General features: G+C 39.4%; 2 protein-coding genes across 3 annotated transcripts in view; both read left to right on the top strand.

Moving 5' to 3' along the window:
* The first annotated feature begins 30895 nt into the window (after positions 1-30895).
* LOC308688650 (sodium- and chloride-dependent GABA transporter 2-like) lies at positions 30896-52290 on the top strand. Of its 2 annotated transcripts, none has more exons than XM_081361854.1 (15): positions 30896-30987; positions 31062-31231; positions 31887-32021; positions 34286-34426; positions 38069-38147; positions 43606-43738; positions 44196-44330; positions 45424-45527; positions 46814-46938; positions 48574-48686; positions 48759-48896; positions 49377-49479; positions 49561-49661; positions 49751-49921; positions 51841-52290. In XM_081361854.1, exons 1-15 carry the CDS (start codon positions 30959-30961, stop codon positions 51892-51894), a joined length of 1731 nt encoding a protein of 576 aa, XP_081217980.1. In that variant the 5' UTR covers positions 30896-30958; the 3' UTR covers positions 51895-52290. The 2 variants fall into 2 exon arrangements, with proteins under 2 accessions (XP_081217980.1, XP_081217981.1); XM_081361855.1 differs by having other exon boundaries at positions 30913-30987; positions 49398-49479; positions 51841-52024.
* A 9176-nt stretch (positions 52291-61466) lies between these two features.
* adamts5 (ADAM metallopeptidase with thrombospondin type 1 motif, 5 (aggrecanase-2)) overlaps positions 61467-72089 on the top strand; it is a 28183-nt gene continuing 17560 nt past the window's right edge. The window contains exon 1 of the mRNA XM_081361851.1: positions 61467-62515. Within this exon, the coding sequence (XP_081217977.1) occupies positions 61598-62515 (918 nt within the window). The 5' untranslated portion in view covers positions 61467-61597. The remainder of the gene's footprint in view (positions 62516-72089) is intronic.

The following is a 72089-nucleotide window of genomic DNA, read 5'->3' on the forward strand; positions in this document are numbered from 1 at the left end:
TGGTTCCGCCCAGCACAGAGCCCTCTTCGCCGCTGGTTCCGCCCAGCTCAGAGCCCTCTTCGCCGCTGGTTCCGCCCAGCTCAGAGCCTTCTTCGCCGCTGGTCCTGCCCAGCTCAGAGCCTTCTTCGCCGCTGGTCCCGCCCAGCTCAGAGCCCTCTTCGCCGCTGGTTCCGCCCAGCTCAGAGCCCTCTTCGCCGCTGGTTCCGCCCAGCTCAGAGCCCTCTTCGCCGCTGGTTCCGCCCAGCTCAGAGCCCTCTTCGCCGCTGGTTCCGCCCAGCTCAGAGCCCTCTTCGCCGCTGGTTCCGCCCAGCACAAAGCCTTCACCGCTGGTCCTGCCCAGCACAAAGCCTTCACCGCTGGTCCTGCCCAGCACAAAGCCTTCACCGCTGGTCCTGCCCAGCACAAAGCCTTCACCGCTGGTCCTGCCCAGCACAAAGCCTTCACCGCTGGTCCTGCCCAGCACAAAGCCTTCACCGCTGGTCCAGCCCAGCACAAAGCCTTCACCGCTGGTCCTGCCCAGCACAAGGCCCTCACCGCTGGATCTGCCCAGCACAAAGCCCTCACCGCTGGATCTGCCCAGCACAAGGCCCTCACCGCTGGATCTGCCCAGCACAAAGCCCTCGTCGCTGGATCTGCCCAGCACCGAGCCCTCGTCGCTGGATCTGCCCAGCACCGAGCCCTCGTCGCTGGATCTGCCCAGCACCGAGCCCTCGTCGCTGGATCTGCCCAGCACCGAGCCCTCGTCGCTGCCCTGCACCGAGCCCTCTCTGGTACCCGGGACTTTTCCCAAGTATTTTTTGGGGGGGGGCCATAGGGCTCCGTCCTGGCCACTCGAGGGGCCATGGCCACCTGAGGGGTCCTCACCACCATGGCCACCTGAAGGGTCTTCACCACCATGGCCACCTGAAGGGTCTTCACCGCCGTGGCCACCTGAAGGGTCTTCACCACCATGGCCACCCGAAGGGTCTTCTCCGCCATGGCCACCTGAAGGGTCTTCTCCGCCATGGCCACCCGAGGGGTCTTCTCCGCCGTGGCCACCCGAGGGGTCTTCACCGCCGTGGCCACCCGAGGGGTCTTCACCGCCGTGGCCACCCGAAGGGTCGTCTCCGCCATGGCCACCTGAGGGGTCGTCTCCGCCATGGCCACCCGAAGGGTCCGCACCGCCATGGCCGCCCGAAGGGGCTTCTCCGCCATGGCCGCCCGAAGGGGCTTCTCCGCCATGGCCACCCGAAGGGGCTTCACCGCCATGGCCACCCGAAGGGGCTTCACCGCCATGGCCGCCCGAAGGGTCCGCACCGCCATGGCCGCCCAAGGGGTTGTCTCCGTCCTGGCCACGCCCACAGCCTGCTCCACCGTGACCACACCCACAGTCTGCTCCGCCCTGGAGGCTTCCTGCCTTGTCTCCCTTGCCTTGTCTTCCCCGTCAGCCTCCAGGGCGCCCACCCTCCCACCCCCTTGGTCTTTCTACGGCGCGAGGACGCGCCTACCGGGAGGGGGGAGTAATGTCACATTCACGGTCTGTCATCGTCCTGTCTGCACTACAGTTCCCAGAATCCTCCTTGTTTCCACACCTGAACTCACTCCCTTCATTACCCACCTGTTCTTCATCATGATCTGCATCACCTGTCTTGTGTTCATCTGTGTGTGTATTTAAGTTCCTGGTTTTCACTCTGCACTGGTCGGTCAATGTTTAATGTTAAGGTTATCCTTGTCTGAGCACACGCTCCCTGTTCCTTGTTTTTGTGAGATTGTGAATTAAAACCTTGGATTACTTCATCTGCGAGTTTGCCTCCTACTTCATCTACCCTGCAGCCTGACACTATGAGAAATTATTGGCATAATTTTCTATTTTAAATGTTTTGTATTGTATGTGATTTTGTGTAGGTTGTTGTATGTTTTCTCTCTAATGGACCTTGAGTCTGGAAATAAAATTGAATTGAATTGAAATTATATATATATATATATATATATATATATATATATATATATATATAATGCACAAGGATATTGTTGTGCAGTGTGTGTGTGTGTGTGTGTGTGTGTTTGAGTTTTAAGCAGGGCACCAGCAGGCCTGCGGTTTCTGTCAGGCTTTATCTCACATGCATTTCACGCGGATCTTATTACACCCCAAGACATTTACAAGCGTTTTCCTTCTTCAGGAAGCAGAATTCCATTCCTAATGACGGCACGCACTCGCCGAGGAATCCGGCCTGAGAATCCTTCATATCAGTGAGGTAAAACACACTCATTATGCGTGTAAAATCTCCATCTGAAGAGTGGCAAACACACAGAAAACACATTCCTGGTCAGCGTTTCTCATCGATGATGTTGATGCATTTAAACACACTGAACGGGCAAATGTTATGTAACATTAAACTGCATGAAATGACATCTGACAATAATGAGAAGCACATGCTCTTTCAGCCGAGCAATTTCGTGATGTATTGATTTATTATGGCTCTTTATGCATTTAATCTGAAACTAAACAAAAAGGAGAAGCAGAAGTTTGAGAAATGCCTTCCATCATTTTAGAACAAAACAAGGTACCACCCACACAACACCACCCACACAACACCACCAATACAACACCACCAATACAACCCACCCATACAACACCACCCACACAACACCACCCATACAACAATACAACACCACCCACACAACACCACCAATACAACACCACCAATACAACCCACCCATACAACACCACCCACACAACACCACCCACACAACACCACCCATACAACAATACAACACCACCCACACAACACCACCCATACAACACCACCAATACAACACCACCAATACAACACCACCAATACAACCCACCCATACAACACCACCCACACAACACCACCCACACAACACCACCAATACAACCCACCCATACAACACCACCCACACAACACCACCCATACAACACCACCAATACAACACCACCAATACAACCCACCCATACAACACCACCCACACAACACCACCCACACAACACCACCAATACAACACCACCAATACAACCCACCCATACAACACCACCCACACAACACCACCCATACAACAATACAACACCACCAATACAACACCACCAATACAACACCACCCATACAACACCACCCATACAACAATACAACACCACCCATACAACACCACCAATACAACACCACCCATACAACACCACCAATACAACACCACCAATACAACCCACCCATACAACACCACCCACACAACACCACCCATACAACAGTACAACACCACCCATACAACAATACAACACCACCCATACAACACCACCAATACAACCCACCCATACAACACCACCAATACAACACCACCCGAACAAATAACCCACACAACACCACCCATACAACAATACAACACCACCAATACAACACCACCCACACAACACCACCCATACAACACCACCCATACAACACCACCAATACAACCCACCCATACAACACCACCAATACAACACCACCTGCCCAACCCACCCATACAACACCACCAATACAACACCACCCATACAACACCACCCATACAACAATACAACACCACCCATACAACACCACCAATACAACACCACCTGCCCAACCCACCCATGCAACACCACCAATACAACACCACCAATACAACACCACCCGCCCAACCCACCCAAACACCACCACCCATACAACACCACTCATACAAACACCACCCTTAAAACACCCATACATCACTACCCATAAAACACCACCCATAAAGAACTACTGCCCAACACCATCCATAAAACACCTCACGCCCAACACCACCACCCATAAAACACCACCTGTAAAACACCCATAAACACCACCCATACACCACCACCCATAAAACACCATCCATAAAACACCACCCATACAATACCACCCATTAAACACCTCACATACAACACCACCCGCCCAACCCCATGCCGGCTCAATGCCAACAACATGTAGAAACAATCTGTTGTTTCCTTTGGTTTGTTGCAGGTTTGTTGGAACTTATGTAATCAAATACAATAAATGTTCCTGTGTGAAACAAACAAACAGTGTTAAAAGTGTGTTTTATGGCAGCGCTGCAGATGTTTTCCATCACTGAACGGCTGAATCCAAACAGTCGACTTCAAAAGCGTCAGATAAGATCTGAGTCTACGAGCACTGCTGATCTTGCCTTCCAAGCAGAGTCAAAGCAAACATGGGAGTCAGACTTTTTTTGGAGTTAAAAGTTTGTCAAATGAGCTAAAATGCTTCTCAGTGTAAAAGTGTACTGAATATATTCACTAGCACCTGTGAAATAGTTTAATAACTTTGACTAGATTGTTGAAATATGATGTTAGATGAGACCTCTAGGGTCAAGAACCTGAAGTGAATGTGGTGCGTTTGAAAAATCTGCTAATTCCAACACATCCCACATCCCTGATCGAGGGTTTCCATGCTTGTACGCTCTGCCAGACAGTAAAATGGTTTGGATTCATTTGTGCACAGCTAAATCATAAGAGGAATCGTCAATATGCACTTTTTAGTTACTGGTTTAGCTCCTCCAGACATGGAAAATTTGTGGGTGTGGAAAATATTTTGGGTGCTGAATTTGTTTTGCAGACCTCGTGTGATGAGAACAACATATCTTTGTGTACAATGTGTTTAAAAGAATCATAAAAGTCAGCACGAAACAAAAGTTGTGACACTTATGAAAACATATCATAAGTGTCATAAGTGTCACAATACACAGTCATAAGTGTATTGTGATTGTCAAAACATTTTAGTACTTAAACTGAATTTTATTAGGTTTAGTGACAACATGTTACAATGTTTACACGATACAATTTATGGTAAGCTATGTTTTTTTTATTATTGCTTGACACAAATTTCACGATTTCAATTCAATTCAATTATTGTGATTTTATTTAATATTGACTCATTTGGATAAATATTAGGTACACAAGATATGCGTTAGTTTTTCTCAAGAAAAAAAAAAATCTCACGCTGTAAACATACAGAGAGCCCTATCAGCTGCAAGTATTATTTAAAGTAAGTAGTAAATATAATGCGTTTTTTATTATAATAACAACTTTATTTAATGATAAAAGTAAAAATATAATAAATATCTAATATAGAACACATATTTAGCAAAATACTCTCTATAGCTCTTTTTTTCTAGGCAAGGTGCCTATATTATGGTCATTAAATGGCTTTCCTGAGGTAAGTGTTATGTGACATAATTGTTCCCCAGCTGTTTTATTGACCCCTTTCCGCGGATGACAAACACTGATTGGTCGATATTATGTATGAGGAATATACATTTCGGTAAGTTGTACTGTATCTTTCAACAGTGTTTGTGTTTATTTACTATTAGCTAGTAGAGACGATCGGTTCACGTGCCGCTAGGGATCTGTCGCGTCACATGTACAAGCCAAAAAACTGTATTTATTGTTTGAATTTCGTAATAAAATTGACAGAATCTGAGAGCTGAGATTTTTTTTATATCATGAGTAACCTGCTCTGTCTAGTCTGTCGGTCTCCGTGTCCTCTTTGCTTCGCGATTTTTCTGTGCGTGAGAAAATGGATGTGTGGCGTGAGAGTGTGTGAAAAGTGTCAATCGCGTGAGTCTCACGGTGAATGCGTGAGAGGTGGCAGCCCTGTCCGCTCATTTGCACAACAACAGTGTTTGGTGCTCGAGAACGCAAACCTTGAAAAAGGTTCCAAGGTGCAAGCGTTGAATAATTTAGAAAAATAAAGTTATCTCGCAAACTTCAAAAACGTGAATCTGTGAAAACACTCATGCCGTACACATGCGTATCACGTGTGTTGTCTATAGGGATGCACATTTTAATATATATGTGCGCAGACGTGTAGTCTTTCTTTACAAATTGACCTCACCAAACTACCTGACTGGTATTAAAGGGGTGGTTGATTATGATTTCACTTTTAAGTTAGTGTGTAATGTTGCTGTTTGATCATAAACAACATCTGCAAAGTTACGACGCTCAAAGTTCAGAGCAAAGGGAGATATTTGCTTTAACAGAAATCGCTTTTTAAGGACTACAACAAACGGCTGGTAGAGACTACACCACATTCCTCCCGGGTTAGTGACATCACCAACCCTAGAATTTACATAAACCCCGCCCCCTGAACACGATTTATAGATTATCAAGACAGAATATGCTAATCAATGACTAGAAGATAACTACACATCAGCTTCATAAATTCATCAACTAACCATTCAGAAATGTCCTGTTGCTTCTACATGTTGTCACTTCTTGTGTCTCTCCATCATTGTCTGACTCCGGTTTGAACATAAAAGGCTAAAAGTTTTTGAAATGTTCAGTGCATGTGTGTGAGGTAAAAGGACACAAGCTATTGTAGCTCTGCCCCCTGCGCCGGGAGCAGCAGCTCATTTGCATTTAAAGGGACACACACAAAACGGTGCGCTTTTGCTCACCCTCAAAAAGTGACAATTTTAACATGCGATATAAACATATCTGTGGGGTATTTTGAGCTGAAACTTCACACACACACTCTGGGGACATCAGAGACTTATTTTACATCTTGTGACAAGGGCATTATACCACCGCTTTAAAAAATCATGATACAGAATTCTTTTTTATTTTTATTATTATTATTTTATTTATTTTTTTCCATCTGACTAACTTGTAGAGTCAGTCGGACAGTGATTAACAGCCTGGCTTGATCCCCCTCCATCATCTGGAGCAGAATTACACCGGAATCTGCACTCTGTCATCCCAGACGACTCAGACGTTTTCCTGGAGCTGTGACTGTGGTTGGCACCGGACTGAGAGTATCCAGATGAAAAGATCCTGTGCTACTCATATTTATGAACAAGGTCTGAACCCACTGAAGTGCTGCTGCTTTATGTATAATAAAAATAATTACACTCATGAGCAAAGCCATTGCTGTGTAAAATGCAGCTCTTGACATTTATATGAAAGTGGTTAGTAAACAAGTCAAGAACGCCAGACGCTTAATGACAGTGTGTTAATGTTAAGGAGTTGTTTGCTCTGTTTCAGATGGTCATGATCAGTCATCACAGGCGCTCCCGACTCGAAGGTTGTTCAAAGAGGCGAGACGCCACGTTTAGGCCAAATTATAATCCCAGAATGCATTGCACATATGAGCTTGAGAATTTGAGATATATATTGATTTGTAGATATATTTTGTTTAGTACTTAAAGGTACACTGAAAAAAGAAGGTGCAGGATTTTGTAGTAAATTATAAATATATGAAAACAGCACGAATCTTCTTACAAACAGCCCTTACATGTTTAATAACTTTTTTTAAACAAAAATGAACCATCACTGAACTTACTTAAGCTGGACTGTGATGCTATTTTCTTCTAGAAACAAAAATGTTTGCATTATTTTCCTGTTGTAAAGCGGCTTTGAAACAATCTGTGTTGTAAAGCTCTGTATAAATAAAGGTGAGTCGACATGTACAGTACATTTATGCATTGTACTACTGCCCTGTACTACTAGATTGTATCCGAATCAGCTTTTGCGGCTCCATCGGGATGCCGACTTTGAAGAAAGCTCACTAGGATTGCGGTCAGAAGACTTGTTACATGCTCGTCCCAAAGACTTGTGTTTTATTGTTTGTGTGTTCCTGTTTACAATGTACACTACCAGTCAAAAGTTTGGGATCGGAAAGATTTTTAATGTTTTTAAAAGAAGTCTCTTCTGCTCACCAAGGCTGCATTTATTTGATTAAAAATACAAAAATTAGAGTAAAATTGTGAAATATTATTCCATTGTAAATCATCTGTTCTCTATGTGAATATACAGTAAAGTGTAATTTATATCCTGTGATCAAAGCTGAATATTCAGCATCATTACTCCAGTCTTCAGTGTCACATGATCCTTCAGAAATCACTCTAATATGATGATTTGATGATCAAGAAACATTTATGATTATTATCAATGTTGAAAACAGTAATTTACATTTTTATTTCAGGATTCTTTGATGAATTCTTTTGAGAGTTCAAAAGAACAGCATTTATCTGAAATAAAAAGCTTTTATAACATTAAACACTACCGTTCAAAAGTTTGGGGTCAGTAAGAATTTTTATTTTATTTTATTTTTGGGGGGGGGGGGGGTAAATAAAAGAAATCAATACTATTCATCAAGGATCAAAAGTTACAGTCAAGACGTTTTTAATATTAAAAAAGATTCAAAATCTTACCGATCAAAAGCTTTTGACCGGTATAGGTGAGTATGGAAGCTTGTTTCCAACACGGAATAAAAAATAAAAAGGTTTCTAAGCTCACAATACTTCAGATGAGCCGCATTTGATGGTATGGAAAGCCGCTGATACTGGAATGCAATCCCTGTTGAAGGAAAGGGTGTGGATACAATTACAGCACAAATGACTTGTTATTGCCCTGCAAACTGTAATTACTTCTGACATAGTTTGGCTCCGATGCTGGAGAGCGCCACAGGCGTCTTCCATTAGCGCCGGGCTCTCGGGTAGGATGGTTTCCTCGAGTTTAACGAAGACCAAAGCATGCAGTCTTGGCTTTCCTCACTTCTGGTGGCTTTCGATCTTGTCTCTCATCTCTTGAACACAAATGGCTCAGGTGTTGTTTTACTTTTAACCAAAGTTTGGCGTCTTTATTTACGGCCCCAGCAGGTGTTTGAATGGACCGACGCATTTACACACTACTAGAGCAAACTAGGAAACACTTTTGTGCAACAAATAAAAAATGTAATGACACTTTTGAGTGAACATTAAAGTTTTTTTAGTCAGCGGTTCCCATTGCTAGGATGGTTGGATGGGTCAAAATACATGGACAGCGAGTCTATATAGAGAGCAACGTTGTTAATTGATGGTATGTATATGTTTATGTTGAAGACATCAGCCTGCATTATTAACAGCAGAATTCATGGTGAAAAACTACATTACCCATGATTCATCTCCAGCAATCAGAGATTCGAAACACGCAAATCATGCCAAAAGACCCCATGCTCTCAAAATACTTAAATAGTTATGCATATTTTACAATAAATGTAAAATATGTTGTTGTTTCTATACACAGTCAATATCTTTAAAGGAGTCATAACCTAGTCTTAATTTGGATACCTACTGCTGTATTATAGTCTTTCATGCCCTTCTAAAAAATAAAAGTGGAAAAAATAATAAAAACAGAGCTCCTAAAACCTTTATTTCTGAAGGCATTATTGTCTCGCGAGATCTGATGCGATGTTTTGGCTGTCGTGGACGTAGAGTCCATTCCCCGTGTTTACCTTGAAGCTAACGTTACATACAATAGCCGCATTAGTAGTTAGCTGCTGTTTGTTACACACAGTAGAGCAATAAAAACAGTCTTACCGTTTCAATTTCAGGCAAGTCCCGGATGGTTGGAATGGCACCTTTTTTCAAACAGAGCTTCGAGGCCAACTTCGCCTGATATTGGCCCAAATTTGTGAATGATTCCGGCGTAAAATGTTTAGCGCAGACACCGAACAATAAGCCAGTTGAAAGTGTTGCTGGGACAGCGTCATTAAAAATGAATTTTATCCACTGGTCCCTGATAGTTTGGTCCGTTTTTGGTATAGAAAACACATTCGCATGTTGTTTCTGGCAGTCAACCACAGAGCAACTCACGTGTGCACTCGGTTTCTCCATCTTTCGCGACTGAACTGAATATGAGGGGGAGAGGGGAAGGGCGGGCTTCCTGCTGCGGTGTCCATATATGGTATATCCTGCCCCGTCTTGACGTCAAGACGGGGCTGAAATCAAAATCTCGTTTTTTAGTGCGCGTGCACGTGGGCTATTTTACAAACCCTGAGGTAAACAAACGCTTCACTTTTAAATATCGGCTTCCCGGCCAGTGTATAATCATTATGCAATCATAACATACATTGATTCTCGTGGAAATGTGAAATTTGCAGGTTATAACTCCTTTAAATCAATAGTTTCATATTTCTCCTTCATTTTTAATTTTATTATACTGTTCGCAGATGTAGTTCTTATCCTCATTAAAGCCGTTGAGTTCACAGTCTTGTATTTTTGTCTGATTTTCAAATCAAATTTTGTAATTTTGTGATTCTCCTCGAAGCTGCTTGGTTTGGTTTATGGATTTGAACTCTCCATTTAATCTGCGTTTATGCTTAAAACAAGAACAAATATCTGCCAGAGGGGTCAGAAAAATAAATTCAAATGGAAAACAAGATGATTTTTCTGACCCCTCTGGCAGATATTTGTTCTTGTTTTAAGCATAAAGCATAAACTCAGACATAATATCTTAAGTCATTTGCTGTAAATGTATCTTGATTTAAGAATGTTTAGATATTTGTGCTTTTCTTTCTCAGAAAAGTTTAAATTCATCCTCTTTATTTATGTTTTTTCTACTCCAGTAATAGTGATGATTACTGTAAATTAACACACATCCTACTGTAATCTCTCAGATAGTAGCTCTTTATGTGCTCTCTCTCTCTCTCTCTCTCTCTCTCTCTCTCTCTCTCTCTCTCTCTCTCTCTCTCTCTCTCTCTCTCTCTCTCTCTCTCTCATGACTCAAGCATGGGAAACTGTCTTAATGAGTTAATGAGACACTCGTTTTGGCATGTCTGAGATCAAAGAAAAGAGTACAGTTATTACAGGAATTTGTAGTGTATTAAAATAATGGCAGGGAATTAAATCATAGTTTAAGATGTGTACAGTCAGTGACCAGAATAGCATGAGTCTTGAGGGTGGGGGAAAATCATGATTTTTCTGATAAAAATTGCTTGTCTGAATGGCTGCACAATTTGCTTAAAAATGTTATGCTTAAAAATTATATATCAATATGACTGTAAAATAATAGCAATAATAATAATAATTGTACTGTAAAATAAACATGTTACTATTATTATTACTAACTTAAAATATTAAAATAATTATTATTTTGACTAAAATAAAAGATATATTTAAAAAAAACATTTATTTTATTTTATTTACAGTACAACTGTAAAATTACAATATAAATATTTTCAGGCATTAAACCATCAAGCTTTTATTTTGGCGTAAAACCACAGGAGCCCTTAAAGCTTCAAAATGTTCGACTGGCATGTAAAAGAACACCTGAAAAAAACTAAGGCATTTATTACTTTAATTCGATTGCAACCTTTGAGATTTGATACTACATGTAACTAAGCCACATCGCAATTCATGCTTTTATTCCGATTATGTTGTACTTCTGAAAGCATAGAAAGCTGGTCGTTAGCACTGCACTTCTGAGATCGCATGTCAACACTAGTGTTGTGTCTCCCGCCTGGTGACGACACACATGTGGCTCTCGTGGGTGTGAATGAGGGAGTTTCACAGAAAGTCCCGTAACCTCACACCATTAGCTTCTTAAAGCAACACTAAAAATTGTTTTTTACCTCAAAATAATGTTTCCAAAATCATTTCAGTGGTTCATCAACTCGTAACAGGGTGAACGGCACCTCTGGATTCACTTTGCAAACCTCTATCGGCTATAACCACACTATGCAAGTTTGCCAGATCGGGTCGCATTTCTGTAGTTCGAATGAGACATAAGAAACTGCAAATTTGTCTTGCTAAGTCATTATTTTGTTTTTCTTCGTTTCTGATGTCGCAATACATCATACTTTCATAAAATCATGCAACATACTTTACCTTGTCTGTGGACATCGTTCATTCCAAAGCCGGAGCTGGATAAACAGCGAGCGTGCGACAGTAGGCTAAATTATTTACGACAGCGGAAATGGACAATTCCGCTTCCAGCCTGTAGGGGGACCGAAGAGGAGAAGTTCTTTGGTGTTGCTTTAAAGTTTTTTAGCGTTTAGTATGAATATGTGAGCCTTAAAGGTATAGCGCAGGATTTTTTACTTCCGGGTGGATCACCTATACTATTGGTCCTCCTAATTATCAATCATTCTGGTGAATCAATCAAACTTTTCAAAAAGTGGAGAGGGCGGGTCTTATCTAAAATTCGGAAAGATCCTCCGCTATACCTTTAAGGTTATGAATAAGCTGGTTTCGCATTTAGGAGATTCAAAACTCAGTCTCTCACTTCCGCTAAAATGGATCAGGGGTTTTTATGACATCACCGCGTCTCATCACATCTCCTGTCCAATCAAATGCTCTCTAGAATTTAAAGCTCCACCCCCTATGCTATAAACACCACCTAGCCAAAGCGACCGCTGACACGTCATGGAGCAATATGGGTTTGAGTGTGTGTTCGGTTGCTCAAACGCTCGAGTTTTATTCCTTTTTCCAACTGTACGCTGGTTAAGAATGAAATGGCTAGAGTTTATTCACACTTCTACTGTTCAATCCAGAGTATCATCAGTGCTCGGATTCGCTTCCATGGTGCTGTCAGTCTGAGAGCTAAACTAAACGCTATTGGCTGTTTGAAAAGGGGGAGGAGCCATTCAATATGCCCCGCCTTAGCTTCCCGTTTCAGTAATTACGTCAACGCATCATACAAAGCTCGGCGTACCAAGACACTTCAGTGGGACTTTAACGTTTATTTGTTTATCAATCAGCAGAAGGTTATGAAGTTATGATGATATCTGATGCATCCATAACTTGCCGTCCAAACACACACTGAAACATTTCATGCAGGATTTACAACTTTCACTCAGAAATTGCTAGTAAATGTCACAAATAATTACAAAAAGAAACATTTTTAAATGAATTAAAAACAACTTTTTAAGCAGAAAGACTGAGATCATATTTTCTCCAATAATCTCTGAGGTGAAGTGAAGAAAAGGGACATTCTTGCGTTGATGAATCGTGTTTTCATGGAGAATATTTGTGTTGCCTCATCAAAGCATTGGCTAAAAGCTTCATTGTGTAAAATGACAACAGCCACGTGATAAACTACATTTGCACAGTGAGTCATTGTAAGCTGCACTAATAACTCAAACATGTCTACATCAGCTGGTCTAATCTTGTCAAGATTGTTTCAAAGCAACGTCAGCAACATTAGCAACATTAATAGACAGCTGTAAAATTCATGAATTATGAAACGAGTTCAATGTCAGCTATAAAGAAGACTAACCCTAATGTTGCAAAGTTCATGAGTTATTAAACGCAGGAGAAACATCATGCAGAGAGAGTTTCATGAGGCAATATGAATGATAAACGTGATATATTTACCCTCCCTTTACATCTTCTGTGTATGAATCACCCGTATCGCTCAATGCAAACAGCATATTTCACACACACAATGGCCTCATTGAGAGCAGCTCGCCTCCTTGTCGTTCCCGCTCGAGTTCATGCCTGTTGATTTCCAAAATAGAGGTCATACGCTTTGAGAGACGCGACCCGGGCCGAGAGAGACAGACTGAATCTGGCAGACGAGAGGAGAGCTTGTCTCCACATGCCAGAGAAAGAGAGAACGTTTTTCCATTTTATTTCAAACGAAACACTGAATCCAGCGCTCGTCGTGAGCATCCTAATGTACCCTGACCTTTGACCTCACACACAAGGTCACAGAATAATGTAGCACCTGCTCGCTAAATATGTTGCCATGCGGTTGCTAGGTTACGTCACTGTGGATAAATGCAAAATGCACACATGTAATTTTGGGATAATGCTGTTTTCATTGAGCAACGCATGTTGCCACGGTGTTGTGCATTATGGGGTGTTTCCAGGGCGTTGCTATGTTACTAAGGTGATATGAGTTTTTTTTAGCACATTCCTAGACTGATGAGAGTGGTTGCAGAGTGTTTCTAAGGTGATGTGAGTTTTATCCTGTTGCCAGGGTGTTGCTATGTGGTTTCTAAGGTGATGCCAGTGGTTTTTAGCACATTGCTATGCAGTTGCTAGAGTATTATAGGTTGTTTCCAGGGTGTTGTCCCTGGCTGTTGAGAGTGGTTGCCAGGGTGTTGCTACCCAGTTTCTAAGGTAATTCAAGTAGTTTATTAGTCATTTTACAGCTTTCACAGGGTATACTGGGCACTGAAATATTGAAGTTTTTTAAAGAACATTGCTATGCGGTTGGCAGAGTGTTGCTATGTGGTTGTTAAGATGATGCCAGTGGTTTTTAGCATGTTGCTATGTGTTTGTTGTGGGTGTTCCTGCTTGTTGCCTGGGTATTCCAGTTGCTATGGTAAGTAACTAGGCTGTTGAGAGTGGTTGCCAGGGTCCTTCTATCCAGTTTCTAAGGTAATGTGAATTTTTTTTATTACAATGAAATGCAGTTGTCAGGTTGTTGCTATGTAGTTGCAAAGATGATGTCAGTGGTTTTCATGTTGCTATGTGTTTGTTAGGGTGTTTCTGCTGGTTGCCTGGGCATTGCTATCCAGTTGCTAGGGTAATTTGACTGATTTTTAGCACATTGCTTTAAGGTTGCTATAATGGGTTGTTTTCAGGGTGTTTCTAAGTCACTAGGCTGTTGAGAGTGGTTGCCAGGGCGTTGCCACCCAGTTTTTAAGGTGATATGAGTCTTCTTTTTAAGTGCATTGCGATATGGTTGGCAGGGTGTTGCTATGTGGTTGCTAAGATGATGTCAGTGTTTTTTATGTTGCTATGTGTTTGTTAGGGTGTTTCTGCTGGTTGCCTGGGCATTGCTATCCAGTTGCTATGGCAATTTGACAAAATTTAAGCACATTGCTATAGGATTATGGTACAGTATTATGGGGTGTTTCCAGGGCGTTGCTAAGTAACTAGGCTGTTAAGAGTAATTGGTTGGCAAGGTGTCGCTATGTAGTTGCAAAGATGATGTCAGTGGTTTTCATGTTGCTATGTGTTTGTTAGGGTGTTTCTGCTGGTTGCCTGGGCATTGCTATCTAGTTGCTATGGCAATTTGACTGATTTTTAGCACATTGCTTTGTGGTTGCTATTATGAGTTGTTTTCAGGGCGTTTCTAAGTTACTAGGCTGTTGAGTGTGTTTGCCAGGGCGTTGCTACCCAGTTTTTTTAAAGGTGATATGAGTCTTCTTTTTAAGTCCATTGCGATATGGTTGGCAGGGTGTTGCTATGTGGTTGCTAAGATGATGTCAGTGGTTTTTATGTTGCTATGTGTTTGTTAGGGTGTTTCTGCTGCTTGCCTGGGCATTGCTATCCAGTTGCTATGGCAATTTGACAAAATTTAAGCACATTGCTATGGGATTATGGTACAGTATTATGGGGTTTTTCCAGGGTGTTGCTAAGTTACTAGGCTGTTGAGAGTAATTGGTTGGCAAGGTGTTGCTATGTAGTTGCAAAGATGATGTCTGCGGTTGCTAGGTGTTTGTTAGGGTGTTTCTGCTGGTATTCCTATCCTGTTCCTTTGATCATTTGACTGATTCTTGGCACATTGCTATGCAATTACTTGAGTCTTATGGGGTGTTTCCAGGGCGTTGCTAAGTTACTATACTGTTGAGACTGGTTGCCAATATGTGTCTATCCAGTAGATAGGTACTTTTAAGTACATTGTCATGCAGTTGTCAGGGTGTTGCTATGGGGTTGTCCATGGTTTTTAGCATGTTGCTATGTGTTTGTTAGGGTGTTCTTGCTGGTTGCCAGGGAATTACTAATTGGTAATTTGACTGGTATTTAGTGCAGTTGTTGAGGTGTGGAATGATTTGAGGAATCATTTAATACTGACGGATGAAATATTGACTTTCGTAATTTAAGCAACAAAACAAACGTATACGTAACTTCAATAATAGTGTTTGTTGTTGTTAAGGGACACCATTTAAGTTGTAAACATTGTTAATTTGACACAAATATTCTCTCAGCGTTCTATATTTGGCTCAGTGCAAAGGAAAACAATATTAAAAGTCAAGATGTGATGACATCTTGGCAATGGGATGTGATTACCTCAAAATTACCTCAACTTGTAAATGTTGATGCGAAATATTATCACTCTAAGCCAGTACGGCTGATCCAAAACAGCCCAAAGCAACAACAAAGAAAGACTCGACTCAGCAGAGAGCAGTTTTTGCATGTTTAGGTTTGCTGCTAATGCCAGAGAGACCTGTCATTTAATGACTGAGCACTTCAAAACAAGTGCCATAATGATGATTACAGCCGTGGAAGATATTTCTTTGAGAAACAGCGAGAGAGAGACGTATGAATGACAGGGTGTCTGTGCAAGCGTGATCAATCCAGACATTGTTGTATAACAACGTTATTTTGAAACTCGTGGTTTTAAGAGACTCATAGTCTCTTCATTTCTGGAGCACAAACTGAAGTTTAACTCTCAGTTGATGAGATTAAACACCATGTATATATGACTGTATGACACAGATAAACAGTCTTAAATTCTTTGATTTGTTTGACGGATTAGATCACACTTGCACTTCACTGGTGACACGACTGGCAAATTTAAATCGACAGCTAAAGACGAATTTCATCCACACCCTTATTGTTCAACATCATCTGCAAAGCCGACTCAACAACTGACTGATGTCACACAGATAACCATCAACATGTAAACTTCACTGACGCCTATTGAGGGACCAGAAACTTGAAGAGATGCAGAGGCGTAGGATATAGACTATCCCTAATCTTAAACCGCAGAACTGATGATACACGTAAAAATACAATATCGTTTTTTACCCCTTCATGAGCGCGTTAAACAGAAAACAAATGTTTTTAAGTACATGGTTGCCAGGATGTTGCTATGTGGTTCTGAGTGGTTTTTAGCAGATTGCTGTGCAGTTGCCAGAGGATCATGGGGTGTTTCCAGGGCGTTGCTAAGTTACTAGGCTTTTGATAGTGGTTGCCATGGTGTTGCTATACAGTTTCTAAAGTAATTCAAAAAGTTTATTAGCCATTTTCACTGCTTATACAGGGTACACTGGGCATTGAACTGCTTATGTTATGAGTTAGTTTTTTATGTGCATTGCTATGCAGTTGCCAGGGTGTTGCTATGTGGTTGCTAAGACGATGTCAGAGGTTTTTAGCGTGTTTTTATGTGTTTGTTAGGGTGTTCTTGATAGTTGACTGGGCATTGCTATCCCGTTGCTATGGTAATTTGACATATTTTTAGCACATTTCTATGCAGTTGCTGAGGATTATGGGGTTTCCAGGGTGTTGCTAAGTTACTGAGCTACTGAGAGTGGTTGCCAGGACGTTTCTACCCAGTTAAGGTGATGTGTTTTTTTTTAAGGTATGCTGCAATGCAGTTGCCAGGGTGTTCCTATGTGGTTGCTAAAATGATGTCAGTGGTCTTTAGCATGTTGCTATGTGTTTGTTAGGGTGTTCAGTGAGTGCTGTACAGTTTCCATGGTAATTTGACTGATTTTTAGCACATTTCTATGCAGTTGCTGTGTGTAATGATTTGGGGGATCATTTTAAGTGCACTACATTACTTAAGTTCATAAAGGCAGGTTCTAGGGATCAACAACATAATGTCCACTGACACTTATTTAATCACATTATATGTACAGTCTGTAAATACGTTTGTGCAGTGATGCCAGAAAAAACATTGCTATTGCTAAAGTTATGCATCAGATGGTTGAACGCCTTCATGCATGGAGTTGAAATCTGCCCCAAACGCCTCATAAAAGTGTTTGTAGGTCTTCATGTGTGCGCTGGCTGATGCGATGCATTCTGTGACACTGAATCATTATGTGTGCCTGATGTAATGGCTTCTGGGATATGTTAAATGTTACAGAAGTTTAAATGTGGATTGAGAACAAACCATCTGGTCATTCTGGGACAGACACGCGGGTCACATGATCACTCATAGCCGTACAAATGTACAGGCACTCCTGAGGATTTAAAGATCACATTAAAGTTCATTGTGTCTTTCCTGTTTCAGGGTTGCGTGTGGAACATCTGCAGCAACATCACAAATACACAAATCACCCTAGCAACCACCCCGAGTACCCAAGCAACCGCATAGCAACACCCTTGCAACCACCTTGAATGCCCTAGCAACCACATAGCACCAGCCTTGCAACCACCCTGAGTACCCTAGCAACCGCATAGCAAACGATTTGTCTGAGAGACTGAGAAGCATAGCAACACTCAAGCAACCACCCCGAGTACCCTAGCAACCGCATAGCAACACCCTTGCAACCACCGTGAATGCCCTAGCAACCACATAGCGCCAGCCTTGCAACCACCCTGAGTACCCTAGCAACCGCATAGCAAACAATTTGTCTGAGAGTCTGGAAAGCATAGCAACACCCAAGCAACCACCCTGAGTACCCTAGCAACCGCATAGCAAACAATTTGTCTGAGAGACTGAAAAGCATAGCAACACCCAAGCAACCACCCTGAGTACCCTAGCAACCGCATAGCAAACAATTTGTCTGAGAGACTGAAAAGCATAGCAACACCCAAGCAACCACCCTGAGTACCCTAGCAACCGCATAGCAAACAATTTGTCTGAGAGACTGAAAAGCATAGCAACACCCAAGCAACCACCCTGAGTACCCTAGCAACCGCATAGCAAACAATTTGTCTGAGAGACTGAAAAGCATAGCAACACCCAAGCAACCACCCTGAGTACCCTAACAACCGCATAGCGACAGCTTAGCAACCACCTTGAGTGCCCTAACAACCACATAGCAACAGCCTAGCAACCACCCCAAGAACCCTAGCAACGGCATAGCAAACGATTTGTCTGAGAGACTGAAAACCTTCAAACTTTGAGATTTTAAAACTGATTCAAACTTAAAATCAAGCGTTTTCCTAGGCTTTCTCAAGTCAACAACTTAACTCATCTCGTTAGTTTTAGTTAGGTTTAATTAGTCTATTTAGGTTTAATTTATTGGTATATAAATCATAAATCAAATTATTTTTTCATTTATGGATCACAGACAATTATGCATCACATTAAGTTTAGTAGTTAATTGAAATGAATGGAAATTTTTATATGCAATTAATATACATAATCTTAAATATTTTAAGCCTTTTTTTAGTGTAACCACATCAGACTCTTTTGTTGTTGATTTTAGTATCAATGATTTTTTGTTGATATTTTGAATTTCATTTTATTTTATATTAAGTTTTAGGAATTTAGTATTTTTTTTTATAAATATGTCTATATAGTTTTAATTAAGTTTTATTATATTTTATTTTATTTTCATTCATGTTTATTCTATTAGTAATTTTCAAGTGATAAAAAATGTTTTTTATGGTTTTAGTTTAGTAAACTTTATGATCATGTTCTCCATCTGTACGAAGAGTCACATGATCAGTGACGCTCATTAGCCTCATTAGATCTCATTAGTCACATGAAAATCCTGCAGGAATATTTTTCAGGATCCTGTTTATTTCCAGGTTGAAGCGTCTCAGACTTGAACCCCAGTGTGTGTCCAGTGAACCTTTTCCAGCCCTTATGTAATAAATGGGTGGAGGGGCAAAAATCAATTCCAAATGTATGCAGCACTTTGTCATTGCATTCTTGGTGCTCCGAAATCAGATCCAGGAAAACACGAGCCCCAAAAACCACTGGAATAAAGAGAAGACTCCAGATGACCTCTGGACAAGCACGGATACGATCTCAGTTTGAATGTGGTGGAGGCTGTTAAATCCTCAGTTATGTGGTAAATGTAAAACATAATTTATTGCTTGCCGAAAATAAATGCAGTGATCTACGAGTCTTGGTGTCGCTTCGTTTGCTTTGGTGGCGGAAAGTTAAAGAATCATTGAGGAGACGCACAAATGTCTGATGTTTATGAAGATAATTACAGAAACAGATTTGGTGCAAAACCTTTGACTCGCAGTCAAAGTGGAGTCGCGAGTCAAAATGGAAAATGAGGTCAAAACACAATGTGGTGTTAGTTAAGTCATTCATCTCTAGCACTGATAAAGTGAGTGATTGTGTCGTCCGGCAGCGTTTCTGCTCCAAACATCAATAGTTATGAATGTTTATAGCTATAAAAATGCTGGATGGAAATGACAAGATACACATAAATTCTAAAAATGAGCATGAAAAAACGTATGTGCTCAATTACAATGGACACATTTTTTAATCTAATATGGTTAAAACGGAGAAGTTTTTCCTTCGAGTTTTTCACGTTCATCGTCAAAACGATCCCGTTCACACGGATCCGCGAAACGACTAAAAACGCTGTATTCTGCTGCCAGGCCAGTAGATGGCGATGAAACACTATACACTGAACAAGTAATGCACATGGGCAGGACGTCATCGTCTTCAGAGATTCACGTTTTTGTTGTTTACATGGGGAAACCTAGCCTGACCACGTCAGACTTCGTACTTCCGCTCAATTTCAGTTCGCTTCTGTACTCAGTCTGAGATAGCGAACTATCTCCCCGTTTTCCTCCGGCCTGAAAACAGCCGGCCAATCAACGAACAGAGGGCGGGCTGAGAGCCGTGACGTAGACGCGGATTGTACCATGGATGCGTAGATTTACTTCACATAATCTGCAAAAGTCATTCACAGCCATGTTCACTCCGGTATTTCGCTCGATGGTTTTGTTTTCGCATCATACATGTGTTTACAGTGGAAGTTAGAGCATGCGCATAACACACGCCATAACCAAACGTTATGTGATTGGCTTACGGGTAACCAAGGATTTTAAACTTCAGACAAGCGACTCCCCGCAAGAGAGAAAACACTTCTCTATTATGCCATTCCAGACTCTGTCTACGAAGCAAAGCGAAGTAGCAGAGTTTGGTATTACCAGGTTAGGGGAAACCCGCACTTTGAAGCCCGTTTTCAAAAGTTTGCGTTTTCAGGCACCCAAAACGTTATTTTCGTGTAAACGAACGGCCAAAACGCATAAAAAGTTTTACGTTTTTAGTTGAAAACGGTGTCGTGTAAACAGCCCCTGGAAACACATTTACTGAATAAATCCCTCAATAAACTCATGTTGCCTCAGCGTCAGCTGTGATTGGATAACTGGAGTAACCAGTGGACCAATGGCGTTGCAGCATCTCTAATGTTGGTTTTCGGTGTTTCTGAAAGTCGAAGTGTGTGATCAGAATGATTTGATGTAATTCCCTCCAGAAGCGTCTCACACGAGTGTGTTCCCGAACACCAGCATCCGAACGCCAGAGAACATGACAGCGTTTACTGAGTTTCGTCTGACGCTCGAGACACACTCGTTTATGATGGAGGGAGAAAGAGAAAGATTGCAGAAACTCACAGTTTTATTACTGATATTCTGCACCAGGAAGAGATGATTTTGTTCTCTTGAACACATGAGATGGAAACACTGCTTTATTCACAAATGTTTTATGCGATATTGAGCATATAAGTTAAATTCACAACTTTGGATTGAATCATTGATTACCCAAATTACGCGTGTTGTTGAGGAGAAGTGTATGAACGCTTGTTTCCAACATGGAATTACTAATAAAAAAGGTAATTACAACTTTTTATCTCACAATTCTGACTTTATTTCTCCAAGAATTTAGATTTACAGTATATCTCACAGGTCTTATTTTTTCTTTCTCAGAATTGCACATTTTTTATCTCACAACTGCTAAAAATATAGTCAGAATTACAAGATATAAACTCGCCATTGTGAGAAATAAAGTCTCAATTAAAAAAAGAGATAATTTAAACTTTATATCTCGCATTATAAAACCTGCAACTGAGAGAAAAAGAAGTCAGAACTGTGAGATAAAAAGCCACAATTACTTTTTACATTTTTAATTCTGTGGTGGAAAACAAGCTTCCATAGACTGAATTATTTATTTGTTGTCTTGTAATTTCTCATCGCTGTTATTGAGTGTGACCTATATGCATTGCATAGTTCGGCTGTTCTTCTGTCAAAGATGCTCAATGTTTGTAGTGTGCATGTGATCAGCTGTTAGCAAAACCATTAAAGTGCCTCTTTTATGCCTTTTCAGATATTCCCTTTCATGCAGTGTGAATAGAGCAGTTTGTAAATGTAAAAGCTCGGCAAAGTTTCACAGATCAAAGTGCAGATAAATAAAGTTATTGTCTCCTAAAAGAACGAATTGATTCTGAACTGCCGAAATGAGGTGAACTGATATGGAACATCATTACTGTCTTCTTTACAGTGTGTACAATCGCTGAGGACTGAGGAAGCCTTCAGTCGACCAATCACAGCAGACTGAGCCATTTGGCCAATCAGAGCAGAGCATCTCTCAGAAAGGCGGGGTTTAGAGAGACTGAGGGCCCTATCTTAAGCACGACGCATGTGTTTTTTGCTAGTTTCAGCCCGACGCAGTTTTCATTTTCACATCCTGCGCCATGTTGTTTAAATAGCAAATGCATTTGCGCCTATATGTGCGCCTATGGGTGTGCTGGTCTGAAAACGAGGTGTGTTCTGGCGCATTGTTGGCGTGTTGCTATTTTGAGGCAACAGAAATAGACTGAGCCATTGACTGACTGAAACCTGGTCTAAAGTCAATGGCACAGTATTATTATTATTTTTTTTTGTTATTTAAAGAGCGCGTTAGAAATGTGCGCCTATAAGCAGGTCCACAATGCGCGTACACTCTGCTTAATACACACACAGGGACGCACAGCAGCACACAAACATGCCAAATATTTAAAATAAAAGGATTACAATGTAAAATATTATTATTGTGTACATAAAGATATGGTGAATCCGGCTTGTCCCGTAGATGTTCTGCTTGCGGGCTTTTACCTCGTGCACGAGCAGATCCGTTTGCACTCTGGAGACGCGTTCGGTCTTTCCACTATCAAATTCCGTCATGTAAATAGCGAATCCGCCATGGCACGTGCGCAACTGGCATTTAAAGGGAATGGGAGATGAGACTCTGATTGGTTTAACACAAGTAAATCCCAAAACACACCCATTACTCATTAAGAGAATAGGGACAACCCTTTTAGACCATGCGCCGGGAGCGCCGACCATTTTTCCCATCGTTAAACTAGCAAAAGTGGATTCGGACACGCCCTAAATGAACTTGCACCCTGCGCTTTAGACCATGAGCTTAGATCCTTACAATAGGGCCTTGAATCTTTAAACGAGTTGTTTTAGACTCTTTGAGAAATGTGGTAATGTGCAATGTATGTTATGAGAGAATTAAAGTGTTTTTGACCTTTGATGCGTGTGAATCTGTTGTAGGAGATGCAAAAACAACATTAGGAACGTTTAAATTAGCATAATAGTGCACTTTAAAGGATTACAGAATAATTTGATAGTTTTACGCAATCTCTGAAACGCTGTTATTCATGTCATGAACACAAACATTTCTGAATTCATACGCATTAAGGCAAGTGAAAACTTTACATGTTGAGCTCAGTGTTAAGAAATACCAGCACATAAATAAAAGCAAACACATCGACATGCAGTTTATGACATTAATAAATCAGAACTGGGGCTTGTTGGATGAGGGTTTGATAGCTGATGCTAATTTATGATATGTTGGAAATTTCAAGCAGATTTTACTCTAGCACAACACAGTAAAAACAAGTTTTATGTACAACTTGAATGCATTGAATAAAGGTTTCAGCCAAATGCATAAATGTGCATGAAATCATTGAAATGTAAATGTAAGCATGTGACTCTTCAGCTGCTGAATCCTCAGTCTTCCTTCCGCAGACTCAGCGTTTCTGTCTCTCTGATGTACAGTACATACAGTAAAGGGGACGTTTCAGAATATTTATGTTTCCTGTGTGGATGCTTGTGTTTCAGTAAAGCTCTGCAGCTTTAAACAGTACTGACCTGTGGTCAGTTGCTTTAACTTTGACCAACAGTTTGAGCTTCTCAGTCTTATGTTTGTGGTTTCAAATGAGACCGATCTACCTTTTTATGTCCTTTAATTGACTTTATATGGTTATTATAGTTCACTTAAACTAAAACTAAAAACCTTAAAAAAAACATTTGCAATTATAGGCTATACTTTAAATTAAATAAACATTGGCCAAAATAAACTTTATACAAATATAAAAATATACACTTAATTATTACAAATATAATCTTTATTTCAGCTATAGTTTAAAATTATAAAGGCATATTTCAGAAATGGCAAAAGGCAGAACAAAATTGCTAAAACTTTAACTAAAAATAAATTGAAAAGGGAAAATATAAAAATAAAATAAAATCTAAATATTAGTGAAAATGATAGTAGTATCTCAGTGATACTTAACTGAAACTTACTAAAACTAAAACCATAAAATTTACAATATATATATATATATATATATATTGGGCACTTTGTGTACATTTATATTTTATTATATATATAAAATATAAATGTACACAAATTATATACATGTATGATAAAATATAAATGTACACAAATAATATATTTATATAAATATAAAAAAAAATTTATTTAAGCTGATTTACAACAAAATTTCTAAAACGTTAACTAAAATTTAATTGAAAACTGATAGTATAAAAATTAAAACTAATTCAAAATATTAATGAAACTATAATTAACTATAACAGTATGCCAATGATACTATATACAATAACTGGTCTTATTGAGTATAATTCATTAGTGCATGTTTTTCTAAAATAATTACTGTTTGCCTTCAAAAACGTTCATCTAAACATAATAACTTTATAGTATCAAATGGAGTCCTGCTGTAATTCCCTCAGATGTGTCATTATGAGTAATAAATTGCTGATGCGGTTTCATCTTGACTTCCATCTTTCGAGGGAAACAGTTGCAGGATGATATTTTTCCAGCAGAAACCACAGAAATGAGGGGTTTTCCAAATCTTCCACTGACTGTAGATTTATAATATAAACACATGTAGTAACTCACAGGAACCCAAAGCTAATAGCTATACTGGTCAGACAATAATACGGTATATTAGTGTCTCTGATCTCAACAGAGTGACGAACTGCAGACGTTTCTCTTTTGCTGTAATGGTTTTTCTGTCTTTTCTTCGAGTGAATCTCCGTGAAGAGAATCCAACAGCATTAGTGTGTGACATAATAACTGACATCTGTATGACATATAAGATGTTTTTAAGTTAAATAGGTGAAACGTAATTATTTTCTCTTCCGTCACACCGCCCAGCCCTAAACGTGACCGTATGGATGTTTAAACGTTCTTTCACATTGAGTTTGAGTCTTTAGACTGAATGGATCCCATATGGCGAGTTACATGTTTGCGTTGGGCATGTTGTGTGTGGTTTGCCATAGAGTGATGTAATCTCTGTTTCTTCTGACGCCGTTTTATCCTCTCGCGTTGGTTTCTATCCAGACTGCTGATACAGTTTGGCTTTGGCTGGCTAATGTAATGTATTCTGCATATGGCGGAGGAGTTTGTCATATCATATAAAAAAAATTTCTCTGAGATTGTTTTTGTGGCCCATCAGTTTTTACTGACCCTTTTCTCTCTGTCCCTTAAAGTCCCCATGAAATCTAAAGGCCCTTTCACATGTGTAAACCAGTGAAACCAATGGTTTCAGTTGGTCAGGACGTAAAAATGATAACTGCGTCGGGCTGAAACTAGCAAAAAACACTTTGCGCCGGGTGTAAGATAGGGCCCACAGTCTCTATGTGATGAGGTGAAAGAGTCTCTATGTGTTGGGATTTATCTGACTTTGTGACGTGAGACAGCTAGCAGACGGTGGGTTTAGCCAGTCTGACCTGAGCCCCAGTTAGTCAAGGTTCAACTCTAATGGCCCTTTCACACCTACCTTGTTTGGTCCAGATTTTCTGATTTTCAGTTTGATCCGAATCAGGATAAAAGGTGTGAATCCTCCCCTTCGGACCAAACAGATGAAATTTGGTCAGACGTAAAGAGCTAGTCTCAGTCCGGATCAAACTGAACAAAGGTTTGGTTCGTTTCTAGTGTGAAAGCATTTTCTGTATGGTTCAGACTTTCATAACATTTACAGGAAGTTCCGGATGCTCCCGCAGGATTGCTCGCTCTTCTCCTCCTTTCCTGCCGTCGATGATCAAATGTTCGCACAACGAGGACGTTGATTTGGCGAATGTGACCTCGCCTGGAGTATAGCTGGAGCTGCAGGGAGTAATGCCGTAATAATAACAGTATAGTGGCAACGATATGCGTCTGTTCATTCATTCTTGTCAAAGTTTCCCGCCGAACTGACAACACACTGACGTCAGACGCACGTCCGCTTACAAACCAGTCAATGTCAAGATGCAGCCCACAGAGATGATGACCACAGGACGCGAGTGTGTATGTAAAGTTCTTTAGTGCGCTCGCATAACTGCAATGTGAAACCAAACCAACACTTACCGGATATATAAAATGTATCAAAACATGAACTTTGGTGTAGACTAAATTGACGCCCTAAATTGACAACTTTTTATGGAATCTTGCAGTGTTTATTATAAATTATTTCTCTGTGCACATTGTTATTGTGTTAAATTGATGTTCCTGTTAATCTTGATTCTTGAATCAGAATAAGTTCCTCTTGCAGCATCTCTTCTCTTCTCTGATGACGAGGGCGGGGCTATAACCTGTCACTCACATGAGATCAGCCAATAGCAAACCACAACCATCCAATCAATTCCCCACAGACACAATCAAGCCCCGCCCACATTTGTTCCTGTTCCAGAAGCGTTTCGCTCAGACATGCGTCAACTTCAGTATCATGCTGGCTTTAAGTTGTGACTGAAAGCTCATGAATATTTAATGAGGGCAACACTTTTTAGATTATTGTCTCTTGCTTGCCACAATCATATTCTACATCGTTCATGGAAAAAATTTTTTGATACGTTTTAGTAAGACATTCATCCAACATTAAAAAAAAAAATGTTCAGCACCATCTTATGTTTTCAGCAACCCTTAATGTTTTCTGAAACATTCACATAACCATGAAAAAACGTTTTATTTTAAACAACGTTCAGAGAACATTAAGAAGTAATGCTTTCATAACAAAACATTAGCAAAACATTGTGTTTGCTGGGAACACCCTTTTAAAATCGCTGATGTGAAACAGACTTAACCTGGGGTTAAAATAGCCTAATAATGTCGTCCATCTCTGTAGATTTCCAGGACTGTCAGTTTTACTGTTCATCATAACTATAGTATCATTGTTCAGCAGCACAATAATCACTCTTTTATATGGCAATAAAGGGCTTTTCTTGGAGTGAATGAATGAACTGTAGGATCTAATGACTCTTTGTGTTGGCTGAAACTGAAAGTATTCCTCAAATATTTTGCTCAGTTATCAATATTTATTTCATGTTTTTTAGTTTACACCCATGAACAGCATTACGAGCTCTGAGGTCTGAAGCTCGTCCAGGCCGTCGTTAACGTCACTGAACCACACAAGAACTTGGTTTTAAGGCTGTGAACATGCTAGTTTATTTTCTTAACTGCTTTATTTTTAGCTCAAGCCTTTCAAGCAAAACATTCAGTATATTTATAAATATGTGTATTAATGGGTGGGTGCATTTATGATAAAATCACAACAATAATGTTCTGAAACTGACCGCAAATCTACACACGTCTGCTTTTTATCTACTTAATAGTGAGGGGGAAAAACGTGCAGCTGAACAATGCCAGACTTCAGCTTGATTCTGTGGAGAATAAATCACAGTCGTCGTCTATGAAGTGCACTTCGCAGCGTTAAGCGCCGCTCACTGTTACACCTCTGTACAGTGGGTTTGTCCAGCCTGATTAGCGGTTTTTGCAGTCTGGTTGTAATTAGCGTTTCCTCATTAAACTGTCTGACCTACTGAGTCCAGGCTAGTGCCGGTTAGGGCCCGGCAGGGGTGCACCATGGGAATGTGACGAGCTTGTTGCTGTAAAAATCCAATAGACTGGCAAAAGGTGACATGCTGTCACAGTAAGTTGAGGCACAAATTAAATAAAAGCTGGATCTATTCACTAGCAGTTGGTTTTAGTGATGAGTCGTTCATGAACGACGTGTCTGTCACGTGACAAATGAACGAAAGAGTCGGAAGGTAAAGTAATTGTTTATGTTCCCTGTAAATTATTTTTGACTGCATTATAATGATTTCTTGATTCAGAATATCAAGATTGTGCAAGTGGTTGTGTTTGGGGAATTTGGCTGCTAAAACATTTAAAGGCACTTAAATGAACGAAATGACTCGAAAAAAGATTCGTTCAATTTGATGAACGAGATCGAACAAGAGAGTCAGTAAAATGATCCGAACTTCCCATCAGAAAACAATCACTTCTCAGAATATCAGGATACAACAACATGACAAACAGAACAACCTCTATAATATGATGAGATCAACCAAAGAACATAACAAACACCGTCCTATATATATATACACAGGATAATCCATAAAAGGGAATGAGAAACAGGTGCAGAGAATCAATCAACCAATGTGTGTGTGTGTGTGTGTGTGTGTGTGTGTTTTATACATATATCCACAATTAACTACAACGAAACACATAACGCGAAACGTAACACAAACGTGAGATTTTGATGTAGAAACACTGAAAGGGTTTTTTCTTGTAAAACAATCTTATAATATATAGATAGATAGACAGACAGATATGTCTTAGTATAGCATTACATTTAAACAGTTAATCCTCTACATTAACTAATAATGTTAATCATCAGATCACAACTTTAATTTAAGTGATGTTAATGCTATACACATTTTTTGGCTTTATTGAATCGGATCAGGTGAGTTGGGCTGCATCTGCTGAATTTATGTGATATTTGGTGGAGTTTCTGTATTATATATATTATGTTCGATTTGTCAGAAGCAGCTGTGCAGAAACACAGTGTCAGATTAAAACAGATCTGTTAAAACAATCACATCTGGCGGTTTAATATTGTCACAGCTGGTTTAAATATGCCATACTTCAAAATTCACTGCATACTGTTCTGAAACGTGATGTCAGGTTAGCACGAATCTGTCCAGGCATCGTTTATCTGTTGTCACTGCATGCGTGTCTCAGGTGGAGGTGGTGACGGCGTGAGGTCGAGTGTTTCTCTCCGGGTAAAATATCAGACGAGTGATGACAGAAAAGACGAAAGCACTGCACTCCTCCTAAATCAACACACCGTCTCATTAGTTGTGGCCCACTTTAATCAGCACTGAATCAGTGGATGACAGTTCATTAGGGGTGTTACGATGCCCTCATATGTGACCCTGGACCACAAAACCATTCATATGGGTCAATTTTTTTAAATTGAGATTTATACATCATCTGAAAGCTGGATAAATAAGCTGTCCATTGATGTGTGGTTTGTTATGGTAGGACAATATTTGGCCGAGATACAACTATTAGAAAATCTGGAATCTGAGGGTGAAAAAAAATCAAACCATTGAGAAAATCTCCTTTAAAGTTGTTCATTTATGTTGTGCACTCACTCACAAAAATACATGTTTTATATATTTACAGTAGGAAATTTACAAAATATCTTCACGGAACATGATCTTAATATCCTAATGATTTTTTGCATAAAAGAAAAATGGATAATTTTGACCCATATAATGTATTGTTGGCTATTGCCACAGATATACCCGTGCGACTCGAGACTGGTGACGTGATCCAGAGTCATATTTCACGATACTGAACTCTCGATCATTATTATTGCGATACTCCAAGACATATGATAAAAGGTTAACAAAAATATGCACTGTTGATTAAAATGCTAAATTTGGTATTACATTGTGTGTGTAAATGAATAGTCTTGGACACCCAAAGCACAGGACAATAGAGACACCAGAGTAACAATATTCATGATTCTGAAGCTGAATATAGAATTATTTTAGACGAATATGCTTGATCTCTGTCACTGACTAGATATATTTAAAATAATGTAGGACACTTTATACTGGTAACATCAGACATTTGGCATTATCAGGACCCACAAATATTGCATTATTATACATCATATTCAACATGATATATAGTAGTTTAATGTAGTACTGACACTAAAACTCTGTAAACTTGAATTCTTTCTCACACAGTAATTTTTATTTTGGGTGAACTCTCCACCATATTGTCACTTTCCACAATACATTTTTTGTATTGCGATATATTGTGAAAGGATATATTGCAACACCCCTGCAATTCATCCTTAATGTTTCTTCTATAACTCACTGTGTTTCAATCAGATCCTATTTATTTGGTATTGTACATATTTGGAGTACTTTTTGAGGAAATTATAAAGTATGTAACTATGCTGAACGTTTTGAAGGAATTGTATGGTCAATGTTTTTCGGTTACCATCACTGTTGGGGAAAGTTACTTTTAAAAGTAATGCATTGCAATATTGCGTTACTCCCCCAAAAAGTAACTAATTGCGTTACTTAGTTACTTTTTATGAAAAGTAATGTGTTACATTACTTTTGCATTACTTTTTCTCACCTGAGCTTGTTTTTCTTTTATAACAACAACAAAAAAAAAGTTATATTCTTGGCAAATGTTAAAGCCCTTTCAGTGAAGTGAATAAGTCTCAGGCTGAAGGAAATGCAGATTTACTCCTGTACAGTAGAGGACAATAGGATACAGTTCAACACTCTTATTTCTGAATCTAAAGTCATTTTTGCTTATTAGTATGGTTGAATTAGATCATTGAAGGTCAGCAGCAAAGACACTAGTTAATAAAGTGAGATTAAATACATAAAGTATATATGTGTAATTTAATGTTAATTATAAAAGTTTTGCATAAAATTCTGAGATTGCATTTTACTGTTTTTATTCAGTTTGAGGAATACTGATTGTTTTCGAGCTGTCAGTCAATACATGTGAAAAAGTTACTAGCGTTACTTATTTTTAAAAGAAGCTTAGATATTTTGTTGTAAATTGAAAAAGTAATGTGTTACTTTACTAGTTACTTGAAAAAGTAATCTGATTACATAACTCAAGTTACTTCTGGCTGCTTCTAATCAGCATTGAATCAGTGTAATGACAATTCATCCTTACATTTGACATTTTTTCTATAACTCACTGTGTTTCGATCAAATCTTATTTGGTATTAGTATTTGGGAAGTACTTGCTGAGGAAATTATAAACTATGTAATATGCTGAACGTTTTGAAGGAACTGTATGGTCAACGTTTGTCGGTTTAAGGGAGTATAAGCAGCCACTCCTGCTCAATGTGCTGCTCGCATTAGTGCCTATTTAGGGACACCCCTCCCTAAACATCTCAGATAACACACACACACACACACACACACACAAGAGCCCAGCTGATAACTGTGTCCATGTGGCCGGAAGAGCATGAAATCACAGCCACACAACGTTGTCATGTAAGTTTAACGCTGTGTGTGTCTCATTCGAGACTGCACTGTCCCGATACACTGCTTCTGTGACCTGTCCACAGGTGTGTGTCTTGCCATGTCATCACTGGGGGTCAGAGGTCAGGCGGTGACCAGCTCCAGGACCGCGGTCAGTGGGCCAGTAAAGCTGAATATCTGCTGGCTGTTGCCGGGCAGATTATCGGTCTGGGTAACGTATGGCGATTCCCATATCTGTGCTACAAGAACGGAGGAGGTGAGACGCTCATCACATCACAAAACACTATGCATGCTCTTGTATGCCTTGTTTATAGGGGTGTAACAATATATCATGTCACAATATATCGCAATACAAAAATACAACAATATGTATCGTGGATAGTGACAATATATATTGTGGATAGTTCACTCAAAATAAAAATTACTGTGTGAGAAAAAAGTGTTTTCAGAGTTTTAGTGTCAGTTCTACATTAAACTACTATATATAATGTTGAATATAATGTATAATAATGCAATGGGGGAATATTTGTGGGCCTGATAATGCCAAATGTCTGATGTTACCAGTAAAAAGTGGCCTATATTATTTTAAATATATCAGTGACAGAGATCAAGCATATTCGTCTAAAATAATTCTGCATTTTCATCTTCAGAATGATGAATATTGTTATTCTGGTGTCTCTATTGTCCTGTGCTTTGGGTTTCCAGCACCAAGTCCAAGCCTATTCATTTACACACACAATGTAATCCCAAATTTAGCATTTTAATTAAAGGTACATTTTTTTAACCTTTTATCAGATGTCTTGGAGTATCGCAATAATATGGTATCGTGAGTTCAGTATCGTGATATGTATCGAATCGTGACATGAGGGTATTGTTCCACCTCTACTTGTTTATGACACACTTTCGAACAGGTGTGTTTCTTGTGCCGTACATGTTATTCCTGGTTGTGTGTGGCGTTCCTCTGTTCCTGCTGGAGACGGCGCTGGGTCAGTTCACCAGTCTGGGAGGAGTCGGCGCATGGAGGAAAATCTGCCCGCTTTTTGCAGGTTACATGTTTGAATTGTTTAAAGTAGCGCAGTTGAATCTGTATTGTGTAAAGCGCTCAAGTCACATGACTAAGCTAGTACACAGGCCCAAAATCTTTCTGCATGTGATGGAAGTGCGTCTGTTTTGTTTTTATTTGTAAATAAACCTTTTTATTTTGAGTTTGTGCATTGCAGTTTTAAAGGGATAGTTCACCCAAAAATGAAAATTAGCCCATGATTTACTCACTCTCAGGTTATCCTAGGTGTATATGACATTCTTCTTTCAGACGAATAGAATCAGAGTTATATTAAAAAATGTCCTGGCTCTTTTCCAAGCTTTATAATGGCAGTGAATGGCTGTTTCTGTTTTGTCCATAAACGTGCATCTATCCATCATAAAAGTGCATCTATCTGTCATAAAAGTGCATCTGTCCATCACAAAAGTGCATCTATCCTCATAAAAGTGCATCTATCCATCATAAAAGTGCATCTATCCATGATAAAAGTGCATCTATCCATCATAAAAGTGCATCTATCCATCATAAAAGTGCATCTGTCCATCACAAAAGTGCATCTATCCTCATAAAAGTGCATCTATCCATCATAAAAGTGCATCTATCCATCATAAAAGTGCATCTATCCATGATAAAAGTGCATCTATCATCATAAAAGTGCATCTATCCATCATAAAAGTGCATCTGTCCATCACAAAAGTGCATCTATCCTCATAAAAGTGCATCTATCCATCATAAAAGTGCATCTATCCGTCATAAAAGTGCATCTATCCATCATAAAAGTGCATCTATCCATGATAAAAGTGCATCTATCCATCATAAAAGTGCATCTATCCATCATAAAAGTGCATCTGTCCATCACAAAAGTGCATCTATCCTCATAAAAGTGCATCTATCCATCATAAAAGTGCATCTATCCATCATAAAAGTGCATCTATCCATGATAAAAGTGCATCTATCATCATAAAAGTGCATCTATCCATCATAAAAGTGCATCTATCCATGATAAAAGTGCATCTATCCATCATAAAAGTGCATCTATCCATTATAAAAGTGCATCTATCCATGATAAAAGTGCATCTATCCATGATAAAAGTGCATCTATCCATGATAAAAGTGCATCTGTCTGTCATAAAAGTGCATCTATCCTCATAAAAGTGCATCTATCCATCATAAAAGTGCATCTGTCCATCATAAAAGTGCATCTATCCTCATTAAAGTGCATCTATCCATCATAAAAGTGCATCTATCCGTCATAAAAGTGCATCTATCCATCATAAAAGTGCATATATCCATGATAAAAGTGCATCTATCCATCATAAAAGTGCATCTGTCCATCATAAAAGTGCATCTATCCATCATAAAAGTGCATCTATCTGTCATAAAAGTGCATCTATCCTCATAAAAGTGCATCTATCCATCATAAAAGTGCATCTGTCCATCATAAAAGTGCATCTATCCTCATTAAAGTGCATCTATCCATCATAAAAGTGCATCTATCCGTCATAAAAGTGCATCTGTCCATCATAAAAGTGCATCTATCCATCATAAAAGTGCATCTATCCGTCATAAAAGTGCATCTATCCATCATAAAAGTGCATCTATCCATGATAAAAGTGCATCTATCCATCATAAAAGTGCATCTGTCCATCATAAAAGTGCATCTATCCATCATAAAAGTGCATCTATCCATGATAAAAGTGCATCTATCCATTATAAAAGTGCATCTATCCATGATAAAAGTGCATCTATCCATGATAAAAGTGCATCTATCCATTATAAAAGTGCATCTATCCATGATAAAAGTGCATCTATCCATTATAAAAGTGCATCTATCCATGATAAAAGTGCATCTATCCATGATAAAAGTGCATCTATCCATGATAAAAGTGCATCTGTCCATCATAAAAGTGCATCTATCCATCATAAAAGTGCATCTATCCGTCATAAAAGTGCATCTATCCATCATAAAAGTGCATCTATCCATCATAAAAGTGCATCTGTCCATCATTAAAGTGCATCTGTCCATCATTAAAGTGCATCTATCCATCATAAAAGTGCATCTGTCCATCATAAGTGCATCTGTTAATGAAGTGTAAGTAGACTGTGTATGGCCGTAAGCTAGAATTTTACTTTGTAACGTTAAATATGGATATTTTTCTTACACCTAGGATGACTCGAGGGCGAGTAAATCATGGGCTAATTTTCATTTTTGGGTGAACTCTCCCTTTAACTCTGCTTGTGTTTGGACGGATGGTTGGGTCATTGCAGGTCTGGGTTACGCCAGTCAGATGATGATCTTACACAGTTGTGTGTATTACATCATTATTCTGGCCTGGGCGCTCTTCTACCTGTGCAACAGCTTCCAGACGAGGCTTCCCTGGGCGCACTGCAACAACACCTGGAACACAGGTGACAAACACACTTTACACGCGCGTATCTCAAGCTCCTGCTGTGTCTGAGGGTTTCTGTGCCGTCAGTGTGTGAGAGCGCTCACATCATCTGTGTGTTCACATGAGCGCATCAGGCCGAGATTTAGGCAGAAATTTGGCCCAGTCATTTCCATTATCCAAACATCTTGACACTCAGGACTCATTCCCCACCCATAGAGCAACATCTCATTGATTTCGAAGGGCGAGGATTTGGAGAGACTTTTTCACACAGCGAAACAAAACAGATTTTTTACACATTGTGTAATTTGAATTATTAGCTCATATGATCTTGGTTATTCTATCTAATCACAATTATTTGAGATTGCAGCATTAATTGTGTTTGAAAAGTTTGAATTTTAATCACATGCCATCCCAGTAAGAGAAAGTGCTGTCCATTGCTTTCAGTGGTGAGAGAAGCAAGAGAATCAACATTGATGGAGTAAAAAATAAAGAATATTAAAAAATTCACTGTTATAGTACATAAAGATAGTCAACGACTATTAGATATACTACTATTATTATAGATACGACTATTCATACGAAATAAAGGCTTGTGTGTTTAATCAGACTGCATTATATATTATATTATATTATATTATATTATATTATATTATATTATATTATATTATATTATATTATATTATATTATATTATATTATATTATATTATATTATATTATAAATACTTACATTAATACGTATATTAATATTATTAATTAATTATTAAGTAAATCATATGAGCCTATATTATATAATATGGCAATATAATATATTATCTTACATTATATTATAATTACTTTTATTTATAATTATATATTTTTTTTAAAGTATTGATGTAAATCATGAGCCTGTATTATATTATATTATATTGCAATATAATATATTATATTACATTATATTATAATTACTTGTATTCATAATTATATAAATATTATAATTTTTCACACCATTAACATAAATCATATGAGCCTATATTATGTTATATTGCAATATAATATCATATAAATACGTATATTAATAATTATATAAATATTATTTATATTATATTATAGTAATAACTTTATAAATTATTATATTAATAACTATATCAATAATATAAATTTTCACAACATTAAAGTAAATCATATGAGCCTATATCATTTTCATTTTTATTATTATATTATGTACAATTCCAAGTTTAAAAAAATAACATATTAGGTTTACACTGTAAGTGACATGAACAAAATAGAATTAAATTATTTGTATCATCAGCACAATATTCCCGATCATGACAGGCTTATTCATAGCACATTATATTTATTCTTTTGACTGACAAAAGTGATTTCAGAGACTTCAGGGTATAGAGTGAGAAAAGCGTCCTCGTGTATAATGTCTTTAATCTCGTGTATAATGTCTTTAATCTTGTGTATAATGTCTTTAATCTCGTGTATAATGTGTTTAATCTCGTTTATAATGTCTTTAATCTCGTTAATAATGTCTTTAATCTCGTGTATAATGTCTTTAATCTCGTGTATAATGTGTTTAATCTCATGTATAATGTGTTTAATCTCATGTATAATGTGTTTAATCTCGTTTATAATGTCTTTAATCTCGTTAATAATGTCTTTAATCTCGTGTATAATGTCTTTAATCTCGTGTATAATGTCTTTAATCTCGTGTATAATGTCTTTAATCTCGTGTATAATGTCTTTAATCTCGTGTATAATGTCTTTAATCTCGTGTATAATGTCTTTAATCTCGTGTATAATGTCTTTAATCTCGTGTATAATGTGTTTAATCTCGTTTATAATGTCTTTAATCTCGTTTATAATGTCTTTAATCTCGTTTATAATGTCTTTAATCTCGTGTATAATGTCTTTAATCTCGTGTATAATGTCTTTAATCTCGTGTATAATGTCTTTAATCTCGTGTATAATGTGTTTAATCTCGTTTATAATGTCTTTAATCTCGTTTATAATGTATTTAATCTCGTTTATAATGTATTTAATCTCGTGTATAATGTGTTTAATCTCGTGTATAATGTGTTTAATTTGATGTATAATGTATTTAATCTCGTGTATAATGTGTTTAATCTCGTGTATAATGTGTTTAATCTCGTGTATAATGTGTTTAATCTTGTGTATAATGTGTTTAATTTGATGTATAATGTGTTTAATCTTGTGTATTATGTGTTTAATCTCGTTTATAATGTATTTAATATCGTGTATGTCTTTAATCTCGTGTATAATGTCTTTAATCTCGTGTATAATGTGTTTAATCTCGTTTATAATGTCTTTAATCTCGTTTATAATGTGTTTAATCTCATGTATAATGTGTTTAATCTTGTGTATAATGTGTTTAATCTTGTGTATTATGTCTTTAATCTCGTGTATAATGTGTTTAATCTCGTGTATAATGTCTTTAATCTCGTGTATAATGTGTTTAATCTCGTGTATAATGTCTTTAATCTCGTGTATAATGTGTTTAATCTCGTTTATAATGTCTTTAATCTCGTTTATAATGTGTTTAATCTCATGTATAATGTGTTTAATCTTGTGTATAATGTGTTTAATCTTGTGTATTATGTCTTTAATCTCGTGTATAATGTCTTTAATCTCATGGATAATGTCTTTAATCTTGTTTATAATGTGTTTAATCTCGTTTATAATGTCTTTAATCTCGTTTATAATGTGTTTAATCTCATGTATAATGTGTTTAATCTTGTGTATTATGTGTTTAATCTTGTGTATTATGTCTTTAATCTCGTGTATAATGTGTTTAATCTCATGGATAATATCTTTAATCTTGTTTATAATGTGTTTAATCTCGTTTATAATATGTTTAATCTCGTGTATTATGTCTTTAATCTCGTGTATTATGTCTCTAATCTCATGGATAATGTGTTTAATCTCATTTATAATGTCTTTAATCTCGTGTATAATATCTTTAATCTCGTTTGTAATGTCTTTAATCTCATGTATAATATCTTTAATATCGTGTATTATGTCTTTAATCTCATGTATAATGTCTTTAATATCATGTATAATGTCTTTAATCTCATGTATAATGTCTTTAATCTCGTGTATTATGTCTTTAATCTCATGTATAATGTCTTTAATCTTGTTTATAATGTGTTTAATCTCGTTTATAATGTCTTTAATCTTGTTTATAATGTGTTTAATCTCGTTTATAATGTCTTTAATCTTGTTTATAATGTGTTTAATCTCATTTATAATGTCTTTAATCTCGTGTATAATATCTTTAATCTCGTTTGTAATGTCTTTAATCTCATGTATAATATCTTTAATATCGTGTATTATGTCTTTAATCTCATGTATAATGTCTTTAATCTCGTGTATTATGTCTTTAATCTCATGTATAATGTCTTTAATCTTGTTTATAATGTGTTTAATCTCGTTTATAATGTCTTTAATCTTGTTTATAATGTGTTTAATCTCGTTTATAATGTCTTTAATATCATGTATTATGTCTTTAATATTGTTTATAATGTGTTTAATCTCGTGTATTATGTCTTTAATCTCGTGTATTATGTCTTTAACCTCGTTTATAATGTCTTTAATATCGTGTATTATGTCTTTATTCTCGTTTATAATGTGTTTAATCTCGTGTTTAATCTCCTCTAGATTCCTGCGTGGGCTTTGAGCAACACAACGCCAGCGATGTCTCTGAGAACGCCACATCTCCAGTCATGGAGTTTTGGGAGTGAGTGTCTGGTATGACGGTGTGCACGGGTCCTTGTCTGAAGCGTTTGATGGTGTGTGTGAGTGTGTGTACTGAGTCTCTCTCTCTCTCTCTCTCTCTCTCTCTCTCTCTCTCTTTCTCTCTCTCTCTCTCTCTCTCTCTCTCTCTCTCTCTCTCTCTCTCTCTCTCTCTCTCTCTCAATTCAATTCAATTCAATTCAAAATTGCTTTATTGGCATGACTGTACATGTTACAATATTGCCAAAGCTTGGAACACATAGAATAATTATACAGTATAAAATTATAAAGTACAAAAAAATAGAATATTATAACATAACTTAAATCTAAATGAACAACTTAAATTAATTGTACAAATTAACAGTGAAACAAATTATAATATCTGTGAACGTTTTACACCACAGTGTTTTAACATATACACACACACACGTCACTGAAGGTCACTGTGGTGGACAGTAGGGAAACACACTGAGGTCAGACACACACATCACACACACATTCACCTGCTGTCTCTCAGGCTGTGGCACACACACACGTATCTGGCAGCGAGTGCTGCTGTCTGGCCCTCTCCTAGCAGGATCTTCATCTGATCTACTTCAGTCATGGCTGTGAAGTTCTGTATTAGGTTAGTGAGTTTGCTGAAGTAGAGTTCTCTGACTGAAGTGTATTTGTGACAGTGAAGGAGGAAGTGCGTCTCTGTCTCGACCTCTCCTGTCCTGCAGTGAACACACACCCTCTGCTCTCGGGGTAACCAGCTCTTCCTGTGTCTGCCCGTCTCGATGGCGAGACTGTGTTCACTCAGCCTGTACCGGCTCAGGATCCGTCTCTGCTTTGTGTCTCTCACACTCTGGAGATATTCTTCCAGTTCATAATTTGATTTCAGATTTCGATAGAATTGTAATTTACTTTGTGTTTTAGTTTCCTGATCCCAATGTTCCAGATATGTACTTTTAGACTGTTTGGTAATTTGGTTTATTCTGATGTGTGTGTGAGAAGCAGTGCTGGTCTGAGACTGGTTAGAGTTAGTAGGGTTAGTCGGGTTAGTGAGTCTCAGGACCAGCTGACTGAGGAGACTCTTTTCGGGGTTCAGTTCAGTTCTTGGGTTTGTAGTGCTTTAAAATGTAGCGATTCTGTGGGACTTGATTTTAGATGCATCCAGAATTTGAGGGATCTTTTTTGCATATTAATAATCAATGGGAATCGGCCTAATTCTGCCCTACATGCATTATTGGGTGTTTTCCTTTGTAGTTTCAGAATCATTTTGCAGAATTCAGTGTGTAGGGCTTCTGTTGGATGCCTGTCCCATCTAGTGTAGCTCTGATCACTGAGTGGACCCCAAACCTCACTTCCATACAGCGCAATGGGCTGAATTACACTATCAAAGATTTTACACCAGATTGGAATCGGTAGTTCAATGTTTTGGAATTTTTTCTTAATTGCGTAGAGAGCTCTTCGAGCTTTATCTTTGAGAGCATTCACTGCCACACTGAAACTCCCCGATGCAGTGATGACCAGGCCGAGGTAAGTGTACTGCATCGTGTGCTCTAGGGCGGTGCTGCCTAGGCTGAACTGGTATCTGTGTTCCTGAGATCTGGGCTTCTTCTGAAAGACCATAATGTTGGTCTTGGTGAGGTTGACTGCCAGGGCCCAGTTCTGGCAGTAGTTCTCCAGCAGGTCCAGGTGCTGCTGTAGTCCCTGTGCAGTGGGTGACAGCAGCACCAGGTCGTCTGCGTACAGCAAGAGCTTGATGCTCCTGTCCTGTAGAGTGAGTCCAGGGCCTGTAGACTGCTCCAGCTGCACCGCTAGCTCATTAATGTAGATGTTGAACAGCGTTGGACTCAGCCCACAGCCCTGCCGCACTCCTCTTTTCTGGGTGAAGAATTGTGTGTGTTTGTTGCCAATTCGTATTGCACATTTGTCGTTCGAATACATTGATTTTATAGTGTCATAAACTTTACCCCCTACACCACTTTGTAAAAGTTTGTAATATAATCCGTTGTGCCAAATAGAATCAAATGCTTTTTTGAAATCGACAAAGCATGCAAATATTTTTCCGTTTTTGGTCTGTTTTACGTGCTTATTGATTAGGGTGTGTAGGGTGTAAATGTGGTCAGTAGTTCTGTGATTTGGAACGAAGCCAATCTGACTTGAGCTCAGGACATTGTGTTCGTTAAGGAAGCTTACAATTCTGTTGTTTAAAATACTGCTAAATAACTTCCCCAGATTACTGCTCACACAAATGCCTCTGAAATTATTAGGGTCCAATTTATCTCCACTCTTATGAATTGGGGTAATAAGTCCTTGGCTCCAGATGTCAGGAAAGCAGCCTGAACTAAGTACAGTGTTGAACAGTTTGAGCACGGCCGCCTGCAGCTCAGGTGTGCTGTGTTTCAGCATCTCTCCTAGAATGCCGTCAGGACCACAAGATTTCTTTCCTTTAAGGCTCTTGAGTTTGTTTGTCAATTCTTCGTGTGTAATTGGGAAGTCAAGTGGATTTTGATTATTTTTAATTGTCTCTTCAAGAGTTTGTAGATTTTGTTTGATCAGATTATAATTATCATTAAGTTGGTTTGATGGGATTTCTTTATACAAGTTTTCAAAATGATTTGTCCAGATTTCTCCATCTTGAATTGGCAGGTCTTGTGGTTTCGTTGTGCTCAGATTGTTCCACATATCCCAGAACTGATTCTGATTTATTGAATGTTCTAATTCTTCTATACTTTTGGTCAGATGGTGTTGCTTTTTCACTCTAATTGTGTCTTTATATATTTTTAGTTTAGAAAAGTATTCAGTTCTTATCTCAGTGTTGTTTGGTTCTTTATGTTTCAGATTTGATAATTTTCTAAGTTGTTTTCTTAATGTTTTGCATTCTGAGTCAAACCATTTTTCATCTTTTGGAGTATTTTTAATGTATTTTTTGCCTTTCTTTTTCAATTCACTTTTATGTGCTGCTTTTTTAAATATGTAATTGATTTCATTTGTAGCCAAATTAACACCATCTTTAATTGTTTCGAATTTCTTATTAATAAATGTATTTATTAACTGTTTTAGTTCTTCAGAGCTGAGGGCTTGCACAAATTTGTCTGCGCTGTCAGAAGCCCATCTGTACCTCTGCTGGACCGGATACATTTGGCAGGTTTCTGGCCTGTTTTGTTCTGGTGTGTGATGTGTTTTGATATAGATGTTAGTTTGGTTATGGTCGGAAAGCGGAGTTTGCTGTTTGACAGTGAATGCATTGAAGGAGGATGGGTCCATGTCAGTGATGGCATAGTCAACTACACTAGCTCCAAGACCTGAACAACACGTGAACCTCCCTAAAGAGTCCCCTCTGATCCGGCCGTTCAGGATGTACAGGCCTGAGGCTCGGCAGAGCTGCACCAACTCTCTACCGCTTCTATTCACCGTTTGGTCAAGGTTGTTTCTCTGTGGAAGTTTTCTTGTGAGACTCGGGGGATTTTGGCCAAACACATATTCATTGCCCTTTGGATCTATGACATCAGGTTCAGATCCAGTTCTGGCATTAAAGTCTCCACACAGCAGCACGTTTCCCTGGGCCTGGAAACGGCTGATTTCTGTGTGGACGCTGTTGAGGTATTCCTCATCATGGTAAGGGGACTCCGCTGGGGGAATGTAGATGGCACAGAGATATGTGTCTGTAGCTGAAATGCCAATTTGGTTTAATTTTAACCAGCAATGAAATTTCCCAACTGTAATGGTAGAAATGTGTTTGGCCAGATCCTCCCTGTACCACACCAGGATTCCTCCCGAGTCTCGTCCGCGATGGACTGAACTTAGTTTGACTGAGGGCACAATAACTTCATAATAGCCTGAGGGACAGTAGGTGAGCGCATCATTTCGACACCAGGTTTCAGTGAGGATTATGATATCAACATCTTCTATATTTTTTAGAAATTCAGGGTCTGTGCTTTTAGAACCAAATGTTGAAGAGTGAAGACCCTGAATATTCCAGCAACTTATCTGAAATGAACGCATTTGTATTCTAAAAGAAAAACCTATTTGGTGAGACAGAGAGAAGATAAGGTGAAGCTACATGTGAAAACATACATGTGAAACATTTTACATTAGTGCACTTTTTTTTTTTTTTTTTTTTTTCAGTAGAGCACTGTGTGTGTTCTTATCTGTTCAGGAGCTGGTTGCACAGTGTGTGCAGCATCTCTCGGATCTGGCTCAGCTCGCTGGCAGGTGTGGAGCTGGAGCTGGAGGGTGGAGCGGGGGGCCGGGCTAAAGCTTCAGCGTAGCTCTGTGCTCTCGGATGAAGGGGTTTATCTGGGTGTGGGGGGTTTCTTGGTTTCTTCTTGCTAATGGGGACTTGATGGCCAGCAGGTGGACGTGGAGTTGGTGACTGCAGGTTTACAGGTGTGTAGTGGGCCATAGGTGGGTGTGGAAGTGGAGGATGATGTGGGAAGCTCGTCAGGCCGACGTCTCTCCTCTCCGGGGTCGAGGGGTTGTGTCTAGGCATGAAGCGGTGATTCCTCGTCGGGGTCGGGGGGTTGTGTCTGGGCATGAAGGGGTGAATGGGCCGGTAGTGTTCTGGAGTCGGTAGCAGATGTCTCGGTGGCGATGGGGTGCGGCCCAGGGCTGCATCTTTAAGGGTCCTTGCAAAAATGCGCACTGCATCTCTGTGCAGGTGGAGTCCGTCGTACAGGTGCTGGAGGCCGATGTGGTGGTGGTGGACCAGGTGCACGTTTGGCAGTGCAGAACATCTGCGGGAAATCTCAGTGTTGATGTTGTGGATGATGTGTGGTGGTGTGTCATGTCGTGGGAGAAGTGTGGATATAATGATCCGGGATTCTGGGAACTTTTTGCTGGTGATTTCTGCCATTTTTCTGACCGCATCAGCAGTGTTGTTGCGCAGCGAGTGAAGGTCGTTAGTCCCGGTGTGGATTATGACGCATGAGGGGTGTCCTGTGAAGTCTCTGATGATCTGCTGGGCGTGGCCAGTTGTGCTGCATCGTTTTGCAGAGACGTTCTGATGTGGGAAGAGTTTCTGTGGGTCCAAGAACTTCCCATTAGAGTCCATGGGGAGGAGAACATCTGGGTCAGGTTCTGGAGGGTGGGCGGGGGAGGGTTGTGTTTCTGCAGAGGTCTGTGTGTGTGTGGCAGGCTCGCTGTCTGTGTTTGTGTAGTCTGTAGTAGGAGCTGTACTGTGGTGAAGTGTGTTGTCTTCTGTGTTTTTCTGGAACTGCTCTCTCATCTCTTGCAGCTGTCTGGAGAAGTTCTCTTCTTTTCTCTCGTTGTCCTCCTCTAGCTTGCACATCTGTGTGCGGAGAGCTTGGTTTTCTCCTTGCAGTTCTCTGAGAGCTCTGTTGAGTTCAGTGATGGAAGAGTTGGTGTCTTTCTTCAGCTGCCTGAGCTCATCTTTGAGCTCTTGGATGGAGATGTTTGTGTTTGATGTTTTTCTCTCTCTCTCTCTCTCTCTCTCTCTCTCTCTCTCTCTCCAGGCGTGAGGTGTTGGATCTGTCTGCTAGTGTAGATCATCTGGGCTCGCTGAACCTCCGTCTGGCCTTGTGTCTAATGCTGGTGTGGGTCGTCTGCTACTTCTGTGTCTGGAAAGGAGTCAAATCCACCGGCAAGGTGTTTGTGTATTGTGTTTATGCAGTAGTGCTCCTTTATGCCCCTTATGCCAGAGTCCAATAACTAACAAATACAATAACTTTAATAGATTGTGATGTTTAAACTCAAGTAGGTCTTTTTTAGATAGATAGATAGATAGACAATTAATTTATCAAAAATACAGTACAAATCGGGAATTATTATTGCAATGTAAATCATCTGTTTTCTATGTGAATATATAGTAAAATGTAATTTATTCCTGTGATCAAAGCTGAATTTTCAGCATCATTACTCCAGTCTTCAGTGTCACATGATCCTTCAGAAATCACTCTAATATGAGGATTTGATGCTCAAGAAACAGTTATGATTATCATCAATGTTGAAAACAGTTTCAGATTTTTGTGGAAACCATTTAAATCTGTATGTTTTCAGTTGAAGTTCATTGTTGAGTTGTGTTTTTTAATGTTCTGCTGTGTAGGTTGTGTATGTGACCGCTACCTTCCCGTACGTGATGCTGCTGGTGTTGTTGGTTCGTGGCGTGACGCTCCCCGGTGCCGTGGACGGGATTATTTACTACCTGAAACCCAATCACACACGGCTGACGGACCCACAGGTAGCGTCACATGATCTCCTGTATAAGATGCAGAGTGAAACAAGTACGGCTTAGAAACAAATATGTGCAACATGCATTAAAGAAGCATATTCTGCCCTTTTACAAAGTCTTGATGTTGTTTCTGCCTCTACTAGAACTTGAATGTTGATTATTTTCCTCATATTCTCCATTGTTGCGGCTCCTCTCTTCCCAGTCTGTCAGTAACGCTCTGTTTACTTCCTGTCTCTATGAAGCCCCTCCTTCTGAAAAGCACACTGTGCTCTGATTGGTCGGCTGGATCAGTGTGTTGTGATTGGTCGAGCGCTTCGATTGTGTTTGGGAAATGCCCCGCCCCTTACCATAACCGCCAGTTTAACACACAACTAACTAACTCAACCAGGCCCCGCCCCTTTATTCTGCGCATTAATTATTATAATGAGGAATATTGTGATGTGTTCGTTCCCGGAAGAAACTCAAGACTACAACAGAGAAGAACTGGAGCTTTTTCATGATCAAACAGCAACATTACACACTAAACACAGACGAAGATGGAATAGGACACAGTTAATCTCTACTAACAGTTATGTGCATAAAAATAATCAGGAGAGGAGTTTTGTTTGAGATTGTATTATTAATATTAGTTCAGATTAAATCAAGTGAGGTGTAACCAACATGCAGGACAAAACCAAATAATTTGCATTTTAATGATTGATGCAACCATTTTAAATAATTTCCCCCTATGAAATATGTTTGCAAGCCTTTTATGAAAATAATAATAGAGATTCTCATATATTCAGGTTGTATGCGTTATCACTTTCACTTGACATTATAGCATCATTAAATTGAAACTGTGATAAACGTTTATACATGCAACCAACATAAATAGCACATGCAGTTTCAGCCAGGATTTGATTTATCATTTAATCATTTATGACAATCTGCTTTGTTCGGTTTTTAATCTGCAACAATTGGACAGGATTTGATTAAATAGTGACTTGTTGTGACAAGTTTGAGGCTGCTTGTAAAACGGGAGATAAACTTCATAGTCAAATCTTTACTAATATACTCGACGTGAAGTTGAGAAAGCAGTGAGTTCTGTGTGTCTCTGCTGAAGGTATGGATGGATGCAGGGACTCAGATCTTCTTCTCGTACGGCATCGGTCTGGGAAGTCTCACGGCTCTGGGAAGCTACAATAAATTCAACAACGACTGTTACAAGTATGTCCTTCCTCTCACAAAAACTCACACACATTTAACATCAACATGAAGTCAATCACAACTCTGTGTACTTTTCTAATTCATGTTCCTGGTCTTATGATTAATTAATGTTTATTTACATGTATGCATTTGGGAACGCCTTTAGCATGCACCGGTGTCTGAAGCACGTGTGAAATCACGCCAATCCTATTGGCTGACAGAGGTCAGGTGACAAAGCGTGGCATGTCAACAAGACCATAAAAGGGCATCACGTCACAAAATCCCCTGCTTCTTTGTCTTCAGAAGCCGTGTGTCTATTTCAGTGTGATTGTTTGTCTAAACACAAAGAGGTTTGTGTTGCAGCTGGCTGCTTCTTTCTGCACACATACATACAGTTTGGACATGAATTCGACCCCAGTCATTCTGGGTCAGTTCGTTCAGTGGGAACAGGGTTTGTGCATATGTGTGTACTTCAACCTTGTTGGTCAGGCATTTGTTCAGTATGGCGGTGTGGACACTCAAGCGTTGAGTTACCTCGAAAGGGAACATCTCATATGTAACTCTGTTCCCTGAGAAGGCTTCTTCAGACAATTAGAACTTAGTGATTCCGTGACTTACAGTCAAACCAAAAATGATTTAGACACCAGATATAATTTTTTATATTTTTTTACCAGTGTGTGCAGGACATTATAGTTCATTTATGTAAGTGAGGAGAGCAAAATAAAGTGAACTGTGACATATTATACCCAATAATTCTTCATACAGTGACTAAAACGTATAAAAATTTGAGACCAAAAATGACTCTTTTGAGCTGATCATGTTTTGCTGAAGTGTGTTTTCTTTAATTGCTAATGCTCTTTTTACACACAGACTGAACAAAATGAATAATTGCTTGGTGATTGGTTGAGCTAAACTGGTATTATCTAATTGTGTAGTTAAATTTAACAGCTGACAGATATTCAACATAATTCATGTGTGAGACAGTCTAACAGAAGGACGGACAAAACCAGTCAAATATCAACTGAGTTCTGCTCATATTTATTACCATTTTCTAAACTATAGTGAATAAACTGTGATAATGTGAGGAATGTTGAAGGTGTCTGAATAAATGTTGGTTTGACTGTAGATGCCCTTTGTCTTGTTGACATGCTACTCTTCGATACTTTCGTCACGTCTCCATCGGCCAAAAGGTTTGGTGTGATTTCACACGTGCTTCAGACACCGGTGCGGCATTAGATACAAATGTTTTTGTATCTGAATTTATTATTATTTTATTATTGTATTTCAGCTTTGTGTTTGTGTTTCAGGGACTGTTTCAGACTGTGTCTCCTCAACAGTGCCACCAGTTTCGTTTCAGGATTCGCCATTTTCTCGGTGCTCGGCTTCATGGCGCAGGAGCAGGGTGTGGATATCGCAGACGTGGCGCAGTCAGGTCAGACACGATGCATGATGGGCATCACACGTGCATATTCACTCTGAGAGCAAATACAGTTTCATCATTATTCAATTATTCAAGTATCAGTTATTCAACACCCAATGAAAATCAGATTTATTGGCAAAATTACAGACTTTCAGCTGTTTGCAATGAACAAATCAAACAAAAGTAATGGAAATGGAAATCAAATTGAAATGGCTCAGTGCAACAAATGTTTCAATGTGGTTTCCCAAAATTCAATTGAAAATACAAACTTTTTATGACTTCTGCAGTCTCAAAATTATTCAACCCCTTCATGTCAAGCATCTTAAAGGGATACTTCAGCATTTAGCATTAAGCTTTGTATCAGTAGAAAACCTGTAGTATTTTCGAATTACCATGCTTCCCTCCCTCATATCCCCCTGGGACAAGAGATTTATGTATTTTTTGTCTGGAAAAAATCCTCTGATGACGCAAAAATCGTCATTTTGCGTCATCAGAGAATTTTTTGGCCAGAGGCTAAAGACTACAGCCAGTAGGAGGAGCTGTCCCGCATGTGTTCAACCCGCCCATAGGGGGATCATCTTTTTTTGGAGGCTAAGCTAACAGGCTCTTTTTCTGTGGAGAAAGCTGAGTAGTAGGGGTTACCATACATCCTCTTTTTTCCGGACATGTCCGGCCGTCGAGATTGTCCAAAATGTCCGGGATTCAGTTTTTGCTTTCTAATAGTCGCCATTCATTGTTTACATGCACACCTTTTGTTTCAGTCTAACTGAATTCATTCCGATTGGTGAATCTGAATGTAGTGTTTACATGAACGCTAAACAAGTGATCGGTTGATGTGCGTTATAGCATTTCTAAGAAAATTCCCTCTCCTCCGTGAGAGATACGAGACCGGTGCGTCTCACAGGTGTCGCTTATCAGTAATCATGCCACCGGCCTCGCGCCATTCTCCCGCGGCCCTCATTCTCGTCCTGCTCGCCACAGTAAACATGATGAATGGCGACTGTAGAACGCAAAAGCCGAATCCCGACATTTTGGGCGATCTCGAAATCCCGGGCAGACTCGTTACGGAGACTCACGATAAAACAGCGTCTTTTCAGTTTCGAGTCAACTAGTAGCTGCCCTCTGTAACCGGTAGGCGTGGCTTGGGAGTGTCCTCCTAGGGCAGCGAAGTAAGTGCATTCTGGGAGTTGTTGTCTTTCATCCACATGAGCCAAACATTTTTTTTTTTTTTTACTTTTCTCAGTCTAGAAGGCTCCAAATTCAAAAATAATTTCACATTTCTACTACATACTGTAAATTTAAATACACATTCATCTTTCCAGAGGTGAAGTATCCCTTTAAGCACTTAGTAGAACAACCTTTTTCTGTTCAGATCTGCTGCAAGCGAGATTATGGGAACGTTTCAGAACATTCAGAGACATAAAGTCGTAAAAAACGTTAAATGATCGTCTAACTAGAAGAGTTCTGAAAATCGTTCCATGAATATTGTACAAAATATGTTTTTTCACAAATGTTTTGAGAAACATTATTAAAGACCAGATAACTTTAAACAAACGTTCTATTAACGTTACAGGAAGAATATGTTCATAACTTTAGCTAACATTAGCTAAAGTTCTGAGAAGGTTTTCTGCGTATATTCTCTTTCAGGTCCTGGTCTAGCGTTTATAGCGTATCCGCGGGCCGTTTCCCTGATGCCTCTGCCTCAGCTGTGGGCCGTGTGTTTCTTCCTCATGATCATCATGTTGGGTCTGGACACTCAGGTGTGACGTCTCTCAGGTGTGTGTGTGCTGCAGGTGTGGCGGTGCTGCTGATCGCTGTATGTGTGTGTTCAGTTCGTCAGTCTCGAGGCGCTGATGATGTCGGTGTCGGATCTGTATCCCGAGGTCGTTCGCAGAGGTCGTCGACGGGAGATTCTGCTCCTGCTCGTGTGTTTTGCCTGTTTTCTGCTCGGGCTTCTGATGGTGACGCCGGTGAGACATCTCAACTCTCGCTGTCCTTTCTTCCTCTCTCCAAGATCTAGTTCACCCAGAAATGAAAATTAGCCCATGATTTACCCTGAAGTCATCCTAGGTGTATATGACTTTCTTCTTTCAGACGAATACAATCAGAGTTAAATTAAAAAATGTCCTGGCTCTTCCAAGCTTTGTATTGGCAGTGAATGGCCGTTTCTGTTTTGAAGTCCATAAAACTGCATCATATCCATCATAAAAGTGCATCATTTCCATCATAAAAGTGCATCTGTCCATCATAAAACTGCATCTATCCATCATAAAAGTGCATCTGTCCATCATAAAACTGCATCTATCCATCATAAAAGTGCATCTATCCATCATTAAAGTGTATCTATCCATATTTCTTCTTTCAGACGAATACAATCAGAGTTATATTAAAAAATGTCCTGGCTCTTCCAAGCTTTATAATGGCAGTTCCTCTCTGTGTCTGATGATCAGGGAGGCCTGTATGTGTTTCAGATCTACGATCATTTCTCCTGCAGTGGAACCAGTCTGATATTGCTGTCCGTCTGTCAGTCAGTGGCCATCGGATGGATCTATGGTACACACACACACACACACACACACACACACTCTTTCTCTCTCTATCTCACACACACTGGTGTTGCTGTGTTGTCCTCAGGCGCGGATCGCTTCAGTCGTGACATCGAGGCCATGATCGGTTACGAGCCGCTCTGCAGCTTCAGGCTCTGCTGGCGTTTCCTGACGCCCGGCGTGTGTATCGTGTGTATCTCGTGTGTCACTGACATCTGCTGCTGACGGACCGTCCGCCTCCTCTGAGAAACTCTCTCCGTGTGTGTGTGTGTGTTTAGGGCACGCTGGTGTTCTCGCTGATATTCTGGTCTCCGCTGACCCTTGCTAACGGTGTGACGGCTCCTGGATGGGCCTTGATGATGGGCTGGACGCTCACACTGTCCTCGGTGTCTCTCCTGCCTGTCTGCGCGCTCTACACACTCATACACACATCGGGGAACCTTCAACAGGTGAACACACACACACAAACACATACACACACACGCTGGACGCTCACACTGTCCTCTGTGTCTCTCCTGCTCGTCTATGCGCTCTACACACTCATACACACACCGGGGAACCTTCAACAGGTGAACACACATACACACACACTGTCATCCGTGTGTCTCCTGCACGTCTGCGCGCTCTACACACTCATACACACACACGCTGGACGCTCACACTGTCCTCTGTGTATCTCCTGCACGTCTGCGTGCTCTACACACTCATACACACACCGGGAAACATTCAACCGGTGAACACACATACACACACACACTGTCATCCGTGTGTCTCCTGCACGTCTGCACGCTCTACACATTCATACACACACCGGGGAACCTTCAACAGGTGAACACACACACACATGCTCTCTCACAGACACACAAACGCTGGACGCTCACACTATCCTTTGTGTGTCTGCTGCCCGTCTGCGCGCTCCACACACTCATACACACACCGGGAAACTTCAACAGGTGAAGAACAGCAGCAGATATATTTTTAATGATATAAAATGTATATCATTAACTTGACACATATCTTGACAGATGAGCTTTATGGTTGTTCAGTGATGAATTCCTGATGAACGGTGATGTCGTCCCATCTTTTTTCGGCTTAGCTATAGCCGTTTTTGTGTTTGTTTAATTTCAAAGCGCCACCAAGTGGCCAGTCGCTGCGTCCCTTAATAGAGCCCCTCGTCTGACAACCGCTCGAAATTCATTGGCCGACGGCGGACGTGTTTTTCGAGATATGCGAATGTCCTCAAAGGCAGTCTTGGCATCTTGGACAAAGACACCGCATGCCAATTTTCAAGCCAATCAGACTTAGGGTCACGTAGTTATAGCCATTTTATGTCTTTTCCATGTTATAGCGCCACCAAGAGGCCAGTCAAGAATGAGCTCATACATATGTGTGCCGAGTTTGGTGAAAATATCTCATTTTGTTTGAGTTATAGCTATTGGCCGTGTTATTCGAGATACATGAATGTCCTCGTAGACAATCGTGTCACTTTGGACGAAGACACCGCATGCCAGTTTTCAAGTCAATCGGACTGACTGTTGCGTAGCTATTGGCATTTTTGTGTTTGTTTCATTTAAAGCGCCACCAAGTGGCCAGTCGTTGCGTCCCTTTCATAGACTGTAAAAAAAATGTGCGTAGTGTCCGTGACGTCACCCGTAGTGTTTCTGAAGAGCGTTTTTGAAGCCCAAAGTGGGCGGAGCCAGCCGTCGCCATCTTGGCCGCGCGTCACTCCCAGGTAACCGAAAATGTGCATTTAGCTGAGGTGACGTGACGCTAACAAACAGCACACACCCTAAATTATGCAGAACTTTAAGGCTTAATATCATTTAAACGGATGAGTTATAAAAAAATTCACCCGCCTCACAGTCGTCATAAAGGGCAAAATTAGCTGTATAGACCAAAACCACTTTTTGCACCAGACTGTAAACATGTGTTTTTCTGCTGTAAAGTTGGGCATTTTAACATGGGGGTCTATGGGATTGACTCTCTCCTGCAGCCGGTCTCTAGTGGCCAGTCGATGAACTGCAGTTTATGTCACTTCCGTGTTGGTTTTTTAAAGAGAGACCGGAAGGTTGCCGCCTGGTCCCTTTATGTCTCATAGTTTGCAGTGATTCATGGGACTGTAGATCATTCCCTCATAAAAGAGTCAATGTTTATTCACGTTTAATCACGAATTCCAGCCGTTTCACCCATCCTGAGTCTCACTATAGCTCTCTAGTCCTGTGCGCTGAGCTTCATTGTTAAACCGATGACAGTTGTTTGTGTAAGTGGGAAATAAAAGCCCTCGCACAGACAGAGAGTCTCGAGCGTCTAATAACCCTCCTAAAGTCTCTCCAGTGAATAACAGGCTTTTCATGTGTCCCGTGTGCAGCGTCTCCGTCTGCTGTGCCGGACTCAAGCTGACACACCAGCACCTTCCTCATGACCTCTGACCTCAGCACAAAGAAGCCCACAGAGACACTTAAGGACGTGGTGTAAGTGAGTGAAACTGAGGAGATCTGATGTACAGAAACCAGCGTTTGGTGACGGTAACGTGTCGCGCTGCAGCTGGAGGGTAAAAGAAACTCTTTGTCTTAATAACAAGCCGTTAAAAGCTTCTCTTCATGTCCGTGTTCAACTATGATGAGGGCGTTCACTGGATAGTTTGACATTTTGAGTTTTTTGGTTGAAATATGACCCATGACGTGTTCTGGAGATTAAAGATATACATCTCAGCAATGTATAGATCTAATTTACTGGATATGTATATGAAAGTACAACATGTTACATGTAATTCCGTAATTTCCCCATTGTGGGACAAATAAAGGTTTTTCTTATCTTTTTTTCTTATCTTAACCTTCTTTTGCATCAGTCGAAACTGTTTCCAGTGCGAATGAATCACATGCAGTTTCAGCGTCTTTTTCTCGACTCTTTATTTAATCGGACTGCAAAAAGATGAATAGATGTCATTTTCTGAATTACACATCAAGTGTAATATGCGGAAGCATGTTATTAAAGCTTAAATTTACAATTAAAACAACTGAAAATATAAAAAATAAAAGCTAATTCATAATAATCAATTTCTATAATAGTATAAAAATAATACTAAAATAACACTGATTCACTCTCAGAGTACTAATCTGAATAATATATATATGTATATATATATATATATATATATATATATATATATACTGTATATATATATATAATATATATATATATATATATATATATATATATACAGTATATATAAGAATATTTCCTGGCATGATGAATCTGTTTAGTCATACTATAATCTGATTATCTGATTAATCTAATTGGATCATTATTAGATTATTTGAATGACAATAACAATTTCCCCAAAAGTAGTCTTTTTTTTTTTTAAGTATGTAATTACGCCATTATTTTTGGTTGAAATGTGACCCAGACATGTTCAGGAGACTAAAAATATTCATCTCAGCAATTTATAGATCTAATTTATGGTATATGTTGCTAAAATAGGAAGCTATCTATTCAGCATTCTTGATGTTTATCTATTTTATGCATATGAAACTATTGAAGTAAATACTCTGTCACAGACACTCTGTCATAATTATGTTTTGTATGATTCTTCACATAATTACACTTCTTGATTATATGATTGTTTTTATTGCCATTGTCAGTAAACATATGTCTACTAAAATGGTGAAAAAGGACTTTTTGGAGGTTATTACTCCCTGAAACGCCTCCATTGTAGTCTTGAGTTTCTTCCGGGAACGAACACGTCACAATATTCCTCATTATAATAATTCATACGCAGAATAAAGGGGCGGGGCCTGGTTGAGTTAATTAGTAGTGTTGAAAGGGGCGGGACATTTCCCAAACACACTCGAAGTGCTTGACCAATCACGACACACTGCTCCAGCCGACCAATCAGAGCACAGTGTGCTTTTCAGAAGGAGGGGCTTCATAGAGACAGGAAGTAAACAGAGCGTTACTGACAGACTGGGAAGAGAGGAGCCGCAACAATGGAGAATATGAGGAAAATAATCAACATTCAAGCAGGAAAACCTGTTCTAGTAGAGCCTGAAACAACATCAAGACTTTATAAAAGGGTATAATAGGTCCTCTTAGTTGCATTTAGCAGATTAGAGTTTTTAAACCATGTACCTTAAATCTTGTGGTATTCTATTATGAATGTGGCATGCTGGGACAGAACATAACAGATGGGCCACACAATGATAAGAGGTGCCTTTTAGCACTCGTATTGTGTATGGATTAATTTAGTGTTGGCTCTCTCTGTGTGTGTGTGTGTGTGTGTGTGTGTGTGTGCGCGCGCGTGTGTGTACGTCAATATGTGCGCCGTCTGCGCACGTGTCCATGCATGCATGTCCATATGCACGTTTTGATAGTGTGTGTGCTCTATATTTAGAGTGAGTGTCTGTGTGTGTGTGTGTGTGTGTGTGTGTGTTTGTGTGCGTGTGTGGTGTTATTGTGTTCAGTGGATTATATCTGTAAAGCGCCCGTGTTTGATACAGCATCTCCTGCACGTTGGGCTGTCGGTGCCAAAGCATGCGCTCGTTTGTTCTGGACAGTGAGTTTCCATGTGATTTTAAACTATTAGATTTCAATTATTTGTCTGCCTCTAATATTTTTTTTAAATGGATCAGATTCTTTCACCAAAAAAAAAAAAAAAAAAAAAGAGGAAACCTTACTGATTGCCCAAATTTTTTATTCATCAAGGATGCATTAAAATGATCAACAGTCACAGTAAAGACATTTATGATCTTACAAAAGATTCTATTTTGAAATAAATGCTGTTCTGTTGAACTTTCTGTTCATTAAAGAATCCTGTAAAATAAAATGTATCACAATTTCCAGAAAAATATGAAGTTTTCAACATTGATAATCATAAATGTTTCTTGATCATCAAATCATCATATTAGAGTGATTTCTGAAGGATCATGTGACACTGAAGACTGGAGTAAAGATGCTGAACATTCAGCTTTGATCTCAGGATATAAATTACACTTTATATATTCACAAAGAAAACAGATGATTCCAATAATATTTCACAATTTGTACTGTATTTTGATCAAATAAATGCAGCCTTGTTGAGTGTAAGAGAAATCTTACTGACCTATGTGAGATTTTTCTGAATATATAATTTGTGTATTCATTTTTTAACGAGATAGGCCCCTAATGCAGATTGTGCGTTCATATAAAAATCATATTTCATAGTGAAATGAAACTTATTTTTAGTAGTTTGAGGATTTAGTCAATTCTTATTTCGCAAACAGTGTTACAATTGCATCTGGCCTCACTATGACAAAAGCAACTAGTTAAAGTTTCACATTAGGTTTTAACTAACAACATAGATAAAGGAGATATACGTTCATGGTCATTCAATAGCATCAAATTCTCAGAAAACTCACTTCTATACCCTCAAGTTTTTGTTTTGAGGACATAATCGTCCTCCTCGTGTCTCAATCTTTGCTGGTTTTAATCTCTGTGAGCAGGTCAAGGCCCGAGCCAAAGGTGAGCTGTGGGTTACAGCAATTCCTCTAAAGATCCCAACTCATTCATCACCCAAAACACACACACACACACCCCTCACACGTCGGCCGTGGTTTCTCACATCGCTCTAACCTGAGCAAACATCCTCCGCCGACCCCCACGAGACTCAGGAATCACAGCTCTCCTCTCCAACCGCTGGCGGAAAGGTGAGAGACGAGAGCCTCTTCACGGACGGCTCTGAATAAACATGTTTTGACCGCAGGAAAAACAACAGCCCTGATATCTGACGTTAAAAGTGTTGAAAGTTAAAGTCACGGGAAATCAAAACTGACTCTTAATACAAAGTATGTTCAACTTTATCTGATGATACTGTAGTATAGGCGTTAAAGTCCCCCTGTGGTGTAAATCCAGCTTTTAATGTTGTTTATGTGTCTATGTGGTGTTTTAATCTGCTTTAAGACAAACCATGTGTAAGTTCATAAGTCGACAGCATTGCTGAGTATTTCCTCCTTAAAACTGCAGTGAACCAAAGACAGTCTCAAAAACACACTTTGAAATCGCTGGTGTTTCTGACGTCACAAACTACCTTGTAACCAATCAGATCAACGTGTGATCGTCAACCAGTGGATCTCTGAGCTGAGTGAGTGAGTGGAGGCGGGGCTCATTTGCGTATTCATAGGACCGCGCATACTAAATGAGGCAAGGGTGTCGAGTTACATTCAAGATGTTTTAAGACACAAAGATTTTTTTTCAAGTAAAAAACACTTAAATATATGATTTTGGTGATCAAAGATGATATAATTATTGACTACAGGGGGACAATTAAAATGCCAAATAATGCAAGCGTAACATGAGCTGCAAGTCCCTAGTGTTCGAGACACTTGCTGTGTGAATGGGACATTTCAAGACCAAGTAAATGCAGTTGTCAGTGTGAACATCGCCTTAAAGTTAACTATATCAATTGAGTGTTACTCACTCGGGTATGAAACAGACAAACTCATGGATAAAGTCATCTATTTCTCATGAATATCCTGTTTAACTGTGAAATGCATCACATTATGGAAGTAAAATGGGTTGTAAATGCCGTATCAAAGTTGTGTTAGAGGTGAAGTATGTTATTACATTCTCATGAAAGAATCTTTAGTTGTAATAACGTCACAGATGAATCATCCACAATAAGAGAAGGAACATGAATATAGAGTAAATAGAGTGATTTATAACAGTGCATTAATCTATGATGTTTATATCATAACACTGAATTTATTACGAGAAGTCTGGATGTTATAGATGCAGAAAATTTTTTTTTTTAATTAAAATGCATTAAATGTAAAACCATTAAACTTGTTATTTTTCTTAATTTGATCAATGTTTACTGCACAAGTGTTGGGACTGATGTGGAAACTGTTGATTGTGACTGTCTTGATTGGTTTAATAAGAGCTGATTGTGAAGAGGTGGGCAACGCCGACACTGAGAAACATACGTGATAGTACACAGTGTTCTCTTGTGAACTCCCACACACTCCTATAGAACAGCAGCAGGACGGTGTGTGTGGCGTCACACACTCTGCACTGGCCTGAATGGAGATGGAATGGTTAAGAGAATGAGTTTACCCCCAAAAAATTATACTTGCATTGTTAAAATCCACATAAAATCGCCACTTCAACAAATCCATTTAGTGTGCATTTAACATCATTAGCATCAAATCATCATATTAGAGTGATTTCTGAAGGATCAAGTGACACTGAAGACTGGAGTAATGATGCTGAAAATTCACAGGAATAAATTACACTTTACTATATATTCACTTAGAAAACAGCTGTTTAAAATTTTAATAATATTTCAACAATTTTACTGTATTTTGGATCAAAATGCAGCATTGGTAACATTAGAAAATTGTAACTGCTCCAAACTTTTGACCGATAAAGACATTTTACATGTCCTAAGTGACTTGCATTGCATTAATGCATTCAAGCAGGGGCGTAGTTTGTGGAGGGGGGGTTGGGGGGGGAGATACCCCCCCCCCCAATATTTAAATCTATGCATTACACCCCCCCCCAATATTTATACCATGATCACATGAAAAGGAGGCATCTGGCGGCATACCCAAACTTCAACCCCCCCAATGTTCAAACCAAATCTACGCCGTTTTAAATCCATTCATGCAAAATCATTTAATCGACAGGAATGCTAAAAATAAATAAACATCTTGAACATTCTCTTTTTGTGTTCCACTGATAAAGAAAGACATATGGGATTGGAGTGTAAGAAGAACTGTATTTTAGATATTGCAGATGCACATACAGTAAGACTGTAAATATTCCCTGTAGTCTGTGTGTCTGGTGTTCCTGACAGCTCCTCTGGGAAACACTCAGCATTAGTAAACAAACACTGGGCAAGAGAACCGGGAAGTGTCATGCAATTCCATTGCAATTTGGCTTTGTGTGCCATTTCGAATAGCGAGTCGTATTACACAACAGCACCAGCTCGCCTAAAGAGGTAATAAATATTCTCTTAATGCCTCATAATTCTGCGGTGAATATCTGTCAGACTGCACGAGCGTGGCCGTACATGCCGGTGCTTTTGTCCCAGTCTCTTCTATTCTGGATGTGCCATGAATTATCCATCGCCTCAAAGCTCAGGTCATCAGTGTGAGTTTGGAGGAGGAGAAAGTGCTGTGTTCAATTATTAAAATAACGCTCCTCAACTACAGGACGCTCAAGTTTTCAAAGCTCCAACATGCAAACCTGTACAAGAATGAAAATGCTTTCAATTTGTTGTATGCAAAAATGTATTTAATGTGAGCACTTAACCTCATTAAAAAAACTCATTTTTTTAAACCCTTTCCTTTTCCTTTAATCACTCCCTTTTCTGGCTTATGTTACTCTTAGCAATGCCTGAGCTTTGTATTTTGAGCACTTCTTGCGTTGTTTCAATAAACAAGTGTTTTCTGTGTCAGTGTCGGCTGCAAAGATTGCGTTGTGTTCCTCTTCATGATGAATCGCTTGCTTTAGTCCTCATTTGTAAGTCAGTTTGGATAAAGGCGTCTGCTAAATTACTATTAATGTAATTTCCATTGTATACTTAACTATGACAAGAAACCTGGAAATGTAAAATGTGTCCATGGTTCTTGGACTTCAAATCTAGCGCAATGTGCCATAGTTAGATTTCACGACACTTCATATTTCACATTCACTTTCATTATATGATGCACAACAATCTGCCGAACAGAAAAAAGAACGTCCTTCAGGTCTGAAATGACATCCGGATGATCCGGGAGAGTAAACGATGACAGAGGATTCGCTTTTTTTGGGTGAAATGCACTGCAAATAATCATGTTCTTCCTCAGTGTTTCTGTCTTGGTTTCCAGCACAAATTTCCAAACATTCTTAAATCAAGATGTATTTACTGGAGAATCAAAATGCATTAAAGGGGTGGTATAATGCCCTTGTCACAAGATGTAAAATAAGTCTCTGATGTCCCCAGAGTGTGTGTGTGAAGTTTTAGCTCAAAATACCCCACAGATATTTTTATATCGCATGTTAAAATCGTCACTTTTTGAGGATGAGCAAAAACGCACCGTTTTGTGTCTGTCCCTTTAAATGCAAATGAGCTGCTGCTCCCGGCACAGGGGGCGGAGCTACAACAGTTTGTGTCCTTTTACCTCACACACACATGCACTGAAAATGTCAATGTTTATGTTCAAATCGGAGTCAGACAATGATGGAGAGACTCAAGAAGAAGTGACAACATGTAGAAGCAACAGGACATTTCTGAATTGTTAGTTGATGAATTTATGAAGCTGATGTGTAGTTATCTTCTAGTCATTGATTAGCATATTCTGTCTTGATAATCTATAAATCGTGTTCAGGGGGCGGGGTTTATGTAAATTCTAGGGTTGGTGATGTCACTAACCCGGGAGGAATGTGGTGTAGTCTCTACCAGCCGTTTGTTGTAGTCCTTAAAAAGCCTTTTTTTTAAAGCAAATATCTCCCTTTGCTCTGAACTTTGAGTGTTGTAACTTTGCAGATGTAGTTTATGCTCAAACAGCAACATTACACACTAACTAAAGTTAGAAAAGTCAAATCATAATCAACCACCCCTTTAAGATAAACAGATAAAGAAAACTAGGAATGCACAATATATCGGCCAGAATATCGGTATCGGCTGATATATGATAATTTTTAATGTTATCGTTATCGGCGCGATAAGAACGTTTGGCCGATATATTGAAGCCGATAAATAATGTATTATTTCCTTCAGCTGAGACACTTCAGATTCACACTGTTCAACATGATGGTTTCGAACTGCTTGAAATATAATTGAAATCACTTCAAAAAAGGAAAATACAGTTCATGTGCAGCACAAGTCTGTCATATCGGCTTCATAAAGTTCAGGAGAATATTATAATCGTGTGTTCGGGACATGGATTTAATGGTGGGACTTTCGTTTTTGTAATCAGGCTCTCAAAATTATATGAAAATTTGGTTTTAGATCAATCAGCCAATATATATCGGATTATCGGTTATCGGCTTTCAAATATAAAGAATCATCGGTTATCGGTATATCGGCCAAAAAGTTCATATCAGTGCATCCCTAATAAAAAATAATACAAATGAAGGGACTTAATGCTTAAAACAAGAACAAATATCTGTTCAAATAAACAATTCAAAGGGAAAACGTGATTATTTGTCTGACCCTGCTGGCAGATATTTGTTCTATTCACTTCATTTTGACCAAAATGCAAAAGAAAGACATCATTTTTTGCAGTGTGTCTGTTGTTGTTGTTGTTGTTGTGATGATGTCATAATACAGTGCACACTGAAGCCCTCACTAGTGCACAATACCCCGTGTGTCATTGCCTGTGGGGGTTGATGCACTATTGAACAGGGTTTCCCAGTATAGCGGATTTCTCTCTCATGTTCTGCTGAGATTCATGTTGACGATGCTGAATGTGCTAATTATAATAGCAATCGAAGATGATCCCTTCAGAAGCGTTTCCATTAGTCAGATATTACTGGAGACTTAACCAGTCTGTATCGAAACTAAAGCGGCATCAGAAATGTGTTATGCAATATAAGATCAATTTGAGTCCTGAAAAATGTTTCATGGAGGAGTTTAAACATTACCAGGTTTGTTAATTATCATCTCTTGTAAGATTAAAGTCAGCTTGAAATCAAAATGTAAAATTCATGGAATATTGCAGTGTTTGTCATAAATGATCATTACTGTGTGAAATTCATAATCTTGAATCATAATCATTTCCTCTTGCAGCATCTCTTCTCTTCTTTGATGATGAGGGCGGGGCTATGACCTGTCACTCACATGAGATCAGCCAATAGCAAACCACAACCATCCAATCAATTCCCCACAGACACAATCAAGCCCCGCCCACATTTGTTCCTGTTCCAGAAGCGTTTCGCTCGGATATACGGCACTATAGAGGAGAAAAGACGAGTGTAACTTCACTTTCATGACGACTTTAAGAGAAGCCATCAATGTGCTGTTCTTGAGTCTTTAATTTCCACTGACATCAAAAGCCATTTTCGGATTTCCAGTGAATAATGACTCAAATCTGGGTCTATTCTCACACAAAACTCTCATATGACTTCAGAAGAACTGAAATATAATGTATGAGTCACATGCACTAGTGCTTTTATGATGTTTTTTTCATTTTCTATATAAGGTAAAATCAAGCGTGTGCTTCCACATTTTTCACATTACCAGTTTGTTTATTATTGGCTCCAGTGACAAAAAGAGAAATCATCAATATAATGTTTACTGTATATTAATATAATAACATTCTTTACTTGACTTTGCATTGGTTTCAGCACAGAAATACACACACACTCACACACAAACACACACACACACACACACACACACACACACTCAATCACACACACACACTCTCTCACGCACTCAATCACACACACACATACACACACACACACTAGTGGCCTGATTTATGAGCACTTTTTACAGGTCTTATTTGTTGACATTAATGCATTAGTTATGAACTAACAATGAGTAACACATTTTACAGCATTTATTATTGTATTATTATGTATTAGTTAATGTTGATATTAACATTAATGAATGCTTTAGAAGTATTTTTCATTGTTTGTTCATGTTAACTATTGTAAAGAGTTAAAGTAAACCAGCATTTTAATTCACAAGTCACATCTGAACATGTTTCACTGTGTGTGTGTTTGTCATTTTCAAACATTTGGCCTCTAAAACTAGAGATGAACCTGACCGAGAGAGAGAGAGAGAGAGAGAGAGAGAGAGAGAGAGAGAGAGAGAGAGAGAGAGAGAGAGAGAGAGAGAGAGAGTTGGTAAAGAATGAGAGGAGGAGGGAGAGCGCAAAGGGGCAGGACTCTCTCTCTCTTTCTCTCTCTCTTTCTCTCCCTCTCTTTCTGTCTCTGGTGCTTTTAAGAGGAAACTTTGTGTTTTGTTCTTCAAGTTCACTTCTCGCTGCTCACACACTCCTGCTGTTTTCTTTGCCCTCATGTCTTTCTCCCAGTGACTCGTGAGATGCGCGCCGGCACTAATGGACCAGTGCGCCTCAGTTTGCAGGAATTCCTCATCTTAAAGCTGCACTTCGGATTGTAATGTTTCCAAAAGTTTTCAGACTGAACTACATGGAATAATGTGGCGGATTGTTTTGTTGTGTTGCGCTCTGCACGGCTCGTTTGCGTTCCGCGCGTTCCGTCCACCTGCGAACGCGTCTCTCCGCGCACCTGCCGGCGTCGTGCGCGCTGTGGATCGGATTTATCACGCGGGAGGAAAAGCCGGGTATCTTCTGTACATGGACGAGCAACGCTTTCAGCTGGATATGGAGCGGGACGCGTCTGTTCTGTCTCATCAGTTTGATTCGAACGCGAACGCGCCGGAATGCGTTTACCGCGGCACCGTCAACTCAAACGCGGAGTCTCTGGCGGTGTTCAATCTGTGCGGTGGAGGACTTGACGGGTTTTTCGCGGTTGATCACTCCCGGTACACAATCACACCGCGTATCCGCGCGAAGGGCCACGAGAATGACGTGCGCATCGACGCAACGCGCGATCTCCACTATTTTACCCGAGAACGCTTCAGTTTCGAAGCGATGCCCGCGCGGCACAGCTGCGGCACGCGTGACCGGAATAAAAAGCGCGGCGCTCGAGGGAGACGCGATGAGGACGCGCGCGGACGCAGATGGTGGACAAAGTTTGTGAAGCCCGACGCGTCGCTAACGCGACGCAGGAGGTCCGTGTCTCGCGCGCGGCACGTGGAGCTGCTGCTGGTCGCGGACGCGACCATGACGAAGAAGTACGGGAAGGACCTGCATCATTACCTGTTGACGCTCGCGTCCATCGCGTCCAAACTCTACGGGCACGCGAGCATCGAGAACCCCATCCGCCTGTCGGTGGTTAAAGTCGCGGTTCTGTCCGAGAGCGAGAAGGGGATCGATGTGACCAAAAACGCGGCCGCGACGCTCAAGAGCTTCTGTAAGTGGCAGAATCAGCAGAACCCGCTGGATGACGATCATCAGCATCACCATGACGCGGCGATCCTCTTCACCAGGCAGGTAAAAACTCAAACATTCGCGTCGCGTCGCGCCGCTCGCCCGCGCGCGCTTGACTGACGCGCAACGAACTTTAGGAACTAGCCTATTGTGTCTCCTGTGAGTGAGTGAGTATGGAAGCTGCCACATAAGAATAAGTATTATGCATTGGTAAATCATAATTATGACATATAAAGTCAAAATTAGGACGTATATTAATACTGTATATTGAAAGTAAGTATATTGTAAGACTGTTAGATCATTATGACACTGTCATATTTGACATAAATCAAAATGATGAGATAAAAGTCAAAATCACTGTCATAATTTTGACTTTTTACATCATATCTATGACAAAAAGTCGAAATTGTGAGATGAAGATAAAAATTATGACATACTAAGACATAGTTAAGACATATTATATCATAATTGACAAGTCTTAATTATGACATAAAAAGTCAAAATTATGATGTATAGTCACAGTTATGACAGTATGCCTAATAACATAAAAGTCAAAATTATGACATGTTAAGTCATAACGTCCTAACTGTGACAAAAAGTCAAAAATATTAGATGAAGATGAAATTATGACATACTAAGTCATAATTAAGAGATTGAAAAGTCAAAATTATTACATAAAAATAAAACTTGAGACATTCTAAGACACAACTAAGACATATATTACGTCATAATTGACATACTAAGTCTTAATTATGACATTAAAGTCATAAAGTCATAATTGTGACACTGGCATATTTGACATAAATCAAAATTATTTGATAAAAGTCCAAATTAATAAGTCATAATTTTTACTTTTACGTCATAGCTATGACAAAAAGTCAAAATTATGACATAAAAATAGAACTTATGACATACTAAGATATAAATAAGACATGTATTACATCATAATAGACATACAAAGTCTTGAATAAGTAGGGAAAAACCATGATGATGTTACACATACAAACAAGAACCAAGAACAAGAACCTTATTACCTGATACCATCAAACCCACCACAGTGTGTGTGTGTGTGTGTGTGTGTGTGTGTGTGTGTGTGTGTGTGTGTGTGTGTGTGTGTGACCAGGTCAGCTGGATCCGATCATGTGGGAACGCCAGTCTCTCTCTCTCTCTCCGCTCCACAGTGAACTGTAAAATGATTTCCTCTGTTGCTGTTTTTCTAGGCAGGCGTTCTCGGCGTCCCCTGACTAGTGTGTGTCGTTATGCAGTGTGTGATCCCATGCGCGCATTCCTTACGCGGGATGTTGCTGCAGATTTGAGTGCCATGAACCACAGCAGAGACTGTGAGGAAAATGCACACATCTGAAAGCCTTCCCAGGCTGAAGGAGACCACACTGGTGTCGATCCCACAGTAAAGCGCTGGTCTCCAGCAGCTCGCGTGTGGTTTGGAGCTCGTCGTGTTTCCAGACGAGGCTTGCGGTGCATGTAAGTCATGCAAGGTCTTGTTCACCTTGCATGCAACTCACTTTGACTGCAAAAAAAATAAAATACTCTGCTGTATTCGCAACTTTGTCGTGGAATAAAAATAACTACCTAATGAAATTACTAAAACTTTTACTAAAACCAAAAAAATGCAAATATTTAAAAAACTCATTGATATTAAAATAAGTGTAATTTTACTGCATTTTTCACATTATAAGTACTGGGCAACGATTAATCGCGATTAATCGCATCCAGAGTTTGTGTTTACATAATATATGAGTGTGTACTGTGTATAATTCTTTTTTTATATATACAAAATAATTATATGCAGCACACACACATATATTATGTAAACACAAACGTTTATTTTAGATGCAATTAATCGCGATTAATCGTTGCCCAGCACTATGTTAATTTATAAACATGCTATTGTTAATTCGTTTTTTTTTATGTAATGTATGCATAAATTTATGTTTAATTTAATTTATCTTGAAATGTTAATGTGCATATGTGTGTATTTATATGTACAAAATAATTATACACAGTACACACACATATAATATGTAAACAAACATTTATTTCGGATGCGATTAATCGCGATTAATCGTTGCCCAGCACTACAATCTATTAATGTTAATTTATAAACATGCTATTGTTAATTGTTTTTTTTATGTAATATATGCATTAATTTATGTGTTAAATTAATTTATGTAAAACATGAAATGTTAAAAATATATTCGAGTATGTATAAATTACCATTTCCTTGACTAATGAATGCTGTAAAAGTATTGATACCAAATGCGTTAAGTAAACTTAACAAACTGAAGCTTATTCTAAAGTGTTGCCAACACTGACTAGTTTTAACTATTTAAAGTCAGCATGAAAGTGAAGTTGTGCTGGTCTTCTCTCCTCTATTGTGTCGTATATCCGAGCGAAACGCTTCTGGAACAAGAACAAATGTGGGCGGGGCTTGATTGTGTCTGTGGGGAATTGATTGGATGGTTGTGGTTTGCTATTGGCTGATCTCATGTGAGTGACAGGTTATAGCCCCGCCCTCATCATCAGAGAAGAGAAGAGATGCTGCAAGAGGAACTTATTCTCATTCAAGATTATGAATTTTACACAATAATGATGTGCATGGAGAAATCCTTTAGAAAAAAAAAAACACTGAAATATTCCATTCAAAAAAACAAGAATTTGCTAATTCCTAAACCGAGTGCCATTTCTCAGTAAGTGTCGCTGACGTCGTTTCCCTCTCAAGTCTTTCCTCTGGCGGTGTGGAGTCTGACACACCTGCTGGCGGAGAGTGTGTGTGTGTGTGTGTGTGTGTGTGTGTGTGTGTGTGTGTGTGTGTGTGTGTGTGTTTAAGAGTGTGTGGTTGTGAAGTACACCATGTCAACAAGCCCTGATGGGCAGCAGAAGCCCACAGACTCCCACTGAGAGCTCTCGAACCACAGCCAAACCCAAACACAAACACAAAGACTCTGAAATCACTGAAGCATCATTTCCTCTCTGCCGTTTCACAAAGCCTCAACACTAACACTGATTTGATATGCTGTTTATTGAGAGAAGCTCATCCCAAAACAAGAATCTGTCATCATTTACTCACCCTCATTTTGGCTTTCTTTTGCGGAGCACAAAAGGAGACGTTTAGCAGAATGTTCACGCTGCTCTCTCTCGCTCTCTCTCTCTCTCTCCTCTCTCTCTCTCTCTCTCTCTCTCTCTCTCTCTCTCTCGCTCTCTCTCTCTCTCTCTCTCTCTCGCTCTCTCTCTCTCTCTCTCTCTCCTAAACATTGAATGGGATTTTTACTGGATTATAAAGGGAAAGCGAGCATCTTAGAAGTGTCCACTACTTACCCAGCTAACAGGGAACGTTCTGGAAAGGTTCTTATTAACAAACGTTCTCCCAGTAATGTTAATAATAGAACGTTTGTTCAAAGTTATCTGGTCTTTAATAATGTTCTCAAAGCGTTATACATCATTTATGGAGCTTTTTTTTCTGAAACAATTAAAGCGGTGGTATAATGTCCTTTTCACAATATGTAAAATAAGTCTCTGATGTCCCCAGAGTGTGTATGTGAAGTTTTAGCTCAAAATACCCCACAGATATTTTTATATCGCATGTTAAAATTGTCAATTTTTGAGGGTGAGCAAAAACGCGCAGTTTTTGTGTCTGTCCCTTTAAATGCAAATGAGCTGCTGCTCCCGGCGCAGAGATTTCTGTAAAAGCAAATATCTCCCTTTGCTTTGAACTTTGAGTGTTGTAACTTTACAGATGTTGTTTATGCTCAAACAGCAACATTACACACTAACTAAAGTTAGAAAAGTCAAATCATAATCAACCACTCCTTTAAGATGGACGGTTATTTAAATGTTACTACTTGTTTCAGAGAACATTCTAAAATAGCGTTCTCATAACGTTTGAAGAATGATAAAATGGAATGTTTCCTTAACGGTTGAATAAGCCAGAAAAAGAAGGTTTTATAAAACTGGACGTTAATGGGAACGTTGGATATGCGCATTATTCTATAGTCATGATTCTCTCTTAAAACAAATGGACTGAATTTTTAGATCATTGTTCACTGATTATCTTCTTCGCAATAGTTGCCATATCACGCTTTCTAATATGATGCACGATATTTGTTGGCGTTTATGCCAGGCATCATTGCACGTCGTCACATTCACGCACTTGGCAGAAGCTTTTCTCCGTCGCACTGAGGGAATGCACTTGATCCTTTCTTGCATTCCCCGGGAAATTAACAAACCAGGCTCATCAGAAATACATGCCTTCTGCACAAACATTCCTCTGCATGAAACTCACTGCGGTGTCCAGCTGAAATACACACTGGAGGCAGTAAAATGCTATTTTTTTTATTCCTTTTCACACATATTATAATTACAGTTGCAGATTATAGATTAATCAAGACTCATGCCATTCCGTGCACAATACTATGTATGTTATATAGTGAAGTGGCCATCGTATGCATGCACACTTCTCGCCTACTAGAGAAGTATCACTTTCAAAGTGTCGTGAAACATGCAAGAAGAAACATCAGTCTGATTGTACGGACATGCAGACATATAAATATATATATATATAGATATATTGTGGCCACAAATTAAGAATTCATTCTCTTCTTTTTGTAAGTTGTGGTCACAATTGTACTAATTAGTTCCCTCGTTTTGATTGAACTAAAACAAGAGTACATTTTTACACTCTCTCTCTCTCACACACACACACACACAGACACACTCACTCTCACACACACACACAAACACACGCTCACACACACACACACACAAACAAACACAAACACACGCTCACACACACACACACGTGCACTCTCACACACACTCACACACACACACACACACACACACACACACACACACACACACACACACACACACACACACACACACACTCTCACTCACACACACTCTCACTCACACACACTCTCACTCACACACACACACACACACAAACTCAGCCTTTTGAGCCTGTACAGTATGTACTGTACACTATGGACTGTATGCATACAGACAGAGTAAATACTGCACTGTTTGTTCAGGAGTCTGAGAGAGTTCACGTGTGTTTCAGGGGTTTTCTATGTGATTTCATAGGACAAATGTTTGTGCGTGTTGTCCTTCCTTCACGTGTGTGTCTGAAGCTCCTGCAGTGATTCTGACTCTCATCCGCCGGCTCTCCATTAGTTGCGTTTCACCCGCTATACGTTGACAGTGGACTGAACCCTCTGAGATGTTCTGGCCGAAATCCTCGTCATCCGTGCCAGCGTTGGCTAGCAACAGGCCGGGATCGGATCCGGCTTCTCCGGAGGATCTCAGTAGGATGAGGAATTTGTTTTGACACAAGAGCCGCAGTTGGTATGGATTATATATTGAATAGTAGCCTATTTGGTCTGATTGACAATCATGCAACATACTGAAATCCTATTTAAGCTTATTATTAATGGTGCTAGCAAAGCGAAGCATCACTATTATTAACCAATTATCTAACTCGTCTCGCACCGTTTGCTAGCAATGTGCTAATTCATGCTACCAGCATGCTTAATTGTGCTAGCTAGCTGATAAAACATGCTAACTCATGCTTGCAACATGTTAAAAAATGCTTGCAGCATGTTAAATCCTGCTTGCAAAATTCATGCTAGCAATATGCTAATTCATGCTAGCAATGTGCTAATTCATGTTAGCAATCTATTTAAACTTGTAGCAGCATTCTTAATCGTGCTAGTAACATGCTAACCATATTAATTTGTGCTAGAAATGTGTTAAAAATGTTAGTAGCATGTTAGCAACATGTCAATTAATGTTAGCAATGTGTTAATTAATGCTAACAAACCTGTTAATACCTGTAGGAGCATGCTAAATCATGTTATCAATGTGCTAATTCATGCTAGCAACATGCTTAAACACTAGCAATGTATTAAAACATGCTAGCAATGTGCCAAAACATGTTGGCAAACATAGCAACATAATAGCAATTTGGTAAGACATGCTAGTTACATTGCTAATAATGCTGGCAACATGCTGATTCACAGTCGTTAAAACATGCTAGGGAAATGCAAACGGATGCTAGACAAATGCCAAGACATGCTAACAACATGATAAAAACATGCTAGGAAGCTTATTTAACTTTCAAACTTTAAGGCATGGCTTTGTCAAGCCAACATTAAAGTTTGTCTCGACGATCTTTACTTTCTAGTTTTAGTTAATGTTTTTTTTTATTTTTTATTTCAAGTAACAGAAATGGTTTATGGTTTTAGTTAACTATAATAACCCTGGTTAGAGTAACAATACTTTTCATCCTAAGACGCCTGATTTTGAAGATCCAAATAAAAATCCAAACTCTTTCACTCAGATGAGTGCTCCTCTCATAACCATGACGATCACAGAGGGATGGATGCAAACTGACCCCAGATCAGTCAAACCCAAGCCCGGTGCTCGACCCTGCAACGCCCTATAAATCAGAACCAGCTGACAGAAACTCGCGGCGCTCCAGAATCAAATATCCAGAGTCGTCTGTCTCCACCATCATGTCTTCCTGTCTGTCTGCTGTCGACATGTTTGTTCAGAACGCTTGCCAAGCGCCAGAGCCGTCGGGATATAAACATTCCAGTGTGCGTTCGCCTGCGTTTGCGTGCGAGTCGAATCTTCTGAACTGACCCGAGAGAGTCCGGCACCTTGCACCTGTTTTGATAATTTCTCAGTGGAAGTGAACGAATCCTTTAAAGTATAAATCTAACAAAATTGAGCGAGTTTTGCTTAATCTCTTATTTCAATGTTTACATGCAACTCTCCGTTTGAGACGTTTTCCCTCAGTAATTCCCTCGTTTTCCGGCTCTTCCTTTGGCCGACATATTTCCCTGATTCCCTTAGGCAGGAATTCCTCTGTCCATATCAAGTTGCTCTCTCTCTCTCCCCGTCTCTGTTGTTTTTCTGTGAAAACTCAGAGTCTCATAATGAGAGTAATTATTTCTATACACTTGGTTTGTGAGTATAAAATGTGAGTTTGTTATAATTATACACTTGGTTTGTGAGTGACAGGAGTGCAGTATATGAACCTGAGCTGTGTTTCTGAGCTCTCACCTGATCACACATTACACATGCGCTCCGCTGAGGTCATGAGCTAAACTTCACTCTGAACCCGTTTACACACACACACACACACACACTCACGCAGCGTGTAGCTTTTATTAATGTGAGTGGTTTGCCGTGTGAAGAGCTGCTTTCTCTCTCATGTGGATCTGAGAACAGAGTCCAGGCTGTTTCCATACACTCGGACTAACGGGTAAACACACACAACGCCTGGGAGAAATCAACCTGTCTGAGTGTGTTTGAGAACATTTGCATGCATGTCTGAGAGGATTGTTAGTCAAACACATCTAACAATATATGTGAAAAGGTGTTCAGGGACATACAGTGCAGGTCTGCTTTGAAAGTGTTGCATTAAACGCTAAAGTAAAACATTTTCAGACGGATTTAGTCTGATTGACGGCTTTACGTTTTTTCATTGGTCCAACTGGAAATGTCATGTTTCCAAATCCCAGGTTGAGCACCAGTGTTGTTATTGTTAATAGCTAAAACTACTAGAAACCATACGTTAATTGAAATAAAGCTAAAATAAATTGTATTTGGGACACATGTATTAATTATTTCAATCAGACCAATTCCCACAGGTGCATAAAATCAAGCACCTATCCATACAGTCTGCGTTTACAAACATTTCTGAAAAAAATGGGTTGTTCTGAAGGGCTCAGTCAAAGATGCTACTGTATTTGGATCCCACTTTTGCAATAAGCCAGTTTGTGATATTTCATCCCTGCTACATATTCCATGGTCAACTATTATTGGAAAGTGGATGCATTTTAAAACAGCAGCCAGACCAAACCGTAAGTCGTAGAGAGTTGAAACTTTGAGGGATGGTAGTACTCACACCGTCTACACCGTCACCAAAACTCGTCCCAATCGGCCTGATGGTGGCGCTACAGTGATCAAAAGTACGTTATGGCTCGTAACTCCTAAACTGTTTGTCAAAGCCTCAAGTGTCTTATATTGTTGGAATCCTTGGTGAAATTTTCGGATATTTTGGTTTTCCGCCCGATTGAAACCAAACCAGTGCAGAAATTAACTCTGGAGTCCGATTGTCAATCATTTGTCAAAATTCAAGTCGAAATTTTGATTCACGTCTGCTACGGGACGCCAAAACATTCGAAGTGGGATTTTATTAAAATGGCTATCCCTCTTAAACGGGAATGAGATCATTTTACCAAACTCGATACACGTATGTATTAGCTCGGTCTGTGGTCGCGGTGACTGGCCACTTGGCGGCGTTATAAAATGAAACAAACACAAAAACGGCAATAGCTACGCAATAGTCAGTCCTATTGACTTGAAAATTGGCATGCAGTGTCTTTGTCCAAGGTGCCAAGACTGCCTTTGAGGACGTTTGCATATCTCGAAAAACACGGCAATGAATTTCAAGCGGCTGTCAGACGAGGTTAACGGAGGCGGATCGGAACAAAACTCTTGAGGCCTGTGAAAAACTCAAAAGAAATAGGCGCCTTTGCGTTTTTCACGTACGTAAAGGATTGTATATCACATGTTTTTCCGCACATGCCCATGACATTCATACCATATGGTAGAACTCCTCATTCTGAGCAACTTTGCCTCTAGGACCAATCGAATCGTTCATTAAATATTGGAGATTATTTACTACTAATTACTACCTACTACTTATTATTATTCATATTGTATTGAATGATCCCTTTACCTTTGTACAGATAAAACGTTATCAAAATGATTCCAGTCCGCATGGATACGCGGAAACGACAAAAAATTCAGTATTTTGCAGGCCGGACAAGTCATTTGGGTGATGTCAATTTGTAAAGTAGGAATACAGGCCTGCGCACATATACACTGAACAAAATTATAAACAAAACACTTTTGTTTTTGCCCCCATTTTTCATGAGCTGAGCTCAAAGATCTAAGACTTTTTCTCTGTTTTTCTTTTTCACAAGTCTGTCTAAATCTGTGTTAGTGAGCACTTCTCTTTTGTTAAGATAATCCATCCAGATTAAGATTTATTGTGGCCAGCCTAAGGCACACCTGTGCAATAATCATGCTGTCTAATCAGCATCTTGATATGCCACCCCTGTGAGATGGATGGATTATCTCAGGCAAAGGAGAAGTGCTCACTAACACAGATTTAGACAGATTTGTGAACAATATTTGAGAGAAATAGGCCTTTTGTGAACATAGAAAAAGTCTTAGATCTTTGAGTTCAGCTCATGAAAAATGGGGGCAAAAACAAAAGTGTTGCGTTTATAATTTTGTTCAGTGTATATTCAAATGTGCATACCTATAGACTAAACACGTAATATGCATGTGCACGCCGTCTCCGTTTTCACAGATTCACGTTTTTGAAGTTTACACCGAGATAATAACGTTTTTTGAAACTTGCATCTTGGAACCTATTTCAAAGCTTGTGTTCTCGAGCCGCCAAACACTGTTGTCACGCAAATGAACGGACATAACACATTAAAAGTTTTCTGTTTTCAGATAAAACGGTGTTGTGCAAGTGGCCACTAAGTTAATAACTAATGATCTGTGCAACCTAAGTGAATCAATCAAAAACTAA

This window comes from Scardinius erythrophthalmus, assembly GCF_964197995.2.
Source record: "Scardinius erythrophthalmus genome assembly, chromosome: 3".
Lineage (NCBI taxonomy): Eukaryota > Metazoa > Chordata > Actinopteri > Cypriniformes > Leuciscidae > Scardinius > Scardinius erythrophthalmus.

Coding starts and splice junctions, on each gene's coding strand:
- LOC308688650 (XM_081361854.1), top strand. CDS start 30,959: ATGAAATCACAGCCACACAACGTTGTCAT. Junction 32,022..34,285: donor AATCTGCCCGCTTTTTGCAG/GTTACATGTTTG, acceptor GGGTCATTGCAG/GTCTGGGTTACGCCAGTCAG. Junction 45,528..46,813: donor TTCAACAACGACTGTTACAA/GTATGTCCTTCC, acceptor TTTGTGTTTCAG/GGACTGTTTCAGACTGTGTC.